This window comes from Peromyscus maniculatus, chromosome 23 (assembly GCF_049852395.1).
Source record: "Peromyscus maniculatus bairdii isolate BWxNUB_F1_BW_parent chromosome 23, HU_Pman_BW_mat_3.1, whole genome shotgun sequence".
Taxonomy (NCBI): Eukaryota; Metazoa; Chordata; class Mammalia; order Rodentia; family Cricetidae; genus Peromyscus; species Peromyscus maniculatus.
This window is the reverse complement of record NC_134874.1, coordinates 59977162-60049250: the sequence shown is the minus strand read 5'-3', so window position 1 is coordinate 60049250 and position 72089 is coordinate 59977162. Positions and strand designations below refer to the sequence as shown.

At 38.0% G+C, this 72089-nt stretch overlaps 1 protein-coding gene across 1 annotated transcript; it reads right to left on the bottom strand.

Annotated features, from left to right (window-relative positions):
* Positions 1–22450: 22450 nt before the first annotated feature.
* Positions 22451–63942, bottom strand: LOC143270446 (vomeronasal type-2 receptor 26-like). Its single transcript, XM_076560377.1, has 6 exons — positions 63612–63942; positions 53186–53477; positions 51099–51911; positions 48689–48916; positions 38335–38458; positions 22451–23364 (listed from the first exon to the last, which is right to left on the bottom strand). Exons 1-6 carry the CDS (start codon positions 63827–63829, stop codon positions 22451–22453), a joined length of 2589 nt encoding a protein of 862 aa, XP_076416492.1. The 5' UTR covers positions 63830–63942.
* Positions 63943–72089: the final 8147 nt, after the last annotated feature.

The following is a 72089-nucleotide window of genomic DNA, read 5'->3' as shown; positions in this document are numbered from 1 at the left end:
GGTAGCCATGAAGACCTACCACTAGCAGAGTAGTAATTGGCATTTGACACATGCATGGGGAGAAGTAATATGAAATTTCATCTATAGTTATACCCTGGGTTACTCCACTATGTTCCAGTGGAATGCAGTCCAAACATATATGTGGACAGGACTCATTTTACTCGATGGTTGAAAACTAGGACAGAAAGTTTAAGGGATACAGACAGGTGTTAGATCTAAGGTAACTGAGGGGAAGGGACTGAGTGCAAATCTCAAAAGAAATAATAACAAGAAATAAGTTATTCCGTGATCTTGGGTCAAACCTGGTGATTTAAAGCTGTAGGAAGTTTATGACAAAGCTCCTGGAATTGACAAAGAGATGTATAATACTAAACAGAAAACTTAAGCTGTGCACAGTGATAATATTTGGGGTCCCTTCGGTTTAAAAGAGCACCCATAGAAGACTATAAATGAGGATATGTCATTCCTTTGGAATGTATTTGACTGAAAAGGCTAATGAGATGGATCCCTGCTAGAGAGTGATCAAATACAGACATATTCCCATGGATTATCACAGAGAGACTACTGTAACTATAACCCAAGGCATCAGGGTACAGTTTAAGATGGTGGCAGGGCATACTAGAATTTTAAAAATGGTTCTGTGTTGCAGGAAGTAAAGAGTTGCAAACTTGAGGGGCCTAAGGAAGTGTGCATCACGGTTTCCGACTTAACTGACCAGGGTTGTGAGGCATGCCCAGAGTCCTGTGAGGAGGGAGGGCCTCAGAGGATATTGCATCTGGGACGTCTTTTGCTGAGGAAAGTCATATGCATGGTGTGGAGCTGAACCCACACAGAGGCATTGTGTGTTATATAGCAAGCAGACCACATGATAAGGGATGGTGCATTGTGGACCATATCATCTCAATACTACACTTAGATGTTGGGTGTGTGTCTGAACTTGAGGATATTTTTATTTATGGTTGCTGTTCTTTCTCTAATTCAGTTGATTGTGATACTGAGGTTCTGGTTATACGAGGAGATTGTAGGATTTTGAAGAGTTTGGGGCCTATATGGTGAAAGTAGGTCATTATTCACAGACTTTTGAGGGTTCTACCTACCTCAGGTTCTGGCCTCCAGTTCAGGTTCCTTGTACTCTGCTCTGTAAAGAGTTGATACACTCAAATCTCAGCACCTACAGCTCTCCTGAATCCTACTATGTCTGTTCTTTAATACTGATGATATCTCTTTAAAACAAGGAAGCTTAAAGCCTATCTGCCATTACATTTTTCATTTCATGTAATTTTTCTCACAGAGAACAGAGAAGTAAATGATAAAAATGATGAGCAACTATTTGTCCAGAAGTCAACACAGTCCTTATATATATGAGCTGATATGTATTTTTGGATTCTGTTAGAACATTGGAATACTAGAACTGGACAGGTGTGTTTTAAAGAAGTTTTAGGTTAAAGTGTGGGGTCTGAGTGTGTAAATGTCTTTCTGTACCTTATGTCTCTCTCCACAGTATTTGTCCTTGTTACTATAAGAATTAAATTATTTTAATAAATTTTGATCTAGAGTCAAAGCTATCTTTAGGGAGGTAATCTGTCCAGGTTTGTTTTCCACCATGAAGTATTTATTACATATTAAAGAAAGAGCATGTGCTCTGAAGACTAGATAGTTATAGCTAAATTTTTCCATGTTAACAAAAGCAGAAAAGAAACTCACTAAAGAGGTGTAAAGTGTACAAGTCTGAAAGACATCAAAAGACCATTTTCAGTTGGTAATAAAAGTTAGGATAGGACGTGAATTAGATACAACATTTTGGACTCACCAAAATAGGATAAATAATGGAGCTCTTTGTCTGAAGTTTCAAATGTTAATGGACTGGACATTGTTAATGTAATTCTTGACTGTATGTATTATATACACTTATTGTGTATAGTTTTTCTTATATTAGCTATAACCTTCTGCTATTATTTTAGACAAAAATTCAGAACTGTGGTGATATATTGTGCACCCCAATAAAATTTACCTGAAGGTCAGAGAACAGAATAAGCCACTAGATTAAACATAGATGCTAAACAGTGGTGGCACATACCTTTAATCCTAGCACTTCTAAGGCAGAGATTGTCTGGATGTCTGTGAGTTCAAAGCCACCCTGGACTACATATGTTTGCCTCAATCTAGGAAATAAACAGTCAAACAGTGGTAGCCTTTTCGGTTGAGGAAGCTCATTCAACCTGAATCCTATCAGCTGAGGACTTTTCAGGTTGAGGAGTCCTAGAGGTAAGACCTGGCAGTGGCTTGTTCCTTTGTCTCTCTGATCTTCTGACAAAGTTTAGTGTTGTACACAATATGTCATGAACAAGCTCATGTTAAAGAATTTCCACCTGTGCAGTGGTGGCTCATGCCTTTAATCCCAGCACTCAAGAGGCAGAAGCAGGTGGATCTCAGTGAGTTTGAGACCAGCCTGGTCTACAAAGTAAGTTCCAGCACAGCCAGGGCTGTTACACATGGAAACCCTGTCTCAAAAAAACAAACAAAAAAGACAATTTCTTCTCTTATGACCAATTTTTTATTACTTCTTTTTCAGTTAATCACTGCAGAAACTTAAACCTGCTCAGGAAATGAAAGGAAAATTTTGTTTCTCCCATGAGGTCTCACAGGATACACAAAGGACACTGAAGGGCAGGCCATATGCGCAGCAGGAGATGGCAACACAAGATGAAGTCAGTGGGGAATGATGACATTTTCTATTTGTTTGTTTCCTATTCTAGATTATTTTTATTGACTTATTTATTTTATATGTCTGTGTGTTTTTAATGAGAAGGCAAGAGAAAAGATGTGTTTTGAGGTGGATAGGAAGGTGCTGGAGATCTGGGAGGAGTGGGGGAAGGAAAACCCTGATAACAATATAGTGTATAAAAAATCTATTTTCAATAAACAACAAAATTAAAAAATGAAACCAATGATATCTTGGAAGTTTTGGGGCTTTTAATATTTTGTTTTTGCGAAATTTAGCTTATACAACATTTGCTTAGATATTATGGTTTACAATTATATTTTATATCTTTTTTATCTTTCCTTTTCATTTATGGAAAATATCTTTTTTCTTACATGATATATCCTAATTACAGTTTCTCCACTCTGTTCTTCTCCATGTTCCTCCCCATCACTCCTCCTGCTCAGATATAACTCCATTCTATCTCTCACTAGAAAACAATCAGGCTTCTAAAGAAAATTTATAAAATATAATATAATATAATATAATATAGCAGTATATCAAACAAAAACTAGCAAATCAGAATAGTAGAAAACTACCATACAAGAGGAAAATTTCCCAAGAGATCACACAAAAAACAGATATACACATAGAAACCCACTTGTTCACGCTCTCAGGAATCTCATAAAAAACACTAAAAGAGGAGCCATAATACATACATAAAATACATAATAAAATACAAAAGAGAAAAAATGAAAAGACTTACAGGACATTATGACAGAAGGATACTCCAAAGACACTATTGAGTTTTTTGGTTTTTTTTTATTTTATAACACCATTCAGTTCAACATAATAGCCACAGATTCCCCTGTTCTCCCCCTCTCTCCCCCCTCCCCCTCCCCCCAAACGACCCCCCCATTCCCACCTCCTCCAGATCAAGGTCTCCCCCAAGGACCGGGATCGACCTGGTAGACTCAGTCCAGGCAGGTCCATTCCCCCCCTCCCAGACCGAGCCAAGTGTCCCTGCATAAGTCCCAGGATTCAAACAACCATCTCATGCAACGAGCCCAGGACCGGGCACAAACGCATAGCTGCCTCCCAAACAGATCAAGCCAAATGACTGTCTCACCCATTCAGGGGGCCTGATCTAGTTGGGGGCCCCTCAGCCTTTGGTTCATAGATCCTGTGCTTCCATTCATTTGGTTATTTGTCCCTGTGCTTTATCCAACCTTGGCTTCAACAATTCTCGCTCATATAAACCCTCTTCTTTCTCACTAATTAGACTCCCAGTGCTCCATCCCAGCCGTGGATGTCTGCATCCAGATTCCTCAGTCCTTGATGGGGTTTATGGCACAACTATCAGGGTGTCTGGCCATCCCATCACCAGAGTAGGTCAGTTCCTGCTGTCTCTCGACCATTGCCAGCAGTCTTTTGCGGGGGTATTTTTGTGGATCTCCGAGGGCCTCCCTAGCCCTCTGCTTCCTCCCCTTCTCATGTGGTCTTCATTTACCATGGTCTCCTATTCCTTGTTCTCCCTCTCTTTTCTTGATCCAGCTAGGATCTCCCACTCTCTTTCCCTCGACCGTCGCCTTTCATTTTTCCCACTCATGACCAGGTTGTTCATGTAGATCTCATCCATTTCTCCATGTCTTTTTTGGGGTCCCGTTTTCCAGGTAGCCTCACTGGTGATGTGAGTAGCAGTCCAGTCATCCTTGTTCCATATCTAGCATCTTCCTATGAGTTAGTACATACCATATTTGTCTTTCTGAGTCTGGGTTACCTCACTCAGGATGATTTTTTTCTAGATCCATCCATTTGCCTGCAAACCGTATGATGTCATTGTTTTTCTTTGCTGAGTAGTATTCCATTGTGTATATGTGCCACAATTTATTTATCCATTCTTCAGTTGAAGGGCATCTAGGTTGTTTCCAGGTTTTGGCTATTACAAACAATGTTGATATGAACATAGCTGAGCAAGTGCTCTTGTGGTATGATTGAGCATTTCTTGGGTATATGCCCAGGAGTGGTATAGCTGGATCTTGGGGGAGATTGATTCCCAATTTTCTAAGAAAGCACCATATTGATTTCCAAAGTGGTTGTACAAGCTTGCATTCCCACCAGCAGTGGAGGAGAGTTCCCCTAGTTCCACATCCTCTCCAGCATAAAGTGTCTTCAGTGTTTTTGATCTTAGCCACTCTGACAGGCATAAGGTGATATCTCAGAGTTGCTTTGATTTGCATTTCCCTGATGATTAGGGATGTTGAGCAATTCCTTAAATGTCTTTCAGCCATTTGGGTTTCCTCTGTTGAGAATTCTCTGTTTAGTTCTAAAGCCCATTTCTCAATTGGACTGTTGGTCGTTTTGATGTCTAATTTCTTGAGTTCCTTATATATTCTGGATATCAGTCCTCTGTCACATGTGCGGTTGGTGAAGATCTTTTCCCATTCTGTAGGCTGTCACTTTGCCTTGTTGACCATATCCTTTGCTCTACAAAAGCTTCTCAGTTTCAAGAGGTCCCATTGATTGATTGTTTGTCTCAGTGTCTGCGCTACTGGTGTTATATTTAGGAAGTGATCTCCTATGCCAATGTGTTCAAGACTATTTCCTACTTTCCCTCCAGCAGGTTCAGAGTAGCTGGATTTATGTTGAGGTCTTTGATCCACTTGGACTTAAGTTTTGTGCACGGTGACAGATATGGATCTATTTGCAGCCTTCTACACGTTGATATCCAGTTATGCCAGCACCATTTGTTGAAGATGCTTTCTTTTTTCCATTGCGCACTTTTGGCTTCTTTGTCAAAAATTATATGTCCATAGGTGTGTGGGTTAATGTCAGGGTCTTCAATTCGATTCCATTGGTCCACATGTTGGTTTTTATGCCAATACCAAGCTGTTTTTATTACTGTAGCTCTATAGTAGAGCTTGAAGTCAGGGATTGTGATGCCTCCAGAAGTTGGTTTATTGTACAGGTTTCTTTTGGCTATCCTGGGTTTTTTGTTTTTCCATATGAAGTTGAGTATTATTCTTTCCAGGTCTGTGAAGAATTGTGTTGGTATTTTGATGGGGATTGCATTGAATCTGTAAATTGCTTTTGGTAAGATTGCCATTTTTACTATGTTAACCCTGCCTATCCATGAGCATGGGAGATCTTTCCATTTTCTGACATCTTCTTCAATTTCTTTTTTCAGAGACTTAAAGTTCTTGTCATATAGGTCCTTCACTTGCTTGGTTAGTGTTACCCCAAGGTATTTTATGTCATTTTTGGCTATTGTAAAGGGTGATGTATCTCTAATTGCCTTCTCAGCTTCTTTGTCCATTGTATATAGGAGGTCTACTGATTTTTTTGAGTTGATCTTGTATCCTGCTATGTTGCTGAAGGTGTTTCTAAGCTTTATCAGTTCCTGGGTGGAATCTTTGGGGTCACACAAGTATACTATCATGTCATCTGCAAATAGGGAAAGCTTGACTTCTTCCTTTCCAATTTGAATCCCCTTAATCTCCTTATGTTGTCTTATTGCTCTGGCTAGAACTTCAAGTACTAATTGAATAAGTATGGGGAGAGTGGACAGCCTTGCCTCGTTCCTGATTTTAGTGGAATTGCTTTGATTTTCTCTCCATTTAATTTGATGTTGGCTGTTGGTTTGCTATATATTGCCTTTATTATGTTTAGGTATGTCCCCTGTATTCCTGATCGCTCCAAGACTTTTATCATGAAGGGATGTTGGATTTTGTCAAATGCCTTTTCTGCATCTAGTGAGATGATCATGTGGTTTTTTTCTTTGAGTTTGTTTATATGGTGTATTACATTGATGGACTTTCATATGTTGAACCACCCTTGCATCCCTGGGATGAAGCCTACTTGATCATGGTGGATAATTGTTCTGATGTGTTCTTGGAGTCTGTTTGCCAGTATTTTATTGAGTATTTTTGCATCAATGTTCATGAGGGAGATCGGTCTGTAGTTCTCTTTCTTTGTTACATCCTTGTTAGGTTTAGGAATCAGGGTAATTGTAGCCTCATAGAAGGAGTTTGGTAATGTTCCTTCTGTTTCTATTATGTGGAACAATTTAGAGAGTATTGGTATTAACTCTTCTTTGAAGATCTGGTAGAATTCTGCGCTGAAACCATCTGGTCCTGGGCTTTTTTTGGTTGGGAGACTTTTAATGACTGTTTCTATTTCCTTAGGGGTTATTGGACTATTTAAATAGTTTATCTGGTCTTGATTTAACTTAGGTATCTGGTACCTATCCAGAAAAATGTCCATTTCTTTTAGGTTTTCCAGTTTTGTGGAGTAGAGGTTTTTGAAATATGACCTTATAATTCTCTGGATTTCCTCAATGTCTGTTGTTATGTCCCCCTTTTCATTTCTGATTTTGTTGATTTGGATTCTCTCTCTGTGTCTTTTGGTTAGTTTGGATAGGGCTTGTCTATCTTGTTGATTTTCTCAAAGAACCAACTCTTTGTTTCATTAATTTTTTGTATTATTCTCTTAGTTTCTAATTTATTAATTTCACCTCTCACTTTGATAATTTCCTGGCGTCTATTCTTCCTGGGAGACTTTGCTTCTTCTTGTTCTAGAGCTTTCAGATGTGCTGTTAAGTCACTAGTGTGGGATTTCTCCTACTTCTTTATGTGGGCATTTAGTGCTATGAATTTCCCTCTTAACACTGCTTTCATAGTGTCCCATAAGTTTGGGTATGTGGTGTCTTCATTTTCATTGATCTCTAGGAAGTCTTTAATTTCTTTCTTTATTTCTTCCTTAACCCATTGGTGATTCAGTTGAGCATTATTCAGTTTCCATGAGATTGTAGGTTTTCTGTAGTTTTTGTTGTTGTTGAAATCTAACTTTAAACCATGGTGGTCTGATAGAACACAGTAGGTTATTCTAATTGTTTTGTATCTGTTGAGATTTGCTTTGTGGCCAAGTATGTGGTCGATTTTAGAGAAAGTTCCATGGGGTGCTGAGAAGAAGGTATATTTTTTCTTGTTAGGATGGAATGTTCGGTAGATATCTATTAGGTCCAATTGGGTCATGACATCAGTTAGGTCCTTTATTTCTCTGTTAAGTTTTGATTTGGGAGATCTGTCCAGTGGTGAAAGTGGGGTGTTGAGATCTCCCACTATTAATGTGTGGGGTTTTATATGTGGTTTAAGCTTTAGTAATGTTTCTTTTACATATGTGGGTGCCCTTGTGTTTGGGGCATAAATGTTCAGAATTGAAACATCATCTTGGTGGATCTTTCCTGTGATGAGGATGTAATGTCCTTCTTGATCTCTTTTGATTGATTTTAGTTTGAAGTCTATTTAGTTGGATATCAGGATGGCTACCCCTGCTTGTTTCTTAAGACCATTTGATTGGAAAGTCTTTTCCCAGCGTTTTATTCTTAGGTAGTGTCTGTCTTTGAATTTGAGATGTGTTTCTTGTATGCAGCAGAAAGGTGGGTCCTGCTTTCGTATCCATTCTGTAAGTCTATGTCTTTTTATAGGTGAATTAAGTCCGTTGATATTAAGGGATATTAATGACCAGTGATTCTTCATCCCTGTTATTTTTGGTGGTAGTGTGTGTGTACTTCTCTTCTTTGGGGTTTACTGTTGTGCCTTTATCTATTGCCTGTGTTTTCGTGTGTGTATCTGACTTCCCTCGGTTGGAATTTTCCTTCTAGTGCTTTCTGTAGGGCTGGGTTTGTGGATAGGTATTGTTTAAATCTGGCTTTATCTTCAAATGTCTTGTTCCTTCCGTCTATGATGATTGAAAGTTTTGCTGGGTATATTAGTCTGGGCTGACATCCATGGTCTCTTAGTGTCTGCATTACATCTGTCCAGGTCGTTCTGGCTTTCAAAGTCTCCATTGAGAAATCAGGTGTTATTCTGATGGGTTTACCTTTATAGGTCACTTGGCCTTTATCCTTGGCTGCTCTTAGTATTCTTTCTTTATTCTGTACATTTAGTTGTTTAATTATTATATGTCGAGGGGACTTTTTTGGGGGGTCTAGTCTGTTTGGTGTTCTATAGGCTTCTAGTATCTTCATAGGCATTTCCTTCTTTAAGTTGGGAAAGTTTTCTTCTATAATTTTGTTGAATATATTTTCTGTGCCTTTGAGTTGGTATTCTTCACCTTCTTCTATCCCTATAATTTGTAGGTTTGGTCTTTTCATGGTGTCCCAAATTTCTTGGACATTTTGGTTCATGACTTTGTTGGATTTAGTGTTTCCTTCAACTGATGAAACTATTTCTTCTACTGTATCTTCAGTGCCAGAAATCCTCTCTTCCATCTCTTACATTCTGTTGGTTATACTTGCATCTGAAGTTCCCGATCTTTTACTCAGGTTTTCTATTTCCAGCATTCCCTCTGTTTGTGTCTTCTTTATTTTTTCAATTTCCCTTTTCAGTTCTTGGACTGTTTCCTTTGTTTGTTTCATTACTCTTTCATGATTTTCTTTCAGTGCTTTATTGTTTTCTTGCAGGACTTTATTGTTTTCTTCCAGGACTTTATTGTTTTCTTGGAGGGCTTTATTGTTTTCTTCTAATTTGTTTGCCCTTTCCTCTAGTTGTTTACAGCGTTCTTCCAATTTTCTTGTCTTTTCCTCTACACAAGCCTCTACCTTCTTCATGAAGTTACTCATAAGGCTACTTTCTTCTGCTTCTTCCAATTTTTGGTGTTCAGGTCTAGATGTTGGAGGCGGGCTAGGTTCTGGTGATGCTGTATTGCTCTTCATTTTGTTGTATGTACTTCTGCCTTGACGTCTGCCCATCTCCTTGTGGTTCCTTCTTGGTCTTATCAGTGTACTTGTTTCAGAAAGAGCTGACAGATTCAGGAAGTCTCTCTCTCTTGTCCAAAAGGAAGTTCTCTTGTCCAACTCTCTCTGGTCCAGAAGGGAAGTTGGGCAACACTATTGAGATTTTTTCTGTTGGCAATCTAGTGTTAGTTTTGCATCCTATACTTAGAAGGAGCTTTTGTTCCCTTAGTGAGACTCTCTTGGAAAAAATTAGACTTTCATTTGCAATTGCTTAGCAATTGGAAACAGCTACTGGGTTAGGAATGGAGGAATGTGAACACATCCACTTTTGCTCCATCAAGTACAGACAAGTGCAGGCCCTGTGCATGTTGCCACAGTCTCTGTGAGATCACTTGTGTACCTATCTTGTTTATGTAGAGGGCCTTGTTCTTCTGGTGTCTCTAGTCCTTCTCCCTCCAACACTCTTTCTGCCTCATCTACCACAGTGATCCCTACATCCTGAGGGGAGGGATTAGAGGGAGACATAACATTTAGGGCTGAGAGTTCCAAAGTCTATCTTTCTCAGCATAATGTCCGACTGTGGGTCTCTCTATTTGCTCTCATCTGCTGCAGGAGGAAGCTTCTCTGACAGTGGTTGAGGAAGGCACTGATCTATTCCAGAATGTCATTAGGAGTCATCTTATTGCTATGGCCTTTTAATAGACAGTGGCATTTGGTTTTACCCTCTTCCCTTGTCCATTTACTTTCAGGTCTTTGGCACACACACACAAAAATGTCAGGTATGTTTTCCATAGAGTGGACCTAAAGTCAAAGCAGATGTTGACTGGTTACTCCCTCAAAATCTATGCCACAGTTGCACTAGCTTATATTGCAGGCAAGACACCTGTGTGTGTAAAAGTGTGTTTGTGTGTGTGTGCCTACCTTTCCATGTGTTCTACACACTACCTAGTTTTGTTGTTGTTTGTTTTATTTTGTTCTGGTTGGGTGTTTTTCCTGTTTGTTTCCTAAAGAGAGAGAAAAAGGGGTCAGGGAGTTGGTTGGTTGGCTTTAAGGAGGATCTGGGAGGAGATGAGGGAAGGCAAACCATGATAACAACTTATTGTATGCGAAAACGCGAAAACGTATTTATATAAGTCACCCTGATGAGCCCATTCACAAAGACAGACTCTGGCTTGTTTTCAGTTTACCTGTAGTGATTGACATAAGTTATCCTCTACCTTATTCTTGAAAGTTTACAGCTTGTAAACTACAAAAAAACTCGACAAATGTCAAGATACAAGGCACATATCACATAATGTCTTACATATTTATGTAAATGTACACTACACAAGAAATTAGAAGAGTCAGAAATGTTGTTCCCAAAGAATTACATATCTCTTAACAATATTGATAAAATATGGAGAAATTAGTACTCATAAATACGCAGGAGTTACACAATAAAGAATATAGAGTAATTTATCAAAATTGAAAAATTGTGAATGAGTTAGTAGAAAAGCCATTTTGATATCTATAGTCAAAGATAGACATGAACACAGATTCTACAGAACTGGTTACAGCAGGACATTTCACAATCTTTACAGATTTAACAGAAGCTTCATGTAATTGGGTAAATATCTTATTAACTGATATCTGACTTTGGGTTATAATTAAACGAATTGGTCTATTCTATTCTAGTATGCAGCTAATTATGCAGTATTTTTGGCAGAGTAATTCCTTCATGTCAAAATCATATTCATTTTAAAAATGTGCCTTCCTTCATAGCAAAAGCATACATGAAATGTAAGCATGATGAATCCAGGAAACATACCAAAGGCATCAAAAACACATGGATCCATATGAAAACATTTGATGCTGTAAAGGCAAAGTTATGCAATTTGGGAGAGTAAAGAATATATACGCATCCCATTCATATTCTCTTTAATATTTATTGAGAGAAACAATGAAATTTTTATGAAAACAGGCTTTCTAATTTAGAGAACTATGTAAAAACAATAGAAGATGAGAGAATAAAGATCAATTTCATCAGGAAACAGAACCAACAAATATAAAATCTCAAATTGCTATATGAACTCTGACAATTGGATTTGTGCTAAACAGGCTTGAAGACTTCTGTGTAATTAAGAAAAACATTGAGTAATCTGTAAGATCCACAGAGGTATGCCAGGAAATAATGGAAGGCAATAGTGGAGCCCTTGTTGCATATAATAATTATGTGTCCATGCTCAGAGTAAGCATCTGACTCAATAAATGGAGGAGAGGTTCTCAGCCAAATTCCACAGAGCACAAGGTGGATAATGGTGCAGATGGGAATTATGTAGTTAGGTGCTCTTGATACCATTATTCACCTTATTAGTCTCCCTGCAACAGTTATCTTGAAATCCAGAACCACAGTAATAGTTTGGCCAAGACTGTGGAGAGAGCCACCATGAACAGAACTACAAATCTACAAATGTGCTCTGCTGCAGGATACAGGTGGCTGTGTTAGGACGGCCAATGAAGAGCAATGGACAGAGAAAACAGAAGGTCAGAGTGATGAGCTGGATGTAAGTGAGAACCAGAGTGTTGTCCTTAACAATGGGAGTGTGGTGGTACTTCACAAAGACACCAAGAACACCTCCTGTTAGTTCAGAGAAGCCCAAGGCCAAGTAGGTGAGTGCCTTTCCCAAAGGGTCTTCATGGTACTGCTTTCTGGATGCAGTGGATCTGCTCTGTGTTTGCATAATGACTTTCTGGACACGTCACACAATGATCCACATCTACTAGGAACAAAAGTTCTTGTGGGTCTCTGCTCAGGTTCTCCTTTTACTTCAAGCCATTTCTCTGCACCAGCTCTCTGGCATTTGCCCACATTTCCATTGACTTTTCAGACTCAAGTAAATCATTTCTCAATAGTGAAAATTCCCAAATGCTCTCAATTAACCATTCCAGATTGATATTGCTCATCTACTTTGTTGGACATAAAGTAAACAATCTATCTATTTCATTGTTATACTTTAGTATATTTTCAATTCCGTGATAATTTGTATTTATTTATATTGACAAAAATTATTGAAATAAACTACAAAAACCTAATATGATCATAGAATTTCCTCCTTCTGAATTATCTTGTCTGACTTTTTCATGTGAGTTCAGTATAAGGAGTACGTGCTTTGAATTTCTTCCTTGTAATATTGTTCTCAGTCATCAGAAACAATTCTATCTATTTCCATAGGATTTATTGAATTCTCCTGTGTGTTCATTCTGTGACTGTACTTGAGAGAATGAGAATTATTAGATTCTTGAAAGCTGGGAAAAACTCCCTTTGTGAAACTGTTTAGTCATTTCCAAGGAGAAAAGGTCTTTTTAACAGATAGATATAAAACTCTTGCTTTAGTCTTAGTTGGTTATGAAATAATTTTGTGATACTTGCCCACTTACAATTTGTGACTGTCATCATGAATTCAAAAGATATAACTATCAATATATTTGTTATTTATTTTCATTCTTTAAAAATATCCAGTATATTTGCAAAGTAGATTTTTCAATTTTGCTTTTTCTGAAAAATCTTATTAATATCTATTGAATTCATTATTTTTCTAGTGCCTATCGTATCATTTCCTCCGTTATCAGCATTTTATTTGTTATTTCTTCCAGATGTTCCTAACTGCTACTCTCTACAGAGGCACTCCATCTCTTCTATAACTCGTGTGTTTACTTGTGTTTGTTTCTCACAGAGCATGAATGCTTCATATGCACAACACCGTATCTTCATTAGTAAAAGCACAGGGTATATAAGAAATTGCAAATATTTTATAGAATTTTAAACATATTTTTTAAAGATAGATACACCTTTTCCATAGGATTGGAAGTATATGATTCACTGTTTTGAAATATTTAGCATTTATGTTTTAGTTTCTTCTTTCAAACTAAAAATATTTTTGAAGTGTCTTCTTAAAATGCAACCATGCAGAGTTTGACTTTGATGTTTCTGGTTTCCTCACATCAACGTGTTTAACATAAACTTAAGCATGACTCCAATGTACAGAAAGTACTTATTTGCACATTAAGTTTTGGTGGTCTGTATAATCAGTCTCAATATGCACATTTTGAATTTAGGCATATTAAAGTCTCCAAAAAATTGGAAGTTTTTATGTTTATGAAGTAATGTTAAAATATCTGAGTATGGGCTACAACTGTTGCCTGAGACAGAGCCTGCCAGCACCCAACTGGACTAAGAGGTAAGTCTTTATTCCTCATACCTAAACACTCCAGCCCCTAGGCTTTGGGCCCAGGGACACAACCCTGCGCCCCCACACGACCACCCTGATTCCTAGGCTGAAGTGGCCAGAGGACTACCTAGTAGAGTGTCTCCAGGTATTGGATGGCTGATACAAAGTTGTGGAAATGGGTCAGAGCAGAGTCGGACAAGGTCCCCAGGAAAGAGGACACCTGAGTCTGCCATGAGAATCCCTTTGTATAAAATAAGGGCATGACCACTCCAAGGTATGGTTGAGGAGAAGGTTCTTAATGTTGAAAGGAAGAAGAGTACAGCCATGGGCATCTGGAAGAGTCTAGAGGAGGGAAAGAAATTAGTAGACTAAACATGGTCGGTAGACTACTGAACTGGGCCATGAAAGGAGAGGGATGGGAATATATAGAGAGAAACAGAGAGACAATGACAGAAACAGAGGAGACAGAAGAGGGAGTACAAAGAGGAGAAAGGGTCAAGAGAGAGGGGACCAAGAGGACCACAAGACAGCCAAGAGGGCACAAGACCAAAATTGCAGGGCTATATATGAATGAGAACCTGGAGGAAGAGAACCCATGAATGAAAATTTTATGGTAGGGAGCATTGTGAGAAGAGCTGGTAGGAACCAGGATGCCAGCATGCACTCTGAAAGAGCTACTTCAGATGCTGAGAGAACCTGGAAACCAGTATGTATTTTGTTATGCTGATATGCATCACAGTTAGCAATTGGTTCCAATTTTTTTTTTGACATGACACCCTGGAGTCCCCAGGGATAGGAGTCAGGGAGGCAGTATAGGCCCTGGTAATGAAATAAATCCTTTGGAGTCTGTTTAAGGAGTATTGGCGAAATTTATTAGGGTAAATTGAGGAAATACACTCATGAATACAGAACAGAGTAGACAGCTGAAGTCTTCCTCTGATCTGACCAGGGCAAATCCACCTGGCAGTTCAATCACACTAGGAACCAGGCAGCAGGGAACAAGGGCTCATCACACTTCCTCTTTTCCTTTTAAGAGGTCACATACAATGGTAAGAAGCGCCACCTCCTACTGTTCCTATAGCCCAAGGTCATGGGCAGAGCAAATACAACTACATTCCCATGAAAGAGGATCTTATTTTCTTTTTGTTGTTCTTCTTGATTTTTAAAGGTTTATCTATTAATTTAAAATTGTTGTTTTCTTTATAAATCCACTTTTCCCCCTCCCTACTCTTTTCCCTCTCCCCCCACCTCTCCCCATCCCACTCCCATCCACTACTCGTAGTGGGTAAGACCTCCCTTGAGTATTCAACACAGCCTGTCTCACCAAGTTGGGGCAGACTCAACTCCCTTCCCCTGCATCAAGGCTGAGTAAGGCATGGCACCATAGTGAACAGGCTTTTAAAAAAGTCAGTTCATGTACTCAGGATGAGTCCCGGTCCCATTGCCAGGGAACCCACAAACACATCAAGCTGCACAACTTTCACCCTCATTCAGAGGGCCTAGTGTGGTCCCATGCCAACTCCCAAGCTGTCAGTTCAGTATCCATGGATTCCCACTAGCTTGGATCCACCGTCTCTGTGGTCTTTCCCATCATAATCTTGACTCACCTTGCTCCTATAATTTTTCCTCCCTCTTTTCAGCAGAATTCCAGGAGCTTGGCAAAGTGCTTGGCTGTGGGTCTCTATATCTGCTTCCATCTGTCACTGGATATAGGTTCCATGATGAAAATTAGGGTTGTCACTGATCTGAGTACAGAGGAAAGCTAGTTCAAGCACCCTCTCCACCATTGCTATGAGTCTTAGCTGGGGACATCCTTGTGGATTCCTGGAGATTTCCTTAACACCACATTTCTCCCTAACCCCATAATGGCTCACTCTGTCAAGATATCTCTGTCATTACCCTCCCTCACTGTCCTTCCCCGAAGTTGGCCATCTCGAACCCTCATGTTCCTCTCATCTCCTCCCTTCTACTCCCCAGCTCCTAGTTTACCCAAGACATCTTAATCCTTTCCCCTTCCTGGGGTGATCCATGTGTGTTCCTTTTAGGGTCCTCCTCTTTATCGGCTTCTCTGGAGCTGCGGTTTGTAACCTGTTTATCCTTTGCTTTGCCACTAATATTCACTTATAAGTGAGTACATACCATGTTTGTCTCTCTGGGTCTGGGTCATGTGATTCAAGGTAATTTTTTTCTAGTTCCATCAACTGGCTGCAAATTTCATGATGGCATTGTTTTTTTGTTTTGTTTTGTTTTTTGTTTGTTTGTTTTGTTTGTTTTTTACGACTACGTAATACTCCATTGTGTAAATGTGCCAAAATTTCTCTATCCATTCTTCAGTTGAGGGGCAACTATGATGTTTTCAAGTTCTGGCTATTATGAATAGTGCTGCCATGAACATAGTTGAGCAAATGTCCTTGTGGTATGGGTGAGCATCTTTTGAGTATATGTCCAAGAGTGGTATTGCTGGGTCTTGAGGTAGTTTGATTCCCAGTTTTCTGAAATACTGCCATACTGATTTCCAAAATGACTGTACAATATTGCACTCCCACCAGCAGTGGAGAAGTGTTCCCCTTGTTCTATATCCTCTCCTGCATAAGAGGTCATCAGTGTTTTTGATCTTAGCCATTCTGAGAGGCATAAGATGATATCTCAGAGTCATTTTGATTGGCATTTCCCTGATGGCTAAGGATGTTGAACACTTTCTTGCATGTCTTTGGGCCATTTGAGATTTTTCTGTTGAGAATTCTCTGATTAGATCTGTACCCCATTTTTAATTGGATTATTTGGTATTTTGATGTCTAGTTTCTTGAGTTCTTTATATATTTTGGAGAGCAGCCCTCTATCAGATGTGGGGTTGGTAAAAATCTTTTCCAATTCTGTAGGCTATTGTTTTGTATTATTTACTGTGTCCTTTGTCTTACAGAAGCTTCTCAGTTTCAGGAGGTCCCATTTATTAATTATTTCTCTCAGTGTCTGTGCTATGGGTGTTATATTTAGGAAGAGGTCTCCCATGTTAATGCATTCAAGACTACTTCCTACTTTCTCTTCTATCAGGTTCAGTGTAGCTGTATTTATGTTGAAGTCTTTGATCCATATGAACTTGAGTTTTGTGCATGGTGATAGATATGGATCTATTTGAATTTTTCTACACATGTTGACAGCCAGTTATGCCAGCACCATTTGTTGAAGATACTTTCTTTTTTCCATTGTATCATTTTGGATTCTTTGTCAAAAATCAGGCATTCATAATTGTGTGGATTAATGTAAGGATCTTCAACTTGATTCCATTGGTCCACATGTCAGTTTTTATGTCAATAACAAGCTGTTTTGTTACTATAGCTCTATAGTAGAGCTTGAAGTCAGGGATTTTGATGTATCCAGAAGTTCCTTTATTATACAGGATTGCTTTGACTATACTGTTTTTTATATGAATTTGGGTATTGTTCTTTTGAGGTCTGTGAAGAATTGCTTTGGAATTTTGATGGGGATTGTATTGAACCTTTAGCTTGCTTTCGATAAGATTGCCATGTTTACTATGTTGATCCTACCTACTCAAGAGGATAGGAGATCTTTCCATTTTCTGATATATTCTTCAATTCCTTTCTTCAAAGACTTAAAGTTTTTGTCATACAGGTCTTTCATTTATTAGGTTAGAGTTACCCCAAGATATTTTATGTTATTTTTGGCTATTGTAAAGGGTGATGTTTCTCTAATTCCTTCTCAGCCTGCTTATCATTTGTGTATATGAGGGATACTGATTCGAGTTAATCTTGTATCCTGCCACATTACTAAAGGTGTTTATCAGTGGTAGGAATTCCCTGGAAGAGTTTTGGGGGTCATTTATATATACTATCATATCATCTGGAAATAGCAAAAGTTTGACTTCTTCCTTTCCAATTTGTATCCCCTTGATCTTCTTTTATTGTCTTATTGCTCTAGCTAGAACTTTGAGTACTAGATTGACTAGACCTGGAGAGAATGGAAAACCTTGTCTTTTTTCTGATTTTAATGAAATTGCTTTGAGTTTATGTCCATTTAGTTTGATGTTGGCTTGCTTTGTGTTGTTTTATTATGTTTAAGTATGTTCCTTTTATACCTGATCTCACCAAGACCTTTATGTGAAGGGCTGTTGGATTTTGTTGAGGCTATTTCAAAATCTAATGAGATGATCATGTTTTTTTCTTTCCATTTGTTTATGTGGTAGATTACATTGACAGATTTTTGTATGTTGAACCATCTCTGCATCTCTGGGATGAAGCCTACTTGATCATAGTGGATGATTTTTTGATGTGTTTTTGGATTAAATTTGCCAGTATTTTATTGAGTATTTTTATATAAATGTTCATGAGTGAATTTGGCCTGTAATTCTCTTTCTTCATTGTTTCTTTGTGTGGTTTGTATGTTAGGGTAACTGTAGTTTCATAAAGAGTTAGTCAATGTTCTTTCTGTTTCTATTGTTCAGAACAATTTCAGGAGTATTCATAGTAGCTCTTCTTTGAAATTCTGGTGGAACTCTGCTGAAACTTTCTGGCTCTGGATTTTTTTGGTTGGGAGACTTTTAATATGCTCTGGGCCACAGAAATATGAAGCAGGAATTCAGCTGACTATAACAAATGCTAATACCTGGAAGAAGAAGCAGGGCTCTTTCAGAGGAAAAAGCCAAGGCTCAATTATATATATGCTAATAATATTATATATACATATGCCAGTTCCTGCAATGATTTTCTTGTGTACTATGTTTTCCCAGTTGATTATTTTCCTAAGAACTTCGAACTTCTAAACAGTATGGATTGATCATATACATATACAACTAAGGTATTGGATACACTCAGACAGGCAAGGCTTCCTGCTTCCAGGCTTTCTGCTTATTCTATATAGCATTAGAATTCAGAAGTTTGCCTTCTGCAATTATTTTTTTAGCAAGCACATGAAGCCAGAGCCAGCTCTGGACAAAAGAATCCAAGGACAAATGGCAGACAGAATAAGCTCTCCAGAGCACCTACCAGGTAAATATCCATATGGAGACACCACCTAGGTCAGGCAGATGTTAGAACATAGGTTTGACTCTTGTGCAAATTAAGCTCAGACCCCCCTTTCTCTCACAGCCCAAGTGGCACCCTCAAGCAACTTACTTAGAACAAAGGGGCTTTTACATACCAGGTTCATCAAGCTATGAGGCATAGTTCCTATCTCTGAGCAGACTTACGCCACCTGACCAGAAAGCAGGAGGGCCAGAGTATTGCTGATGGAAGGTGTATGGACGGGTCTCAGGGAGAGGAGAGGAAGGAACAAGGATGAAGAGAGTAGTGAAGAGAATGAGGAGAATGGAATAGAAAGAACTTAGAACTATGAGAGGACAGGAGGAGAAGGGACAGAGAGGAGCTAAGGATGAGAACAGAATTGAAACTGTGTAGATAGAATTTTGTCTCAGAAGAATAAAGTGAATGAACCTAACAGTTTCATGTAAGTAGTTTCATTTGATATCCTTGAGATTGGTAACCCCTGCCTGCACAGCATCTTCCTCAGGACTCTGGAAGAAATCTCAGGGCAGGCACCTGAGGGGAATTTGATATTAACAACTGCTTCTATTTACTTAGGAGTTATGGGTATTTAAATCGTTTATCTGGTGTTGATTAAATTTCGGTATGTGGTACCTATTCAGAAAACTGTCCATTTTTTTAATTTCCCAATTTTATGGAATACAGGTTTTTGAAGTATGACTTGATGATTATCTGGATTTCCTCATTGTCTGTTATGTCTCCCTTTTCATTTCTGATTTTGTTAATTTGGATGCTCTCTCTCTCTCATTGCCTTTTGGTTAATTTGGATAAGGGTTTATCTATCTTGTTGATTTTTTTCAAAGAACCAACTCTTTGTTTTATTTATTGTTTTATTTTTCTCTGTTTCTATTTCATTGATTTTAGCCCTCAATTTGATCATTTCCTAGTACCTATGCCTTCTGGAAGAGTTTTGCTTCTTTTTGTTTTAGAGCTTTCAGGTGAGCTGTTAAGTCATGAGTGTTAGATTTCTCCATCTTCTTTATGTGGGCATTTAGTGCTATGAATTTTCCTCCTAGCCCTGCTTCCATAGTGTTCCATAAGTTTGGGTATGAAGTACTTTCATTTTCATTGAATTCTAGGAAATCTTAATTTCTTTCTTTATTTCTTCCTTGACTCATTGGTGATTGATTCATTTGTGCACTGTCCAGTTTCCATGAGGCTTTCTGTAAATTTTGTTGTTGTTGAAATCAAGCTTTAAGCCATGGTGGTCCAAAAGGATACAGGAGGCTATTTCAATTTTTTTTATCCATTGAGATTTGCTTTGTGATCGAGCATATGGTCAATTTTAGAGAAGGTTCCATGGGGTGCTGAGAAGAAGGTATATTCTTTTGTGTTTCAGTGAAATGTTCTGTATATATCTATTAAGTCCATTTGAGTCATAACTTCTGTTAGGTCCCTTATTTCTCTGTTAAGTTTCAATCTGGCAGATTCACCCAGTGGTAAATCGGGGTGTTGAAATCTCCCACTATTAATGTGTGGGCCTTGATGTGCAATTTAACCTTTAGTAATGTTTCTTTTGTGTATGTGGGTGCTCTTGTGTTTGGGGCATAAATATTCAGAATTAAGACTTTATCTTGGTGGATTTTCCCTGTGATAAGTATGAAATGTCCTTGCTGATCTCTTTCAATTGATTTTAGTTTGAAGTCTGTTTTCCTGGATATTAGGATAGCTACACCAGCTTGCTTCTTAAATCCATTTTACTGGAAAGTCTTTTCCCAGCCTTTTACTCTGAGGTAGTGTCTGTCTTGAAAGTTGAGGTATGTTTCTTTTATGCATCAGAAGGATTGATCCTGTTTTTGTATCCAACTTGTCAACCTATGTCTTTTTATAGGTGAATTGAGACCATTGATATTAATGAATATTAATAACAGTGATTGTTAATACCTGTTATTTTTGTTGGTAATTGTTGTTTCTCTTCTTTGGTGTTTGTTAGTGTGGAATTATTTTTGCCTGTATTTTCATGGTTGTATCTAACTTCTTTAGGTTGGATTTTTCCTTCTAGTGCTTTCTGTAGGGCTGGATATGTGGATAGGTATTGTTTAAGTCTGTTTTTATCATGGAATATTTTGTTTGCTCCATTTATAGTGATTGAAAGTTTTGCTGGATATAATAGTTTGGGTTGGCATCTATTGTCTTTGTTTCTGTATTAGTTCTGTCCAGGACCTTCTGGCTTTCAGAGTCTCCATTGAGAAGTCAGGTGTTTTTCTGATGGGTCTGCCTTTATATATTATTTGGCCTTTTTCCTTTGAAGCTCTTAATATTATATCTTTATTCTATATGTTTAGTGGTTTGATTATTATGTGGCAAAGGATCTTTTTTTTTAGATCCAGTCCATTTGGTGTTCTATTAGCTTCTTGTACCTTCATAGGCATTTCCTTCTTTAAGTTGGGAAAGTTTTCTTCTATGACGTTGTTGAATATATTGTCTATGCCTTTGAATTGGTATTCTTTTCCTTCTTCTATCCCTATTATTCTTAGGTCTGGTCTTTTCATAGTGTCCAAGATTTCCTGGATGTTTTATGTTAAGACTTTTTTGACTTTAGTTTTTCTTTGACTGATGAATCTGTTTCCTCTATTGTATCTTCAATGCCAGAGATTCTCTCTTCTATCTCTTGCATCTGTTAGTTATGCTTGTATCTGTAGTTCCTGTTTGTTTACTCAGATATTCCATTTCCAGCCTTCCCTCAGTTTGTGTCTTCTTTATTGCCTCTATTTCAGTTTCCAAATCTGGGACTTTTTCATTCACCTATTTAACTGCTTTTTCTTGGCTTTCTTTAAGGGATGTACTGATTTCTTCCAATTATTTGTCTTTTATTTGAGTTCTTTAAGGGCAGTCTTCATTTCCTCTTTAAAGGCTTCTATCATCTTCTTAAAGTCATTTTAAAGGTCTATTCCTTCTGTTTCTTCTGCTTTGGGATGTTCAGGTCTTACTGATGTAGCACCACTAGGTTCTGATGGTGCCATATTAGTCTTTATGTTGTTGACTGTATTTTTGTAGTGGTGTCTACCCTCCATTCCATGAAAGTGCTGTCTGGTTTTAAGGGAGACTCTATGTGTTTGAATGATACTTTTGGTCTAATGGGAGCTCTTGGTCTAATCCAGGCTCTTGGTCAAATCTGTGCTGATGGATTTTGTGTCTCAGGGAGCAGAACTTAGTCCAATGGGCAAGAGTGGGCTCTGTCTCAGGGAGGAGCTATTTCCAATGGGTACAGAGTGGGACCTGTTTTCAATTCCCAATTGGTGCAGGGTGGGCTTATGTTTCTGGTTTTCACTGGTGTCACCCTGGGCTGTTTTCTAGGGAAGGAGGTGGGGGAAGGGGCAGCTGGCTAGTCCCTGGGGCTCCAGTGGCTTAGAGGAGAGGCACAGGGTGTTCCCTCCAGGGCCTAGGAACTAGGGACCTTGTCTGCCGAGTCCAGAGATGGGGCCTCACATGTTCCCAAATGGTTCAAGGTGGACCTGTGGCTCTGGTTTTCACTGGTGTTGCAGGGGGCTGTTCTCTTGGCTGTAATTGAATTTTGAATATGTCTGTTGCCCATAAATTTATAGATAACAAGCATAGCTAAATAAAGTAAATTTTCAGCAGTAGCTTCTATTTGGAAATAGATTGTCTGTATGTGAGACACAGTGAGGGGCTCTTCTACTTTATTTAAATATATATTTCAGAAAATCTTACTGAAAAGTTAAGTAAGTTCAATTTTTACTATAATAAACTAAAGGATTTTATGAAAAACACTCAATTCATTAACCAGTCAATTTTTTCTAGATTGTGTTTTGTTCTTAAAATATTTCAAAGTGTTTTCATCAGGTTTAACAAGAATAATGTAGCACTTTGGGAAAAAGATGCATCCTAGCAATCCTGCACTGGAAGTCAAGATGGAGAAGACCTCCACAGCCACCATGGCCTTGTCCTTGGTGCTGTGGTAGACAGGGAGGAAGGTGACCCAGACACTGCAGAACACCAGCATGCTGAATGTCAGAAACTTGGCTTCATTGAATGTGTCAGGCAGGTTCCTGGCCAGGAAAGCCAGAGTGAAGCTCCCTAGGGCCAGGATCCCCAAGTATCCCAGCACACAGTAGAAAGCAGTAAGTGAGCCCTTGTTGCACAAAATGATGATGTGACTCTGTTCAGAGTGTGCATCTGCCTCAATATAGGGAGGCGAGGTTCCCAGCCAGACTCCAAGAAGAATAAACTGGATCAGGACACAGATGGGGATGACAGAGTTATGGATGCCTGAGACAAGCAGCCTTCTCATTGTCCTTCCTGGCTTCAGGGCTCTAAAGGCCAGAATTACAGTTATAGTTTTGGCCAAAACAGTGGACAGAGCCAGAGTGAACACAAGTGCAAATGCAATTTGCTGCAATATGCAGGAGGCTGTGCTTGGGTGACCAATGAAGAGAAAGGAACTTAGAAAACAGAAGAGGAGGGAGATGAGCAGGATGAAGCTGAGTGTCCGGTTATTGGCCTTAACAATGGGTGAGTCTTGGTGTTTGAGAAAGATCCCCAAAACTACAGCTGTGCTGACAGAGAAGCACAGAGCTGTGCAGGACAGAGCCTTGCCCAGAGAATCCTCAAAAGACAGAAATGTCACTGACTTGGGAAGGCAGTTGTTTCTTTCAGGGTTTGGATACTCCTGAAGTGGGCAAGGGATACACTCCTGCTGATCTACGGGAGGAAATGAATCAATATTTAAGCGTCTATAATTATTTACATTTTGTACTTCAGCCATGAAGAACACTGAGGCTGTGTGTAGCCTTGTTCATTCTGCCTTACTATCATGTCGAGAAGGACACTAACTCTTTAGACATCCCCTTCCTAATTTCTGTCATGAATACCTCATGGTACACCATGTGCTGACAAGTTTATTCTTGTTTTTCTAGGGCAATAAAAATAAAATTGTAATCTACTTGTTCAATTGAAGTAAAACTGTCAAGTAATCCTTTAAAGAATTCTAAACTTAAGTCACACCAGCTTGATCAGCCTTTAGGTTCTCATGTGTGTAGTCAGAAAGTTTTTTTTGTGTCCCCACCTGCTGGCAATAGGGACAAATCTCTCTCAATCACATCCCCCAAGCAAACACACAGAGGCATTATTATCTCTCAACATCAAGGGGCTACATTCCCCCAATAAAAACACACTGGCTGTGTTTTTTATCCATCTACGAGAATGGATACAAAATAGGATTCACCCTTATGTTGTATACAAGAAACATACCTCAACATTAAAGTTAGATATTACCTCAGAGTAAATGATTGAATAAAGATTTTCCAATCAAACGGACCTAAGAAGCAAGCTGATGTAACTCTCTTAATATGTAACAGCATAGGCTCAAACCAAAGTTAATCAAAAGAGAGGAAGAAGGAAGTTCATAATTGGAAAAATCCACCAGGATGACATCTCGATTTTGAATATCTATGCCTCAAATGCACATTTGTGGCATTTGTGAAAGACACATTTCTAAAGCGTACATCACACATCAAGCCCCACACGTTAATAGTGGGAAACTTCAACACCACATTCTTGCCATTAGACAGGCCATCTGGATAGAAACTAACCAAAGAAATAATGGAATTAACAAACATTATGACTCAAATGGACCTATCAGGTATCTACAAAACATTTCACCCAAACACAAAAGAATATGTCTTCTTTTCAGCACCTCATAGAACCTTCTCCAAAATTGACCATATACTTGGTCATAACGCAAATCTCTGTAGCTATAAAAAAAATATTGAAATAACTCTCTGTATCCTATCAGACCACCATGGATTAAACGAGATAAAGCCTACAAACTAAGAAAACTTAACAATTCTCTAAAGAATGACCACTGGGTCAAGGAAGAAATAAAGAAAGAAATTAAAGCCTTCCTTGAATTCAATGACAATGAACACACAACAAAGGAAACTGATGGTACACAAGGAAAGCGGTGCTAAGAGAAAAATTCATATCACCAAGTACCTTTATAAAGAAATTAGAGAATTTTCATACCAGAAACTTAACAACACACTTGAAAGCTGTAAAACAAAGAGAAGAAGGCCTACCCAAGATGAGTAGGTAGCAAGAAATAAAAGTGAATGCTGAAGTAAATAAACAGAAATAAAGAGAATACAGAGAAATCAATGAAACAAAGAGTTGGTTCTTTGAGAAAATCAGCATGATAGTCAAACCCTTATTAAAACTAATTAAAAAGCAATGAGAACATATTGAAATTTACAAAATCAGAAACCAAAAGCAGGACATAACAGACACTGAGGAAATCCAAAGAATCATTAGGTCATAAATCAGTACTTGACAAATCAGTACTCCACTAATTTGGAAAATCTATAGGAAATGGATAGTTTTCTAGGTAGGTACCACATACCAAATTTATATCAAAACAGATAAGCCATATAAATATGCCTATAACTCCCAGGGAAATAGAAATCATCATTAAAAGTATCCCAACCAACAAAAGTCCAGGGCCAGACAGTTTTAGTGCCAAATTCTATCAGACCTTCAAAGAGGAGCTTATACCAATACTCCTCAAATTCCACAAAATAGAAACAGAAGGGACATTGTCAATTCATTTGAATGAGGGCACAGTCACCCTGATACCTGCAACACACCAAGACTCAAAAAGAAAGAGATTTACAGACCAACTTCTCTCTTTAACTTTGATGCAAAAATACCCAGTAAATTACTTGCAAACCAAATCCAAGAATGTATCACAAAGATCATCCATCAGGATCAAGTAGGCTTCTTCTCAGAGATGCAGGGCTGATTCAATATACAAAAATCTGTCAATTCATCCACCACATAAACAAACTGAAAAAAAAACATATGATCATCTGAATAGATGCTGAAAATGCCTTTCACAAAATCCAACACCCCTTTCTGATACAAGGAACACACTTAAAGATAATCAAGGCAACATATAGCAAGCTGATAGCCAACATCAAATTAAACTGAAATTCAAAAGATTCCACAAAAATCAGGTACAAGACAAGGCTGTCCACTCTCCCCATATTTACTCAACATAGTACTTGAAGTTCTAGCTAGAGCACTAAGAAAACTAGAGGAGACCAAGAGGATACAAACTGGAAAATAAGAAGTCAAACTTTCACTATTTGCTGATGATATGATAGTATACATAAGCAACCCAAAAAATTCTACCATGGAACTCCTCCACCTGATAAACACATTCAGCAGAGTGGCTGGATTCAAAATTAACTAAAAAACCAGTACCCCTTCTTCATACAAAATGATAAAGGGGCTGAGGAAGAAATAAAGGAAAGAATCCCCTTTACCATAGTGTGATAATGGAGTAACCTCTGAGAGTGTAAGCCAGTAAATTATGTTTCTAATTATTAAACTTGGTTTGGTCAAGGTGTCTCTTCATAGTAATTGAAACTCTAAATAAGACAACACAAATTTTATATTCCCTCCCTCTTTCTCTTATTTTCTCCCTCTGTCTTTAGGACAGAAAATGTCCTAAACACACACACACACACACACACACACACACACACACACACACACTCCATAAAAGCAGAAATGAAATTAAACAAGCAAAGAAAAAAAAGGAAAAAATTCCCACTAAAGCAAAATGAGAAGAAAAAAAAGTGTACAAACATACAATTGAGTTCATTTTTTATTGGCTTTCTAATGATTTGCATGGGGCCTGCCCTCAAATGTTGTTAATACATCCAATAGGACCCCTTTGGGGGAAATTGATTTTATTCTTTAACAACTGAATTATATCCCAATGTCTAAATGTACCAAATGTGCATTATCTATTATCAATTGTTGATATTTAAGCTCTTTCCAGGCTCCGACTATTCAAAGTAGTGCAGCAATGAACATGGTTGAGTAAGGGTCTCTGTAGTAGGGTGCAGGTCCTTTTGATAGAACCAAAGTGTGGTTTATCTGGATCTAGAGGTAGAATTATTCCCAGCTTCCTGAGGAACCGGCACTGTTTTCATAGGGTCTGTACAAGTCTGCACAACCACTAGTGATGGATAAGTAAACGTTCTCCCTTCCGCAGACCTTTGCCAGGGAATACTGTCATTTCTTTCATTGACTTTGCAATCCTGTAGTTTTGATCTGTATTTCCTAGTGACTAGAGATGTTGAACATTTTTTAGTGTTTCCCAGCCAATTCAGTTTTATCTTTTAAGAAAACTCTGCTTCCTTCTGTACTCCATTTTAACTGCCCTGTATTTTGATGTTCAGTTCTCTTTTGCGTTCTTTACACATTTTATATATTAGCCATCTCTCAGAAATATAATTGGTAGAAATAGTTTCCAACTTAGTAGAATGTAACTTTGCTCAAGTTCTGGTGTCCTTGTTATACAGAACCACTTCAGCACCATGAGATCCTATATATTAATTGATGTTCTTAGTGATTGTGCTAACGATATTCTCTCCAGAAGGTCATTCCTGTGAAAATTGGTTTAAGGGCACTCCCCACTTTCTCCTCTATGAGGTTCAATGTATCTGGCCTTATGTTGAAGTTATTGATCCATCTGCAGTTTAGTTTTGTGTAGAATAATTAGTATGTGTCTATTTGCATTCTTCTACATGCAGTCATCCAGTTAGATGAGCATCATTTTTTGAAGATGCTATCCTTTTTTCAGTGTGTATTTTCGGGTTCTTCATAAAATATCAGGTGTCCATATGTGTGTGGATTTATGTCTGGATCTTCAGTTCAATTCCCTTGGCCTATGTGTTTGCTTTTATGCCAATACCATCCTTTTTTTATTACTTTAACCGTATAGTAAAACTTAGAACTAGGATAATAATACCTCCAGCACATTTTAATTATTCATGAATGTTTCAGCAACATCCAAATTCTTCATCCAAACTCTGCATCCAGCCGGATGTACCCCCACACTTCAGGCATCAGTAAGGACCCACATGCTGTACAAAAGCCCAAGCCATTCTTTGTATTTTATTTCATTACATATAAGCCATTTTCAACCTCTAGACATAACAAGCTTATATATAATCTCTTTTGCCACAATTTGCATTGTGTATATGAATATTAGGAGTAATAAAACATCCACATGGCCAAATATTATCAAAAATACCAATAATATCACAGATACAGACAGTGTATTCTCTCCAAATATACCAGTCTGGTAGAAATGTTTGCCAATGAGTATTACCTAATAAAATTCAGGACACAGACTGTAAAAGAACATTCCTTATATTCATAGAGTAATTTAAGCAGTTGAAAGAAGACACAAACAGTTTAATAAAACTAAAGAGAACTCAAGGAGAATCAATGCCATAATGATGCCTGAGAAAACACAAACATAAACCTGAAGTAAATGATGAAGACAATGCAAGACTTGTACATGGAATTCAACAAAGAAATAGAAAGCATGACGAAGACTCAAGCTGAAATGAGGACAGGATTGAAAAAACACATAGTCCAGCCAGAAACTCCAGGACAGCCTTCCATGTCAGAGGAAACAAGCAGAAAGGAGAAGTTAGGATCCAAGATAGAATAGAGGATAAAAATAATCAAGAAATAAGAAAAATTGAAACAGGAAAGGAAGTGTCGGATGCTTTGAGAAAACTGGATCTTTACGTTATTGGCATAGATGATGGAGAAGAATTCCAGGTCAATGACATACACCAGTTTTTCAATAAGGTCAGTTTCATAGAAGAAGAGTTACTGAAACCATGGAAAGATATATCCAAATATATAGAGGAAGCACAGAGTACACCAATAGACAAGACCAGAAAAGAAAATCCCTACAGCATATTATTACTAAAACACTAACAAAAAAAAATATTTTAGAATAAATTTTAATTATCACTTAAAAAACATAATAAGAAGGTGTGCTGAAAGCTGCAAGAGGAAAACAAAAGACAAGGCAAATATAAATGAAAATCCAAGAGAATAGAAGCTGATTTCTAAATGGAATCCATGAGAGCCAGAAAAGCCTAGAGCAAAGCATGTCAAGTCCTGAAAGACTATATTGGCCAGCCTAGAGAAATGTACCCAGCAAAAATAACTGCCAAACTGAAGGAAAAATACAAAATTTCCAAGACATAAACAGCCTACAACATCATATCCACCAAACCAGAACTAAGGAAAATACATAAAGTTATATTTTAGACTGAAGAGAGCAATGAATACAGTAGAGATGGTGGAAAGAAATAAGAAGACATGATTATTACAACATGAAACACCACTGTGACCACAGAAAACAACAAATTTCAACAGCAGAGTGACCACAAGTAACATAAGTTTCTACAATATCTTAAATATCAATGGCCTCAATTATTCATTTAAAAATGTGGACTAGCTGAATGGATCATAAAACAAAATCTATCTGCCTCTTCTCTTCAAGAAACATATCTTGATTTTGAAGATAAACACCACCTTAAAATAAAATGACAGACAAAATACTCCAGTTATATACAATCAGGAAGCAAGCATGCATGTGACCATGACATCTGGCAAAGTAGATTTTAATTTAAAATTAATTAGAAAAAGTAAAACAGGAAACTACATTCTAATCAAGGGAAGAGCAATCAAAAAAGACATTACAACTCTACACGTGTATGCATCCAATTCTGGGGCAGCTAGTTTTATAAAAATTGTACTGCTGTGTTTAGTGACACAGTAACAACAATCTACTAATAGTGTGTGAATTCAAAAGCCCACTTTATCCAAGAGACAGGGCATCTGGGAAAAAATAAAGAGAAATATATCACAATTAAGTCACATCTAAAATCTCCTGGACTCAACAGATATCTACATAGCATCCCCCACAAACTGCAAAGAAAATTTATTCTGCTCTTTAACACATGGGAGCACTTCAAAAATAGACCAAATCATGGAACATAAAACAGGTATTTACAAATTCAAAAATATTGAAATACCTGTTCCATCTTATCCCAATACAACAAAACTTAATCTTGACAGCAAATATATCTGTAGTAAATACACAGACTGCTTGGAGATGAAACAACTCAGTACTTACTGACGAATGAGTCAAAGAAGAAATCAAGAAAGAAATAAAAAAATTCCTGGAACTAAATGAAAATGAAAACACAAACCAACAAAACTCCTGGGATACATTGAAAGGTATTTTACAAGGGAAATTTACAGCTCTAAGTGCCTATGTTAAAAGTATCAGATGGAACACAAGTAGATGGCTTAATGATGCAACTCAAAAATTGGAAAAACAAAAAATGCAAACACAAGCCAAAATAATGGCAAGAAATAATAAAATCTGTAGCATGAATATTAAAGAGTCTTATTAATAAAAACAAACCTGAGGCCAGTTATTGGGGTGAATGCTGGAAGATCAGAGAAGCAGAACAAGCCACAGCTTCCTCACCTCAACAGTTCCTCAGCTGATCCTGTTTCCTCAGACAGGAAGCTTCTGTGTCCTCATCCCAATGGCTCTCAGCTGAACTGCTGCTAGAAGCCTAAAAGCTTAACCAGCCAAATGCTTCTAGTTTCTGGCCCTCACACCTTATATACCTTTCTGCTTTCTACCATCACTCCCTGGGATTAAAGACTCACTTTCTGGGATTAAAGGCGTGAGTCACCATGCTTGGCTGTATCCTTGAATACATGAATTTCTGCCTCTGGAATGCTAGGATTAAAGGTGTGTGCTACCACTGCCTATCCTCTATGTTTGACATTGTGGATATTCTGTCTCTGACCCCAGATAAGTTTATTAGGGTGCACAATATTTCGGGGAACACAATACCACCACAAAAATCAGAGCAGAAATAAATGAAATAGAAACAAAGAAAACAATACAAAGCAACCAACATAAGAACTGACTCTTTGAGGAGATAAATAAAGACAGACACTTGGTTCAAGTAGCCCAAAGAAAGAAATGGAGGAGTCAGATTAAGAAATCAGAAATGGAGCCAGGCAGTGGTGAAGCACGCCTTTAATCCCAGCACTCGGGAGGCAGAGCCAGGCAGATCTCTGTGAGTTCGAGGCCAGCCTGGGCTACCAAGTGAGTCCCAGGAAAGGCACAAAGATACACAGAGAAACCCTGTCTCAAAAAACCAAAAAAAAAAGCCGGGCGGTGGTGGCGCACGCCTTTAATCCCAGCACTCGGGAGGCAGAGCCAGGAGGATCTCTGTGAGTTCGAGGCCAGCCTGGGCTACCAAGTAAGTCCCAGGAAAGGCGCAAAGCTACGCAGAGAAACCCTGTCTCGAAATACCAAAAAAAAAAAAAAAAAAAAAAAAAAAAAAAAAAAAAAAAAACCAAAAAAAAAGAAAGAAAGAAATCAGAAGTGACCAAAAAAAAAGGAAGAAAAAAAATCAGAAATGACAGGGAAATATTACAACAAACACCAAGAAGCATAGACTATTGTAAGGGACTATTATAAAAACAAAAGAAAATCTGTATTCCAGTATTCTTGAAAACCTATATGAAATGGATAAGTTTCTAGATTCAGGCAAACCATTAAAAAATCAAAACACCAAGTCAACAAGCTAAACAAACACATAATACACAGCAGATTGAAACAATAAATTCCTTCCAGGTATAAAAATGTCCAGGTCCAGGTGAACTCACAGCAGAATTCCACCAGACATTCAAAGAAGATATACAGTCAGACCTTCTTAAAATATTTAAAAAATAGAAGAGAAGGATCATTTCCAAGCTCCCTTAGAAAGCCATTTTCATTCTAATACCAAAACCAGGAAATGGCCCAACAAAAACAAGAAAACCACATGCCATTATCCCTAAGAAACATAGATTCAATAAAATGGTTGCAAATAGAATACAGACTCACATCAAAACTATTGTATACCATGACTAAGATGGCCTTATCATTGAAATGTAGGAATGGTTCAACATATTTAACTCAATAAATGTAAAATCCACATAAATGGATTATAGACAGAAGTCACATGAACATCTCAATAGATGAAAAAAGGTGACAAAATTCAACTCCCTTTATCATAAATGTTCTAGACAACATACAGAAAGAGGGAACATACCTCAACACAATAAAAGCAATATATAAGAAACCCATAGGCAATATCATTCTCAATGGAGAAAAACTTAAAACAATTGCACTGAAGTAAGAAATCAGACAACTAAGTCCACCACTCCCACTCCTTTTCAATATTGTGCTCAAAGTATTATCTGGAGCAATAAGGCAAGATAAGTAAGTTAAAAGATTACAAATAGAGAAAGTAGTCAAACTATCCCTATTTGCAGATGATATGGTATTATACACTAGAGATACCCCCAAAATATACCAAAAAAATTCTTGAAATGATTAACAAATACAACTATGTGGCAGGATACAGAATCATCTTGCACAAATCAATGTCCTTTTTTATACACTAACAACAAACATAGGAAGGAGAGCATGGACAGACTCCCATTCACAATCCTCCTAAAGAAAATAAATTACTTAGGAATAAATCTAAGCAAGGAAGCAAAGGACTTTGACAGGAGAACTTATAACCCCTGAAAAAAAATTAAAGACAGTAGAAAATTAAAAGACATTCCATCCTGTGATCACTGATTGGTAGAATTAAGTTTATGAAAATGAACATTCTACTGAAAGCTATTTATAAATTCAATGCAAACCCAATCAAAATCTTGAGCTCATTTGTTGCAGATAGAAAAAAACTATACCAAAATTCAACACACCATGGAGACCAAACTAATACTGAATAAGAAATAACTATGACAGAAGGATTACCATTCTGAATTTTATGATATATTACAGAGGCATAGTAAAAAAAAAAAAAAAAAAAAAAAAAAAAAAACACCAAAATTTGCCAGAAGCCATTCCCCGGTGGTGGATGGGTCCTGCGGAGGATGTAAGGAATCCACAGGAGAATGAAGTGAGCCAGGCCATGGTGGTCGGGAGAATCTTGCAGCTTGACTGACTAGCAGCCAGAGTGTTTCTTTATTTATTAAGAATTTAGTTAGCAGGGATACATTCATGATGTTCCAAAACATAGATCATATCATTTCTGTTTTTGGACAAATGTTTCACTTCCTTTTGCTTATCTTTTAGTCACCATTAATAAACTATGGCAGAACAGAGTTATCATTTCCAGTCATTTCCCCTCAAGTTTTGACTTCATTAATAGAGTTATCCTTCTTACTCATAAACCCCATAACCCAATTTTTGAGTATCTAGAGGAATATGACAGCATGTGCTCAGGCTGGTTGTTTTGGTTGCTTCAAGGACATTAGACCAAAACAAAATCTTCAACCACCCTGGGCATTTTTTCATGTCCCAAGCAGTGGATTAATAACTCTTAGTGGTCAGAGTACCCAGGAAAAATCCTCAGGCTAAAGCTGCTGCAGTTATTATTCAAATTCTGGCATAATACAATCAATGTTCACATTTATATCCTTATAGAATTCATCTATATGTCTAATCCTGGCATTCTGTTATTCCTTGGTCATATGACATTATAGTGGCTCTACATGAGCTAACTTCTAAGAGAGGGAGGTCCTAACACCTCATACTTTTATCATCTTTCCACTCCACACTTTGCTCATCAATATGTCTCTATGTAGGGCAGACTTGTGTGGTGGTATTGCATTCTCCAAAATATTGAGCACCCTAATAAACTTATCTGGGGTCAGAGAACAGAAAAGCCACTAGATACTTAGGATAGGCAGTGGTAGCACACACCTTTAATCCTAGCATTCCAGAGGCAGAAATCTATCTGTTTAAGGCCACATTGAAAACAGCCAGGCATGGTTACATATGCCTTTAATCCCAAGAAGTGAGCCTTTAATCCCAGGGAGTGATGGCAAAAACAGAATGATATATAAGGCTTGAAGACCAGAAACTAGAAGCATTTGGCTGGTTAAGCTTTCAGGCTTCTAGCAGCAGTTCAGCAGAGACCCATTCTGGATGAGAACTGAGAAGCTTCCAGTCTGAGGAAACAGGATCAGCTGAGGAATTGTCGAGGTTAGGTAGCTGTGGCTTGTTCTGTTTCTCTGATATCCCAGTATTCACCCCAATAAAGGGTCTCAGGTTTGATTTTATTAATAAGAATTTTTAAGACTCCTGCTACAGAGTTGTATGCCACACAAATGTCTGAGTGTACAATGGGAAGAGCCTTATAATCTGAACTGTGGCCAACTCCTCTAGCCCACCAGATCTTGTTGACCTTTTTGAATTTACTTTGTTTTGAATATCTTGTTCCAGTGTAAGTACAGAGACAGATGTTTCAAGAATGTCTCATAGCCTCATGAAGAGACCTCTGGCTTCTTCTTTATGTGTCACAACCTCCAAAGCATAAGGAAGACCTTCAAGTAGATAAGGATATCTCCCTCAAAGTGGGGGCGGATAGTATGTTCAGTACTTTCCTGGGTAAGCTTAGAAGCAGCATTCCTTGCAGTAGGCATAATTGATTCATATGGAATTTTCCATCAGTACAACATGCCCAAATTGTACAAATATTAAAAGTACCCCAAGTATGTAAGAGGTGGAGATGAAAACCAAAGGTGGCATGGCAGTCATCATGTGGCTCAGCTCTGCTGAATCTTTGTCAAGCAGCTGTGCTGGCTTTATGACTTCTGCCATTACATTGAGATATGACTGTGCCAAAAACAACCACAAAATAATATGGCACTGGCAGAAAAATATACCTGTAGATCAATACATAAATCCAAAACCCAAATTTGAGCATATGTTAGATTAGTCATTTAATATTCAATAAAGACACTAAAAACAAGATAGAGAATTGAAAGCATTATGAAGACATGTTCATTGAAAAACTGGAGTTCCACAAATAGAAAAATGCAATTACGCCCATATCTAGCACCTGTTGCAAATGTAACTCCAAAGGATCAAAGACCTGAACCTGAAAACAGGAACACTGAAATTGTTAGAAGAAAACATAATCAAAAGTCTCCATGATCCAGGTTCAGGAAAAGACTTTCTGAATAGGACTCCATTTGACTAAGAATTAATGCTAACAACTGAAAAGTAGGACTTCATGAAATAAAATGCCTCCTTACAGCCAAAGAAACAGTCAACTGAGTGAGGATAAAGCCTGTAGAATGGGAGAGGATCTTTGCCGGGTATATATCTGACAGTGGATTGATATCCAGAATATACAAAGAAGTGAAAAAAAAAACAAAGTCTTAAAAAACAAATGACCTATTCTACAAGAAGTGATCCTGGCATCTGAAAAGAGATTTTCAGTTGGAAATAAAATGGCTAATTAATAATTCAAAAAAGTCTGCCATCCTTAGTCATTATGGAAACATAAACCAAAACAACTTTAGATTTCATGTTACCACTTGAAGAATATAAAGATCCACAGAACAACTGACAAATGCTTGAGTGACACAGAGGAAAAGGAAATCCTCATTCATTTATGGTGGGATTGTAGCTGGGGAAGCCACTGTGCAAACATGGGGAAAGTAATTCTGCCATATGACCCAGCAGAACCACTCCTTGTCTTACGTCCCTAGGACTCCACATCCTGCTCCATGTGTATCTGCTCTGCATGTGCAATGCGGCTTTGTTTACAGCAGTTAGGAAATAGAAAAACATCTAAATAATCTAGAACTGACTAGAGGATAATAAAACTGTGATACCCGCAATCCATGGAAAACCATTTGAGTATAAAGAAAAATGAAATTATAAACATTGTGGATATGTGGGTGGAACTAGAAAAGATTATACTGAGTAAAAAAATCCTGACCCACCAAGACAAATGTCACATGTTCTTTCTCATCTGAGGCTCCTATCTCCAAATCTTCAGATGTGAGTACATGTCCTGGAGAAACTGCAGAGGACAGGAAACTGAGCAGGACCACTGCAGGAGCTGGGGAATAACAGTATAGAATAGCAGAGAAGAGATGACTAGAAAGCTGACATGCAAAAGAGGGAGACTCTAATCATGGAGGTAAGAGAGAGATAAATACAGGTGAGGGAGGGAAGAGACTGAAATAACAATAAGGATGTCCAGAATAAGTGATGTGATCCAAAAGGAAAAAAAGGGATGAGGGAACTTTAGGGAAGAGGAAGGGAAGTAAATACAGAACAAGGAGGGAGGTGGTAAAATATCAGTAAGAATGTCTGAAAACCACAGAGTCTCATAATATTACTATAACTAGAAAAACCCTACAATACCATTAATTCTCTTTATACTGATACATATAGCTTTAATAAAACTTTCTCCTCTGGGCTGATGCTCCTCTCTCCAAGAACAAGACTATAAACACAAACCCAACACCAGACACGAGAAACTTCCTTTGGAGCTGTTGTCCAGGGTTGTTGAAGGGTTCCCAAAGCATACCGCCTATCACTGCTGCCGTTGTTCATCCAGCAGAGTTGAAAAGTGAGTCCCTACTGCTGACGACACCATGTATTTCAGAAACAGAGCCCAGAGACCCTTGAGGTAGAACTTACATGAATGTCCTTTCTCTGAGGACTGGCTTTCACAGTACCAGAAGACACCATGCAAGCTTCCAAATGATGGAGACTACCAACAGTCCTAGCCTGCTATGTCCACTAAGAACCATATCAATGACCAGCACAAAACCCTAAGGGTGCAGTAGTGACATGCATGCCTTGACAGTATTCAACAGCTCTTTAAATAGGACTCAAGACCCACTCAACAATAAAGAAACCATTCCTCTGCCTGAAACCTAAGTACTCAGTGATAGTGAAGTCATGATTATTACTAATTTACTAGACCAGCATGATCTGTAACAGCAATCTGTAAATGTTTGCCCTGATTCCCACAGATAATTATAGTCTTTACTCCCCAGCAAGAAAACTTCTCTTTACAACAGATGAGACCAATATGGACCGACCAATCAAATGCAGAGTTGTGGAGGGCACCTCCAGTGGATAAATCTCCAATACCATTCCCAAACCTAAGGCTCACAGAACATTTCAGATTTGGGTGTGGAAAGATCATAAGGAGCAAAAGTTCAGGGTTTGTCTGTGAGATTGTGTCTCCTAGTAACATCATAAGCTGAACCCATAAGTCCTACCAACATGACCACCTAGATATGTGGAACTGACGAGGGACAACAGCAACAGACATGCCAAAGTATTCAGGAAAATGATCACAATGCCCCAACCCTACCCAAAGAACAAGATGCAACTACAAAATGTTGAGAGGGGGAGAAATGGTCTTCCCCAGGGAAGAGCACAGTTTGTCATTCAATACAAAGTGGTTAGCCCTAAGGACATATATGCAAGTAATGTCATACAGAACAATCCAGTTATATTAGTAAATCATGTGTATACATATATAATTGTAATCCAATCAATGAAAAAAAAAGCTGTTAATGTGAAAGAGAGTAATGAGTTATATATGACACATTTTACATTAAGGAAAGTGAAAAAATAACACAAGTTCATTATAAATTCAAAATCAAAAGAAAAGGAAACAAAAAACAAATGCTTGGTGTAGCAAATGCTCTAAGAATCAGGGTAGGTGTTCGTATAATATATAACTCTGTAGAGAAAAGGGCTTACCATGCAAACCTGATAATCTGAGTTTGAACTCTAAACATGTCAAAGTCAAGGAAGATGCCCCAGCTCCACAAAGATGTCCTGTGTTCTCCATATGTCAGCTATGGCACATACATGCATGCACACATCAAAATAATCAGAGTTATTTTAATAACCTTTTCTTTACCTGAAGACATCCACTACGGAATTAGATATTTCCAGTTATCCTGCCCTTATGATGATGACAATCACAGAGCACTCTGCCAATAATTTCACCTATGGTAACATTACGTTTTAGAAAACTAAATTCTATTTAATTAATCTCCCCATCTTTCATTTTGTTGTGATAATGTATTCCATTTGTTATACAGTTCCTTAAGTGTCGGTTTTATTGAAGCCAGAAGTTAAGTAGTAAATTGTCATCATTATTAGAATTTCATATTCTACTTTCACCAATTTTTTCTTTATGTTATCCTTCCTTATTTAAATTGTAATATAATTACCTCATTACCTCTCTTCTCATTTTTCCCTCTAATCTCTCTCCTGGACTCAACATAGTCTTATTTTCTGTTAAATTTATTCCTCTTTTTCATTAATTGTTGATTTGTGTGTGTGCATGAATGCAAGTATTCCTAAATACCATCTGTTATGTCTGTATAATATTAGCTGTATATATGATCTCAGGGCTGACCATCATCCTAGACAAATATCTACAGGCAGCTGGAACTTCCTTTACAAAGACTTGTTTTTCCATACTCTGTTTGATATTCTAAATGAAAACTGTAAGTGTTGAAAAATTAATTCTATGTATGTACATTTAAGAAACAGCCCCACATGTACTTGTCCAGGACTTATTTTCAGGAAAGAATCATTGGATTCATTTATTCAAGGAATACACATGCATCTTGGACACTTGCACACCTCATATTGTCTGGCAGTACATTGCATGGATCACTGCAAGAGCTGAGATGAAACTACCATATAATGAAAGGTAGTTTTGGGAAGTGTGGATGCAGATGACACAATAACATGAGGGCTGCCACTCAAATATTCACACATTGTGTGGCATCAGCAGTGATTACTAATGAATATGGGGATAAGTGGAAAAGATATGGAGAACAGTGCTGCATCACAACACCATGGTCATGTCTTAGTTTTCTCCTTCTACATTCACAAGCAGATTGAGGAAAGTATTAATTCTCTACCTGTCTGGTTGGATATGTAACTCTCTGGACAAAGCATACAAGAAAAACAGCAGATTGGTCTTTCATCTTGTAGAATTTTCCAGAAACCTGGACCACAGCTTTGTGTACATACAGATTGAGGAGTCTGAGGGCAACACAGAAAAAAAATCATCATATTTTGTGCATCAGTCACAGCCTTAAAATATTTTTAAGCTAAACTACCTAAACTGCAAGCAGAATCTGAAAATTGTACATACTTATGAGGCACTGTGATTTCTCCATACAGTAGTGTAGAATGTAGAGTTGAATTTATCACACTTTCTGATGCTGAAAGTTCAAAATTTCATTATGGTGTCCCAACTGTGACTAACTTCTGCTGGCTTTTGTGAAATTTGTAGGACATCTATATACTCTCTCCTGTGAGGCAGAAAGCCAGAAATCCTTCCTTGTATGAATTATGGAACAGCTGAGTTGTCAGACATAAACCCAGACACATTTTTCTATCCATTTCTACCTTTACCTTCCCAGCTTGTAGTCACAACCATTCAGTCTGATTCACATTTCCCATGAAAGAAGGTCTGGCCATTGGTGGATGGCCACAGCTTCTCCTGACACCATTATATGTTGATAGTCCATAGATGCTTAATTATGATCCATTACTGTGACTTTTATCCTTGACTCCCCATATTCAGAATAGTGCTATGTTTTTTCTTCCAAACATTAGTGACATCATCACTTAGAATTTTCATCGATTGCCTTCTTGGTTAATCACTTAATAACTATACTTCTGAGAGTCTACCAGTGCAGATTAGACTAAGAGGTGAGTCTACTCTCATAGCTGATCACCCCAGCCTCCAGGCTTTGGGCCCAAGGGCACATCCCTGTGCCCCCACACCACCCATTGCAGTCCCAGTTTGAGGCCAGCAGGCAGGTCTCTTGCAGGCAGGTCAGACTACCACCATCCCTCACTGGACCCTGTAAGTAAAAGCCCCACCCCACCTCCTAAACCCACTTACCCTTTGAAACCACATCTGCTCCCTGAGACACAGAGTCCATCAGCACCAACCAAGAGCTCTGATTAGACCAAGAGTTCCCATTGGACCACGAGTATGTATTGAACTGAAAGGCTCCCTCAGACACAGACACCAACTGAACCAAGTAGAGAAAGAGATGAGTATACACCAGTGCAAAAATAGAGTCAACAATATAAAGACCAATATGTCAACACCAGAACCTAGTGGTTCTACATCAGTAAGACCTGAACATCCCAATGCAAAAGAAGCAGAATAAAGTGACCTCTAAAATGTTTTTAAGAAGACGATAGAGGTCTTTAAAGAGGAAATGAAAAATTCCCTTAAAGAAATTGAGGAAAGATAAACAAAAAATTGGAAGACATCAATAAATCCCTTAAAGAAAACACAAAAAAGCAATTAAAGAGGTGAAGGAAACAGTTCAAGATTTGAAAACTGAAATAGAGGCAATAAAGAAGACACAAACTGAGGGAAGGCTGGAAATAGAAAATCTGAGTAAATGAACAGGAAACAAAGATGCAAGTATAAACAACAGAATGAAAGAGATGGAAGAGAGAATATCTGGCGCTGAATATACGATAGAGGAAATAGATTCCTCAGTCAAAGGAAACATTAAGGCCAACAAAGTCATAACAAAAAATGTCCAGGAAATCTGGGACACCATGAAAAAAACCAAACCTAAGAATAATAGGGACAGAAGAAGGAGAAGAATACCAACTCAAAGGCACAGAAAATATATTCAACATAATAATGAAAGAAAATTTTCCCCTCATAAAGAAGGAAATACCTATGAAGATACAAGAAGCCTATAGAACACCAAATAGATTAGACCCCTCCAAAAAGTCCCCTCAACACATAATAATTAAACCACTAAACATACAGAATGAAGAAAGAATATTAAGAGTAGCAAAGGAAAAAGGCCAAGTGACTTATAAAGGCAGACACATCAGAATAACACTCGACTTCTCAATGGAGACTTTGAAAGCCAGAAGGTACTGGGCAGATGTAATGCAGACACAAAGAGACCATAGATGCCAGCCTAGACTAGTATACCCAGCAAACTTTCAATCACCATAGATGGAGTGAACAAGGCATTTCAATACAAAACCAGATTTAAACATTACGTATCCATAAATCCAGCTCTACAGAAAGCACTAGTAGGAAAATTCCAACCTAAGGAAGTCAGTTTCTATTGTGTGGAACAATTTGAAGAGTATTGGAATTAGTTCTTCTTTGAAAATCTGGTAGAATTCTTCACTGGAGTCAACCCCACAACTGACAGAGGACTGATCTCCACAGTATATAAAGAACTAAAAAAAAACTAGATATTAAAATACTGAACAATCCAATTAAAAGTGGGCTAAAGAGCTAAACAGAGAATTCATAAAAGAAGAATCTCAAATGGCTGAAAGACATTTAAAGAAATTCTCAACATCCTTAATCATCAGAGAAATGCAAATCAAAATGACTCTGAGATACCACCTTACACCTGTCAAAATGGCTATGATCAAAAACACTAATGACAATCAATGTTGGAGAGGATGTAGAGCAAAAGGAACACTCTTCCACTGTTGGTGGGAATGCAAACTTATACAACCACTGTGGAAATCAGTATGGCAGTTTATCAGAAAACTGGGACTCTAACTACCTCAAGACCCAGCCATATCACTGTTGGGTATATGCCCAAGGAATGCTCAATCATACCACAAACATACATGCTCAACTATGTTCATAGCAGCACTATTTGTAATAGCCAGAATCTTGAAACAACCTAGATGCCTGTCAACTGAAGAATGGATTAAGAAAATGTAGTACATATACACAATGGAGTACTACTCAGCAGAGAAAAACATGTCCAGGAAATTTGTACATCCTGGAAAATGTTTTTGATTTGATAAAAGAAATGGATAATTTTCTGAATAGATACCACATACCAAAGTTAAATCAAGATCAGACAAACAATTTAAGTACACCTATAACCCCTAAGGATATAGAAACAGTCATTAAAAGTCTCCCAATCTGGCCAGGTGTGGTGGAACATGCCTTTAATATTCCTTGCACTTGGAAGGCAGAGGCAGGCAGAAAAATGACAGCATGAAATTTTCAGGCAAATGGATGGAACTAGAAATAATCATCCTGAGTGAGGTAACCCAAACCCAGAAGGACAAACATGGTATGTACTCATTCATAAGTGGATTCTAGATATAAAGCAAAGAACAATCAGACTGCAACCCACAGAACCATGGAGGCTATATAGCAGGGGGACCTTAGAATGACTGTGGCTTATAATAAGTTATGTTTTTACTCAATTACTGAGCAAGTCTCAATGAAACATTTCACTATTAAGATAAGAATGTATACTGTATCAAGCTGATAATAGAAAAAAAAAATAAATTTAAAAAAAGAAAAACTAATTTTAAAAAAGGAAGTCAGATACACCCATAAAAACACAGGCAATACATAACCCCGCAGCAGTAAATACCAAAGAAGAGAAAAACACACACACTTCCACCAAAAGATAACAAGAATTAACAATCACTGGTCATTAATATCCATCAATATCAATGGAAGTAATTTACCTATAAAGACACACAGGCTAAATGTAAAAGAAACATTACTAAAGTTTAAATCACATATCAAACCCCACACACTAGTATTGGGAGAGGGCAACACCCCACTCTCACCAATGGACAGGTCTGCCAGACAGAAACATAACAGAAAAATAAGGGAACTAAGATATATTATAACTCAAATGGACTTAATAGATCTCTATAGAACATTCCACTCTAACAACAAAGAATATACCTCCTTCTCAGCACCCCATGGAACCTTCTCTAAAACTGGAAACATACTTGGTCACAAAGCAAATCTCAACAGATACAAAACAATTGGAATAACCTCCTGTATTTTATCAGACTATCAGAATCTAACGTTAATCAATGAAAATGAATGTACAACATACCCAAACTTGTGGGACACTATGAAAGCAGTGCTAAGAGGAAAATTCATTGCACTAAATGCCCACATAAAGAAAATGGAGAAAGGTTATACTAGTGACTTAACAGCACACCTGAAAGCTCTAGAGCAAAAAGAAGCAAACTCACCAAGGAGGAATAGATGCCAGGAAATAATCAAATTGAGGGTTGAAATCTATAAAATAGAAACAAAGAAAACAATACAAGGAATCAATGAAAACAAAGAGTTGGTTCTTTGAGAAAATCAACAAGATAGATAAGCTCTTATCCAGACTAACCAAAAGGGAGAGACAGAACAGCCAAATTTACAAAATCAAAAAGGAAAAGGGAGGCATAGCAACAGATAATGAGGAAATCCAGAGGATCATGATGACATACTTCAAAAACCTGTACTTGACAAAATTGGAAATTATAAAAGAAATGGATAATTTTCTGAATAGATACCACATATCAAAGTTAAATCAAGATCAGACAAACAATTTAAATACATTTATAACCCCTAAGGATATAGAAACAGTCATTAAAGGTCTCCCAATCTGGCCAGGTGTGGTGGAACATGCCTTTAATATTCCTTGCACTTGGAAGGCAGAGGCAGGCAGATATCTGTGAGTTATAGGCCAGCCTACACTAGAGAGCAAGTTCCAGGACAGGCTCCAAAACTACACAGAGAAATCCTGTCTAAAAAAGTCTACCAACAACAACAAAAAAAAAATCACAGGACCCAACAATGGTTTCAGCAGATAATTCTACCAGATTTTCAAAGAAGAGCTAATACCAATACTCTTCAAATTGTTCTACATAATAGAAACTGAAGTAACATTACCAAACTCCTTTTATGAGGTTACAGTTAGCCTAATACCCAAACCACACAAAGATGCAACAAAGAAAGAGAATTACAGGCCAATCTCCCTCATGAACATTGATGAAAAAAGTTCAATAAAATGTTGGCAAACTGAATCCAAGAACACATCAAAAAAGGTATCCACCAAGACCAAGTAGCCTTATCCTATGGATGCAAGGATGGTTCAACATATAACAATCTGTCAATGTAATTCATCATATAAACAAACTGAAAGAAAAAAACATGATTATCCCATTAGATGTTAAAAAATTCTTCTACAAAATCTAACACCTATTCATGATAAAGGTCCTGGAGAGATCAGAAATACAAGGAACATACCTAAACATAATAAAGGCAATTTACAGCATGTTCACAGTCAACATCAAATTAAATGGAGAGAAACACAAAGAAATTCCACTAAAATCAGGAATAAGACAAAGCTGTCCATTCTCTCCATATCTATTTAAGATAGTACTCAAAGTTCTAGCTATAGTAATGGGACAATAAAAGGAGATCAAGGGAATATAAATTTGAAAGAAGAAGTCAAACTTTTGCTACTTGAAGATGATATGATAGTATACATAAGTGACCCCAAAGATTCTACATCTGATAAACTCCTTCAGTAATGTGGCAAGATACAAGATTAACTCAAAGAAATCAGGAGCCCTCCTATATACAAATGATAAGTGGGCTGAGAAAAAAATCAAATAACATCACCCTTTACAATAGCCATGGATAATATAAAATACCTTGAGGTAACTCTAACTGAGCAAGTGAAAGACCTATATGATAAGAAATTTAAATTTCTGAAAAAAGAAATTGAAGAAGACATCAGAAAATGGAAAGATCTACCATGCTCATGGATAGATAGGATTAACATAGTAAAAATGACAATCTTACCAAAAGCAATCTACACATTCAATGGAATACCCATCAAAATCTCAACACAATTCTTCACAGACTTGAAAGAACAATATTCAACATCATATGGAAAAACAAAAACCCAGGATAGCAAAAAGAATCCTGTCCAATAAATCAACCCCTGGAGGCATCACCATCCCTGACCTCAAGCTTTACTATAGAGCTATAGTAAAAAAAAAAAGAAAGAAAGAAAAAAAAGAAAAAAGAAAAAAATCAGCTTGGTATTGGCATAAAAACTGACATGTAGACCAATGGAATCAAATTGAAGACCCCGACATTAACACACACATCTATGAACACCTGATTTTTGACAAAGAAATCAAAACTGTACAATGGAAAAAAGAAAGCATCTTCAACAAATGGTGCTGGCATAACTGGATGTCAACATGCAGAAAACTGCAAATAGATCCATATCTGTCACCTTGCATAAAATTCAATTCCAAATGGATCAATGCCCTCAACACAAATCCAGTTACACTGAACTTGATAGAAGAAAAAGTAGGAAGTAGTTGTAGTTGAAAGTTTTCCTGTGTCCTGGCTAGCCGGCTATAGGGACAAATCTCTCCCACTTGTGTCCCCCAGGTAAATACACAGAGGCTTATATTAATTATAACTGCTTATAAAAGCTCAGGCTTATTACTGACTAGCTCTTACATTTAAATTAACCCATAATTCTTATTTATGTTTAATCATGTGGCTTGTACCTTTTCTCAGTTCTGCCTGGTCATCTTGCTTCCTAAATTTCTGGCTAGCAACTCCTGACTCAGCCTTTGCTCTTCCCAGAATTCTCCTCATCTACTCACTCTGCCTATACTTTCTGCCTGGCTACTGGCCAATCAGCATTTTATTAAATGAGTGTACAAGGGCATTATCCCACAACAAGTTGTCTTGAAGGCATTGAAATGGGAGACCACTTCCTAAATATAATACCAGTAGCACAGACACTGAGAGCAACAATTAATAAATAGGACCGCCTGAAACTGAAATGCTTTTGTAGGACAAAGGACAAGGTCATTAAGACAAAACAACAGCCTACAGAATGTGAAAAGATCTTCACCAGACCCACATCTGACAGAGGTCTGATATCCAAAATATATAAAGAATTCAAGAAATTAGACATCAAAATACCAAACAATCCAATTAAAAATGGACTACAGAGCTAAACAAAGAATTCTCAACAGAAGTATCTCAAGTGGCTAAAAGACATTTAAGAAATTGCTCAACATCCTTAGGTATCAGGGAAATGCAAATAAAAACAACTCTGAGATACCATCTTACACCTGTCAGAGTGGCTATGATCAAAAACACTGATAATAGCTTATGTTGGAGAGGATATGGAGGAAAGGGAACACTCCTCCACTGTTGGTGGGAATGCAAACTTGTACAACTACTGTGGAAATCAGTATGGCAGTTTCTCAGAAAATTGGGAATCAATCTATCTCAAGACCCAGCTATACCACTCTTGGGCATGTACCCAAGGAATTTCAGTCATACCACAAGGACACATGCTCAACTATGTTCATAGCAGCATTATTCATAATAGCCAGAACCTGGAAACAACCTAGATGCCCCTCAGCTGAAGAATGGATAAGTAAGGTGGCTCATATACACAATAGAGTACTACTCAGCAGTAAAAAATCAATGACAACATGAAATTTGCAGGCAAATGGATATAACTAGAAAATAACACCCTGAGTGAGATAACCCAGACTTAGAAGGGCAAACCTGATATGTACTTGCTCATAAGTGCACACTAGATGTAAAGCAAAGGATAACCAAATTACAACTCACAGCTCCAAAGAAGCTAGCTAATAAGGAGGACCCAAAGAAGAATGAATGGATCACCCTGTGAAGGAGAAAGAGATGAGATCTCCATGAACAAACTTGCAGTGGGGGGGGGGGCTTTGTCTAATAACTGATGAATACTAGTGCAGAGATTCAAAGCCAAGCACCAGGCCAGGCTCTAGGAGTCCAGTTGATGAGAGAAAAGAGGGATTCTATGAGCAAGAGGCATCAAGATCACAATGGGGAAACCTACAGAGACAACCATGCAACCTAGTGAGAACTCAGGAACTGTGGACTAATAGCTGTGGAGCCCCCCTGGACCACACGAGGCCATCTGCATAGGAGAGATAGTTGAATAGGTTGAACTGATAAGGGGACCCCTGGCAGTGGGATCAGGATCCATCCCTGGTGCATGATCAGGCCTTTTGGAGCCCAGTGCTTATGGTGGGACACCTTACACAACCTTGGTGTAGGGGGAGGGCTTTGGACCTGTCTCTACTGAATGTGCCAGGCTCTTCTGACTCCCCATTCGAGGGCTTGCCTTGGAGGAGGCAGGAATGGGGGGTGGGGTGGGTTGGGAGGGAAGGCTGTGGGGCGAGAGGAGGGAGGAGAGGGGGATCTGTGGTTGGTACATAAATTGAATAGAAAATTTCTCAATAATAAAAAAAGACGAAAAAAGAAATTAAAAATGTATTTATATTAAAAAACAACTATATTCCTAACACAATTTTAATATTAATAGTTTTGGAAACTGTATGTGCAAGAATATATTTCTGTCCTTCCCTTAGACATGCTTCTTGCCATGATTTGAAGTCAGTGTCTGTTTCATAAATATCTACATATTAATAGGTACATGGGGCTGGAGAACCAGCTCAGTGACTCAGAGTGCAGGCTGCTCTCACAGAGAAACCTGAGTTCAGCTCCCAGGATACAAATCAGGCAGCTCACAAACATCAGTTATAATGAGAAATTGCATAAACTTTGGTAATTTATTTCCTCTTTGTAAAACCTGTGGGCATGTTTGAGTATGAGTTGTCTTAATTTGAGGAAAAATTAATCATCAGCATGCATATATATAAGGAAATATGTATATATTTATACACATGATTGTGTGCATATATGTGAATATTCACAGAAACATAGACTCACATATACAGTCATGTACGCTGATTTATTCATTCACTGCAGCATAAATGAACACACCCAAATTGAATTTCAATTTAAACTAATTCTATCTACCAGCATTATCCATCAATATGTGTGTGCTTATGTGTATATGTATATGTACCTGAACATGTATATGCATATCTATACATATATCAAAGTAAAATCAAAAGACTGATTTATTTCTAAATTGAAGATATCAAACAAAACTAAGGAGATGGCTCAGTACTTAATGTACTTGCAATATAAGCATGAGGTCCTGAATTTGATCATGCAAAGGGGAAATATAGAAAAGTTGTTGCGGGCCGCAGGAATATATCATAAGAACTCAGCTGGTTATGGCAAAGTCACTACCTGGAGGGATCATGGAATTCCTCCAGAGGAAGCCAAATCCCAAGGAGTTTTTGGTGTTACTTGGCTTGTTATATATCAGCTGTCTTCTGTTATGAAAATCATGTGTGCCTTCATAGCTTTCCCAATTGACTTTTCCCCAAGAAGGACTAACAGTGTAGACTGAGCACTCTCTGGACATACACATTCCGGGTAATTTGGAGAACAGCCTCAGGGAAAGGCTTTCTCTGGAATCAGATTATCTCCCTTGGCCACTTTCAAGGACTACAGGAAACACCACCCAGGTGGGCGCCTATTGTTAGTCCCAGGTGGACTAACAATGATAACAGCCCACATGCAAGTCTCCTGACTTACGGTAAATTCCACAAGGAAACACCGCCTAGGAGAGGTGGACGTTAAGTAATAGCTTTACACAATTTAGCTCGGACCCTCCCTTTTATATACCGGGACTTCCAGGGCACAGGGAGAGAAGAGAAAAGAGAATGGAAGAACTAGATGGGTAAGAACTTGAGAGGAACGAACTGAGATGGGGAAGAACTAGATTGAAGGGCTAAAAGAGAGGACTAGAGGAACGAGATGGAAGATGAGGAAGAGCCAGATGGGGAAGAACAAGATGAGGAAGAGCCAGATGAGAGAGAAGGAGACGAGAGAGGAGCTGATAGGGGAAAGAACTAGATAGATGAGAACCTAGAAGGGACAGAACTAGATGAAGGAATTAAGATAGAACCTAGAGGGGACAGTAGGTAAATATAGAGAGAAATTAGGCAAGAAAGGAGCTAGACATGAGAACAGAACTGAAGCTGTGTATAAAGGATGTTATGCCAGAGGAATTAAAGCAAGTGGACTATAGAACTCTGTGTGCTGAGATTATATTTCCTGATAATAGTCCTCGCCGTTAGTAGTTCTCTCTCCTGAGCCCCTGGGATGTATAATATTAAGGCTGGTCCCTCTAATATTATACAAGAAAAAGTGAGGTGGAGAACTGTGTTCCTGTATTCCCAATATGGCTTTCATGGAGACAGGGTATCACTGTCCAGTTGAGTACAGCTAAATCAGAAAGCAAGGGGTTCAGAAAGAGACTATGTTTAAAATAGAATGAAGAAAAGCTGAGGAAGGTAACCAGTGCTGACTGTGGCCTCAACGAGCACAGGCAGTGACATGCATGAGAATTCATACACAACCTCACAACAGGAGCTAAGAAATTAGAATATAAAAATAATTTAAAATTTCAAAGAGACATCACAATCAGTTCTCATAAATCTTTCCAGGTATTTGTCTACATATTAAATATTGAAATTCAGCCAGACCTGATTGAAGTTGCTTGGCCATTTGATCATAACTTCATTGATGAACAAGCCTTGATCTCGTGGACTCCTGGAGACAAACTCTCCTACTTTAACTAGAAATGAATAATGATTTGTATGTCCCTTAAAATTTTGTATATCATACTTTTCCACATGATTCTTGTTCTCATCAAAGCATATTTGGTCTCCAGCAGCATTTGTAAATTGAATTTTTCTCAGAAAAGGATGAAGCTGGAGAGAGACATCAATTGGGTATGAGTAGTGCATACAAATCTCTCACTTGTGGTCCCTAAGAGCAATCCTCTTTCTCTCTCCCCACTCTGGCTTTCTTTTTGAAGAGGCTTCATGTGAGCAATTGTCTCCCCCACTTGTTCCAGTGAGATGAACTTTTCTCCCTATGAAATTAATGTAGAAGTAGCTGAACACAAAGAAAAATGTTGTCTAAGGAGTGGAACATAGTGCAGGGTGGACCATGTTTTAGTGGGAACAAGGCCCTGTGTCTCTCCCCAGCAAGAGAAAAATGTCTCTAATTAGAAAATATAGATTATTTCTGAGTGAATCTGGAGCAAAATGGAAGCAACACTATGTCTATTGGTTTATAAGTGTTATAAACCAACATGGTGTGCCTTCTTTATGGCACACCATGAACCTATGTGTGTATGGTTAGGTAGGTAGATAGGTATACATATAGATATAGTGTCTGGACTTGATAATATTAGCAGGGGTTCATGCAAAATTCCAAACTCTTGAAAATATATATTAATATGCAGAAATTTTGTATGCCATTTGTACTTCAGGAAATTGGAAATAGATTCACTGCCTGCCTCCAATCCTTAATTCAGTTTGGGTCACAACTTTTGTCTTTCAACTTTGATAAGAACAATATTGGAGTCAAAATTAAAATCTAAATGTTCTGTGATTAAGCTAGATTTTTAAAAAGATTACTTTTATTTTTATATTAATTTATTTTGTGTATGAATTTCCTTCCTGGACATATGTATGTGCACTACACATGTTCCTGGTGCCCGTTAAGACCAGAAGAGGGTGCTGGATTGAGTGGAAGTGGACTTGGAGACATTTGTAAGCTGCTATGTAGACACTAGGAATTGAACCTGCATCTTGTCAAGAGCAGCAGTTACATCTGACTTCACAGTCCTCTCTGGTCCCTAGATTTGTATTATTTTTAATTATGTGTATTGCCTATGTGTATGCATGTATATTCCCAAACTGTATTCCTGATATCGGCAGAGAGCCGAAGAGAGTGTCACATTCCTAATACCTGGAGTTACAGACAACTGTGAGCTGCCATGCTAACAACCAAACAGAGGTCCTCTGACTGAGCATCAAGTGCCCCAAATGCTGAGCCATCCCTCCAGCTTGATTTCATTACGTATTTAAATTAATACAATGGGTTAATTTTTCACATTCTGAGATTCATTATTGTATTAACTAATTAACAACTCATTTCATAAAGAACTGTTTTTTTTAGATATTCAGTTATCTGTACAAGAGACACACTAACTTACCTGATATCACATCTCTGGATGTCATGTTCACAAACAGTGTCAGTGTCTATGTCAAATATTATTATTATCCATAATACTAAAAACTGCATAGTACACTAAACATTCAGAGTTCATTTTCTATTTACCTTCTTTAGACTGAATGAAAATGAAATAAAAATGAAGTTTGTTCAACAAACTTCTTGATGATCACCTATTTGAAGGGGAACATCAAGGCTCATAGGTATAATTGAGTCCTAAGTTTATATCAGGATGGTTTAAGCCCAAACATACCCACTTGTAACTATAAAAAGGTGATATGGCCTAGCCTCATGAGCACCATCTGTATTATAATATTTAATGATAGAGGCATGGTCTTCGATTTCTCCTCAATTTTATCTTATTTAAGAGTAAATAGTCTGTAAAAAGCAAATTTTTTCTCAGTTACTTTTGAGGTTATGGCAGGCTATTTTTATTTTCCATAAAAGTTTCTCCCCATAGTCTTGGGTGGTTAAATATATATTATATTTTATGTGAAATAGCTGCTGTTAGATATGGTGACTATGTCTCTATCTGATGGCATCAGATATATTCCATGAAATTGTGTAAATTTTTATTATTGAACTTGCTAATTTTGACAATCATTGATTTTTGGATATTTTAACAGAATTTCATTTCATAAAAGGAAAACATTTCTTAAAATATACACAAATTTCATGTCTTGAAATCAAAGCTACAGTAGCCCAAATTGTGCACCATAATTACAGACACATACACACCCACTGTGAAAAAACTCTTTCCATTTTGCCTTTTATTTTTACTATAAGATGAAAACGTGTTCTACATTTGACTTTAGTGACTCAAGTGCTAATAAGTTCCAAGTGCTTCCCTTGCTTTTGAGATTGGCTTACCTGCCAGGGTAGAAGCCTGTCGTGGTTTGTGTCTTCATGAGATCCCATTCCTGTTGTCCTCAAAAGCATTTTATGGAGGGTGTGGGCCACTGCATACACTGCATTCCATATGGAAAAGCTAGGCTCAGAAGTGATCATCACATTTATTTCCTGCTTTGTCTTTAGGGATGTATTCAGTGGGCAGGGTTTATGATTTCCACATAGCAGAGGAGGAGGTGAGCAATAAAAATTGTCAATCCAGAATTTATGGAAATAAAGATCTCCTGGGTACCGGGAGGGTGTAAGTGCCTCTAGAAAGGGCTTGAAGCCAGGGATATCTCTCTTCTTTGAAAATGAGAAGCTTCCTTCAAAAAAGTCCATAAAATCGTTTTTTTCATAGAATTCAGACTCTAAGTAAACTAAGTGGGACTTTGCCATGATCCACACCTTCCTTTTGGCGTTCATGATTTCATTTACAACGCAGAAAAATACTAAGTCATCTAAATCACCATAGAATACATGCACATTTACTTGTGTATGTTGGATCAAATATACCAACCCAACATTAGATGTTAACTGAAACTTCCAATTAGCCTGGAGTTTTTCTGTAAAAGCCACACAGATATCTTCTGATACCATCTCTGCTTTCAGGTCAGAGAGGAACTCCTTTCCTTTCAGATCATCAGACACGAAGAGCCCTACCCACTTCCAGCCAAAGTGCAGCAGTAGAGAGGTCACCCCTTGGGTTAGAGCTGTGTCTTTAGGAGACATCTGGTAAAGGGATGGGAATGTATCTCTGTCACTTAACATAGAATCAAAAGTTCCATATGTGACCTGTAGAAGCAAACAGAAAAAAAGGGGATTCTGAGTTTCTAGGTATTTGGATTCCTCACCCTTAGAGAGAAAGTGAGTTCATTATTCGCATAAGGAGATCAGGAAACTGAATGTTGGTAAGGAGACTGTCTTCTGTAATATTAGCTTCTCTCTCTCTCATTGTATGATGGAATATGGTCTTTGTCAAGTACTATGGGCTCCAAAGTTATTAAGAACTCTGAAGCAAGTGAGTGAACAATATTCTGTTCATGTTAGATTTTAAAGGCACCATGGATTTCTCTTGTTCCAATAACAATGGAACAGAGTATGGGGTGTAGACATAGACTGCAGAAGCATTACCAAGTGCTTTACTCGGACCACAGGACATCACCTTCCCTAGAACCTCTGCCTTCAGGAATGTAAATAACACATTTTTCACAGATTTCGCTCCTGTGTTAGAAAAGAGCAAATCATGAATATCTGGGGGAACTTCACCAAGCACTGTTGCATCATACTTCCCAAATGATAGGTTTGACAAAGTCATTACCAAGAAACTAATTTAAAATGCAAAACTATGAGATAGATGGAAATTCCTGTGTATATAATTTTTTCTTACTTTAGGATACATTAAATGTATAAATTGTTTCACTGAGTGATAATAATCAGTTTTACACTGTCTGATTTTATAATTTTGATTATCCATGAGTTAGCACTCACCAAATATTTTCTCTACTTGCAGTGATGCCTACTGATGGTTGCTTTGCTTCAGTAGTGCCTGGCAAGAACTAATTGTCGGGATGTATCGACGTGGATGTTCTTGGTGAGTGGTACTCTGAGATCTACTTTCCAGAATATAAAATTAAACTCCTTGGAACATTTTCATTTGTTATGGCGCAAGGATTGTCCCAGATTTGTTTACATGTCCTGAACTTACTATTTCTCTGTCAGTCATCGAACACAGGGTTAACTTATAGTTATATGTTTATACCCCAGCTTGGGCAGTTAGTTATCTGGGTTGTATGTTTTACTTATGAACAGCACTCAGCTATGAGCTGCCAAGTACATCTTGCCAATGACTGGAGATAGAATCATGAATATTACTAAGTGATCTTCTTAGAAATCCACAGTATTTACTGCTCATGTTTTTCATCACACTCCACTGTTGATCATAGCAGGATCCATGTAATTCTTTCACTTACATTTGAAATCACCAGCAGGAAGCATAGACAACTTCTCCATTTTCTTTTGGTCAGATTCCCTATGTGATTGTGGACACCAAAACTTTGCCAACTTACTTGTGGAACTTTGTAGAGCTCTAAAAGTGTTCCAATTGCAGCAGAAAATTCAGGCCTGGTTCCCGCAATGATTCCAAGAGCATTGTGTTGAGTTTTGCATTTGTAGTTAGGAATAAACTCACTCCTTCCAGACAGCCACATCAGAGGGCCCTCCAAGGTTCTCTGGTGGGAGTTAAAGGCATTGTAGAGGTGGAAACCCAAGGTCACATTGGGTAGCAGGTTGGCATCCTTATTAATCTCCTCCATGGCAAAGTAGAAGGTCAGCAAATATTGATAGTTTTTCCATCTCTCTCTAAACAGGAGGGGCAGAATGTTGTACACAGTCAGGCCACTATTCTCAGTAATTCCTTAGCAAATTCAGGAAATTAGAGGTCATTAAGTCCTGACTTCTTTCCTGACACATAAAGCTTGTGTGAATGAGCCCCTGACAGCTCAGAAACATCATGAGACTCATGAAGTCTCAGTACTTGGTTTCTTGTAGAGCATAGTGTGGATTTAGTGTCACTTGTCTGTGTCCTATGGCTGCTGAGTACATGGTGCTTATGATGTTTCTATTCATGGAAGCATTGGGCAAGGGAAGAGTCATTAATGTTTTCTCTAGGATTGTGAATAAGAGCTTCATATCTTTTTATTTTGTAATGATTTGATTTCATACTCATTATTGAAAAGTATAATAATTTTGTTTGCATGCACACCTAGTGTTAAAGTGTTTCTTATGGAGATAGACAAAGAGCTAGGCATTAGGCATTCTGCCTCCTCTTGTAGAAAAACCTTGCTACAATTCCCAGAACCTACATGGTGGCTCAGAACCATTTGTCGATCCAGCCAGGAGCTCCTCTTCTAGCATATTTGGGCCCCAGGCACACATGTGGCATACACACATATACAATAAGGAAATCACTCAAACATCTGACATAAAAATAAATAAACCTTTTTGGAAGTGCTTCTGGGGCTTGAGAAGTGACTGAGAGGTTAAGACCACTTGCTGTTCTTGGGGAGCGCTCTAACAGGTCAAAGCAGGTACTCTTTGGGTTACAATAGTGTGCAACACCAGTTTTAAGAAGTTATGTGTTCTCCTCTGGCCTCTTCAGTCAGAATGCACAAACATGGTACACAGATAGACATGTAGGGAAAACACTCATAGACATAAAATGAAAAACAAAAATCAAAAAACTAATAAAGAAAGAAAAGAGTATTTCCGCTAATCTTGCAGATTACATGAATGAGTCAAGTCTCCTATGTAAGCCAGTGAAAGAATCGAAGTAAGTGGAAATAGAATATGAAAAGGGGAAGAGCTCCCAAATAATGAAAGCAGTGAAAAGTGCTCAGAATGAGAGGAAAGGAATCTTTGGAAGCAGGAAGTTGGGCTGAACTGTCTCACACATGTCATTTGGTTGGAGAGTGGTCCCAGGAGCTATTTTCTAAACCTGGGTTAGATGGGAACCTGGCTAGTCCCACTGGAAACAAGCAAGAGAATTCATGGGGCTCAAATTCCCTGGGTTCAGTTGAAGCAGAATCTACCTAGCGACCTGAAGACAGAAAGAGGAATGCAGTTTACAATGTGTTAATTTGACATCTATGGCTAGATGCTATGTTAAGAGAGAATCTGTTGTTCAAAACCTGGCAGTTGACAGCTATCGAGAGAGGGAGAAATTATTCTTCCCCAGGGATTATCCAATACCAAATATTCAGCAGTAAAAGTATGTGCCTGTGTATAAATGTATACATGTGTATCAATGTATGCATGTGTATAAATGAATATGTGTGCATAAGTGCATCTATGTGTACAAATGTATGCATGTGTATAAATTAATGCATGTATACAAATGTATGCATGTATATAAATGTATATATTGTAAAAATACATAGATGTGTATAAATGTATTCACGTATAAAAATGCATATGTGTATATAAATGTATGCATGAGTATACATGCATGCAGGTTTATAAATACATACATATGTATAAATATATGCAAGTATATGCATACTATAGTATATGAATGCTTATAAAGGAATACATGTGTATAAATGCATGTATATATAAAAGAATACTTGAGTATGAATGTATGAATTTCTATAAATGCATACTTGTGTACAAAACCATAAATGTGTACAAATGTATACATGTGTACAGGTATAAGCATATGTATAAATGCATACACGTGAATATAATTGCATGCCTGTGTATAAGTACATACATATGTATAAATGCACACGTGTCCAAATTCATAGATTGTATAAATGCATACATGTGTATAATTGTATGCATGTTTATAAATGCATACATGAGAATCCCTGGAAAGAGCCGTGTCTGCAAACTGACTGAATAGAACTTCTATGATATGGAAGGTTGAAGTGTTGTAGGTCTAGAGACTCATTAACTTATTCCAGGCTAACTGTAGCACCCTGAACAGCCTTTTCTTGGAAATGTCTGCAGGTGAGCTAACCTCCTATAACTAGTTAATTAAATACTTTTGAAAGCTACTAACTTATCAGACAACTGACTTCCAACAACCTAAGAGCTAAAAAAGACATTGCATAGCATCTTGGGCCCGTGGGAGAAGTTTTCCCATCTTGCCTGTGACTTCCTCTCTGTTGTTTTCACTAATCTTTTGATTTACAAATTTCTTATATTTGACTACAAAAACTTCCTGAAACTGCCCCCACCTTGGAACATGGAATCTGGGGTCAGCCAAATCTGTGTTCACCAGCCATAGTCACTCAAATTTGGTTCTAGAATGAATTGTCTCTTCTTCTGTTTGATCTGAGGCCTGAGGATTTTCCTATGGCACAAAAGTAATACTCTACATGAAACAATTGTTTCAGCTGGTTATATTTGTGTACTTATGTATTTATATACATGTGCATCCTTCTTCATTAAAATGATAAAACAAAATTAATTTGAGAGAGTGGGACTGGGAGGACAGGATAGAATTGGAGGTAGAAAATCAAAGAGGAAATGATAAAATTGTATCTTAAATATTGAGGTGCTGGGGAGCAGAAAGATCAAAATATACTGTCTGAGATATTTTTATGAGCACTGTATTTAGTCTGTCACATGTCTTGAGTGATAGAAAGTAAAGAACGTGTATTTTAGAGAGAAGGACTGCAGGAAAATTATCGACCGAAGGAACCAAGCAGCAGGCAAGCTATTCCAGGAAGGGTATAAGAACGAGAGCCCAGTCCTGGGCAACCACAAAACAGGCTTCTCACTAAAGAGTTATCCTGGGGTTTGAATGAAACCTTTGAGCCCATGAGGTCAGTAAAAAATACAGAATTGCAAACCTGTTGGTCATTGCAGTGAAGGCCAAGACTGTGACATCATGTTGTCAGTCTGAGAGTCACACAGCAGCCCTCTCGCCTGGTGATTAATACTGAACAGGTTTTCAAGTGTCAGCGCCTGTAATGTTCTCATGATATGGTGGCTTCCCAGTCCCAAAGAATGAGAAAATCTTGCTAGTTGTCAGAATTCACAGCTCAAAGTGGCTACATGGCTCTGATGTTCCAGTGGGAAAATGGTGCCTATGAGCACAGGCTGGTGGACATCATACTCTTATCTAATAAAGACTCAGGAACAACATAAGCCAAAAAAAAGACAAAATCCACACTGTCAGCTGACCTCCCTCCATATGTTCAGCTGGCAGTCTACAATTACTAAGGACAGGGGATTCCTTTCTGCAAGTCCTCATCTTCTTTTCTTTATTTTTATACTAGATTCAATTTTTCTCCACTCCATTTAGCAGAGTATGTATGCTTAAATTACTTGAGAATACCTTATGTGCATAGCATATGTCTTCATCAAATCTGCACCACCCCCATTACCACGTCTTCCTCCGTTACCTTTCCTGACACTTTCTCCACCCAAATTCAAGTGCATTCCCTGTAATTCCCCATAGAGTCCACTCTGCATTACCAGCATATACATTGTAGTAAGGCCTTTTGCTGCAGTATGGGGATCTTCTCGGTGTTTACACCCTAAAGAATACTGTATTTCTCGTTCCCAGAAGCTACCAAATGCCAAAGGCTCCTCAGGCAGAATGGTATTCACAATCCTCTATCCCATTAATGTGTTTAGCGTCTTTTCCTGCAGGTCCTGTGCAGTAGGTTCGTGTGTGCCGTGACCATGTGATGTAAGGAATAATTTCACCCCAAATCATGCACTACTTTTGACTCTTAGAAAAGTCTTCCTGTCTTCTGACATGGTCTCTGAGCTTTGGGGAAAAAGTGCATGATAAACATGCCCCATGTAGAGCTGAGCACAGTCTCTTATTATCTGGTTGGTGACCACTTACTTATAGGTCTATGTAATAACCACCAGTTATTGGAAAATGAAGCTTCTCTGAAAAGGTATGAAAGAAGTATGCATTGAACTGTCTATATAAAGATAAGAACTGAAGAAGCAGGTAATATATATGTCTATTTAGCATAGTAATAATAGCAGGTCTCATTTTGGACATTTTGAACATTAATGCAAAAATACTCAATAAAATACTGACAAACTGACTCCAAGAACACAACAAAAAAATTATCCACCATGATTAAGTAGGCTACATCCCAAGATGCAAAGATGGTTCAACACATGAAAATCTGTCAATGTCACCACCTTGGACTGCTGATGATGGTGCCTGGACTGGTCTACTCTGGTGACCGGTCTAGTGAATACCCTAACTATCATCATAGAGCTTTTGTCCAGTGACTGATGGAGGCAGATGCAGAGATCCATGGCCAGGCAAGAGGCTGAGCTCAGGGAATCCAATCACTGAGAAAGAGGAGGTATTCTGCAGGCAGGGAATGTCAAGGTCATGATGGGTAGAAGTGCAGAGATGACCGGTCACAGTACTGGAGGCTCGTGAACTGTAGGCTAGTGGCTGTGTTGCCCCCACAGACCTGGACTAAGCCCCCTGTATATGGAAGACAGTTGTTTGGCTCAAACTGTTTGGGGAGCACTCAGGCAGGGGGATCAGGATTCATCTCTGGTGCATGGGCAGGCTTTTGGGAATCTGGTACCTGTGGTGTGGTGCCTTGAGCAGCTTTGGTACAGTGGGAAGGGGCTTGGACCTGCCTAGGCTCAGTGGGCTGAGCTATGCAGACTCCCCATGGGAGACCTTGATTGGGGGATATGGGGATGTGGGTGGCTTGGGAGGGTGTCCTGGGAGATGGGAAGAGGGAGGAGGTGGGATCTGTGGGTGATGTGTAGAGTAAGTAGAAATTTTTTAACAAAGAAAAATGGAAAAAAATAGATATAATATACACATTGATTTTAATGTAGCAGTTGTTCTACTAGCCAATGTTTATCTGCAGATGCTACTTTTTTTGCATTAGTTTAAAAAACTTAAAGCTAGTTATAAAAAAAAAAGAAAATCTGTCAAGGTAATACACAATATAAAAAACTGAAAGAAAAAAACACATGATCATTTCATTAGATGCTGAAGAGGCCTTTGACAAAATCCAACACCTCTTCATGATAAAAGTCTTGGAAAGATCAGGAATACAAGGAACATACCTACACATAATAAAGGCAATTTACAGCAAGCCAACAGCCAACATCAAATTAAATAGAGAGAAATGCTTAGTGAATCCACTAAAATCAGGAATTGAATTTCTGTTCAATATACTACTTGAAGTTCTAGCCAGAGCAATAATACAACAAAAGAAGATCAAGGGGATACAAGAGGGAAGGAAGAAGCCAAACTTTTGCTATTTGCAGATGATATGATAGTATACATAAGAGACCCCAAAATTTCTACTAGGGAACTCCTATAGATGATAAACCTTCAGTAATGTGGCAGGATACAAGATTAACTCAAAAAAAATCAGTAGCCCTCCTATATACAAATAATAAATGGGCTGAGAAAGAAATCAGAGAAAAATTGCCCTTTACAATAGCCACAAATAATATAAAATACCATGGGGTAACTCTAACTAAGCAGGTAAAAGACCTGTACAACAAGAACTTTAAGTTTCTGAAGAAAGAAATTGAAGAAGATATCAGAAAATGGAAAGATATCCCACACTCAGGGATTGGTAGGATTAACATAGATAAATTGGCAATCTTACCAAAAGCAATCTACAGGTTCAATGCAATCCTTATACAACATCTCAACTCAATTCTTCACAAACCTGGAAAGAACAATACTCAACTTCATTTGGAAAAACAAAAAACACAGGATAACTAAAAGAATCCTGTACAGCAAAGCCACCTCTGGAGGCATCACCATCCCTGAAATCAAGCTCTGCTATAGAGCTATAGTAATAAAAACATCCCCTACAATAGCCACAAATAATATAAAATACCTTGGGGTAACTCTAATTAAGCAAGTGATAGACCTGTATCACAAGAACTTCAAGTCTTTGAAGAAAGAAACTGAAGGAGATATCAGAAAATGGAAAGGTATCCCATGCTCATGGATAGGTAGGATTAACATCGTTAAAATGACAATCTTACCAAAAGCAATCTACAGATTCAGTGTAGTCTCCGTTAAATCCCAACACAATTCTTCACAGACTTGGAAAGAACAGTACTTAACTTCATATGGAAAAACAAAAAAACCTAAGACAGCTAATACAAACCTGTACAATAAAGAAACCTCTGGAGGCATCACCACCCCTGACCTCAAGCTCTACTATAGAGCTATAGTAATAAAAACAGCTTTGTATTGGCATAAAAACCAGTATGTGGACCAACAGATTCAAATTGAAGACCTGACATTGATCCACATGCCTATGAACATCTGATTTTTGACAAAGAAGCCAAAACTGTCCAATGTGGACTGTATTTATGGTTTAAGGTTTTACTTTGATGCTAAAGGATCTTCAATTAAATTTTCAATTCAAAATTTTAAGACTCAGATTGACAGGGATAAAACTGTAAAATTCTAATCTTATATAAACTATGAACTTGTTATAAATTGTAGAAGATGATTAAGACCTGCAAGATAATGGTCAGTTGTAGTAGGAAAGGAACATAAGGTCAAGGAAACTGGCTCAGACCAGTAGCCAAGGCATGCACATAATATACTTCCTTAAGAGCCAACCTGGAGTCTGCCTGAGGGCCTAGCAACAGGAACTATCAGTGTTCCTGGTCACTGTCAGAGTTCCTGATCATGCAGTCTGCCTGAGAACCTAGCAATAGTCCCTGTCTAAGTTCCTGATCATGCCCAGCCAATGAGGGATGACCACACAGACTAGGCACTGGGAGGAGGGTATATAAGGGCTTCCCTGTTATTGAATAAGGGAGTTCGTTATTTGCCTTCAATGGATTCTTAGTGTCTGTGCTGATGATGCCGAACCTTCTCACCCCCTCCACCAAGGGACCCATTAGAATCTAAGCAGCAGTCAGTCACTTTATAAATGATTAAACTTTTTACTGTGCTCCAAACTGTGGTTTCGGTAATGGTGAGTATAAGTGAATGTAATTCATTTAAGAGGGGCAAGCCATAACCTTCTATACATGCTATCAAGGACAAGCATGAAGCAAGTAACTGAAAATAAGTAAAGTTTGTTTAAAATCAGGTATAGTTAATAAATTAGATGATGTCCCTCACACTGCTCAGAGGGATCTGCTGAATATGGAATGTAGACTAACAAAAAAAGCTTCCCCTGATACACAAAAATACTAGCTTCTACAATCAGCTTCTGAGACTATTCACAAAAATGGTGGAAGAACATACTCACCTTGATCTTTCCTCAGTTGTGCTAATGTGGACAACTGGGCTCATACCTGGCACACAATTTACCCACCACCAGGTCCCCATGAAAATGTGGACACTGTTGAGTCTAATGCCCTACTCTGCCCAGCCAAGGTAGGTCAGTTTTCCCTATTTCCTCCTTCACAGAAACATCACTTAGACCACATGAGTTTGGTGTTTGAACGCAGATGCTTCCCTGTGTGGCAGCCACAGTCTTAATAGTGTCGTGTGTGACATCTAACAAGTAACAACCCTGCTCCCAAAAGAGTCATAGAGATCACCATGGAGGATTCCAGATGGATGCTTAGGCATCAGGTAAGTCTCTGTCATTTTAACTGATACAGGAGCTGTTTTGTTTATATATATTTCCTGCTCAAATTTGTCTCTCTGATTTCTGACGGTGCTGCTAATGAGTTGTTTTATAAGTTTAGCAGAAGCAAGCAGACCTACCAACTCCTCCCAACAAGGCTGCAGCTCCATGGTCAGTTCATATAATATGTGAAAATTATGTCCTATTTATTTTTAAAATGATAGGTCATCTGCTGAAGAAATGCAGACACACAGACAGGGTTATCCTGCTGAAGGCTTCACACTAAAAAAGATACCCTCACAAACTAGGTTTAAATGAAAACCAAACTGAAGCTATCATGCTATTATTCAGCAATAAAAATACATTTTACTATTCATTTATTAAAGGAACTTGCTTTTCAATCATTCTTCCCCTTAATGAGCCATATATGTCTTCTGGTAAATGATTGGGTAGAAAAAAAGGATTAAAGTTGATGTAAGTTCGAGGGTCATAGGAAGGGATATATTATGTACACACAAGTTGCAAAGGTCTGAGGAAGTGACTCAAGGTATGTGAAAATAAGACTTAAAGATGTCTAAGTTTCAGAGTTTTATGACAGTAGTATGTGGAGTTCTGATAATCTAGTAATCTAGCCTTGGTAAAGCACTGGCTACTATTATTATAGTCACAGGCCAAAATTTTTAATTTCCTTTCATTGCTTACTAAACATAGACTTAAAAGTGCTACTGACTGTGCTGAAAATATCCATGTGATGTGTGTGTGTGTGTGTGTGTGTGTGTGTGTGTGTGTGTGTGTGTGTGTGTATGCCTGTATGTAAAACTTGCCAGAAGAAAAAGTATTCATGTTTGTAACTGAGAACCATCCTTTGGGTCCCCAAGTATTTTACTAAGTCTATAAAGTATAAGTCTATCCCAGCTGTATACAAACACGGGTTATGTTCATTTATACAATGAGGATTTAAGCACAGATTAGAGACAGTGTTATGCTAATATATCTAAAACTTTTATCTCTCTGAGTAAACTTAAAAAATTAATGGACGATTCAGGCAGTCATGACTTGGATCCACCTATGACAGATTAAACAGACTCCCAAAAAGAGCTCCTGTCAATAAACAGTTCTAGCTTTCCTCTCTACTGCCTATCCCTGAGGATGGACTCTCTCCTTCTCCTGGTCTTGGGACTCCCTCCAACTCCTGCTGTAGCAGAATACTGAACTACAGTCTTTCCATCCTGTAAAAGCATTCCTAAGAGAACTTTAAGTGCTAAATGAATTAGGCATGTATGTTGGCATTTTTTTTTCCACATACTCCATAATACCACAACTACCAGGACTACAGGCCAGGAAGACTGTTTCCTGCTCACAGAGCAGTGCATAGATTGTACCTTCAAGAAGATATTTCTCAGTAGTGGACAATCTTAATCTAGAATTGATGTTCAAATGAACAAAGGTACTGACAATAGCAACAACTGAAAAAAAAAACAATAGGAAATATGAAAAAGAAAGGCCAAATAACTCCTCCACAATATCATAAAAAACCAACAAACAAACTCAAAGACACTGAGAGAGAGCAAGTGCCAGATGAGTAGTTCAAAGGGCAAAAAGATGAATGACCTAAAAGATAGAAACAAGCAAGTGAAACTAACAGGGCATTGAGACAAGATGCAACACTATAGAGGAGAACAAAGGCTGAGGGACAAGTACAACAGCAATTAAATACATATCAAAGACACAGTACCAAGAAAGACAAATCCTAAATGGAAACTGAGATTCTTCCAGGGGAGAGAACAGATAGAAATGTTGGAAATGGAAAACAAAAAAACCTCCAATAAAAACACAGGGGAAAGTGACCACAACAGAACTGACTAAGCAGAAGACAGAATATGAGGAATGAAGGATGTGATTTCAGAACACTGCATTAAAATATCAATAAGGAATTAATAAGTAATAAACAGGACCACAGTGTCCAAAATCAGAGATAATTTAAAGAGACTAATGCAAGAACCTGTGGGATAGGAGATGCCAAGATATGTACTAAAGACATGGGTATTTAGCAGAAAATCTCCAGGTCTGTAGAAAGAAAGAGACATTCCAACAGGAGTCATTTAGATTCTCAAATATATGTGAACAGGGTGGAGCCTCTCCTTGTCATATTAAAGTCAATGTGTGAAAATAATATAGGACTGTCCATGGACTAACAGAATTGACAGACATAAAAGTTCTTTTTCCTCTTTGATCTCTACCTGACTGAAAAGTAAATGAGGAAATCAAAGGTCTGTAAGATGCATAATAAAGGAGGACAGTTTGCAAATGAGTTTCACATTTCTGTGTATACAGTTCATTATACTCAAAGGAATTAAATGTGCACAGAGGAGCATGCACTGTCATATAGCCAAAGTACCCTTAGCACAGTCACACAAATACTTACGCAAAATTATCAAATGTATCCGGTTTGATCCCAAAAAACATATGGTTTTTGTTGAATCCTTCTATTGTGATGTAAATGGGGACAAATGCACCTAGGATCATGTCAGCTTTCATGTAGGTGCTGGGCTTCCAGTAATCAAAGCATCTCAGGTGACTCATTTCCCCTAATGTAAACAAAGACTGGAGGAGTAGGAAGAGACAAAGCAAAGGAAGGGACATGTCAGGGTCTGCACCACACAGAGACAATGCCCTGCAACTAGACTGAGCTGTGGAGGAGATGATTGGCTTAGGTCATGGAACAGGCTCAGACCTCGACAGTATCAGAGGAGACTCTGTATGCTGCAGCTGTTCCTGATGTTGCATCAGGCTCTCAGGCTGCACATAGTCTATGGTTCTCATGAAAGACAAGGGCACAGACAGAAGCAAAGTCCAGACAACTGAGGGTAAGACAGAGTGCTGAACTTCTCCTCTAACTGTAACTAGAGTGGCCCTGAATGTACTGGCTTTTCTTGCTTCTATTCCCCTCTCACACATGTGCTCTGGGGATCTTAGTCCTGGGGCTCTGCACCTGCATCCTCTATGCTGGTGGAAAACATGTTTGTTTCTTTCTTTTTTCCCCCACCTCTATGATTTCATAATGGTCCACAGTGACTTCTCAAGAGCACCATAGCCTGAGACAGAATTGTGGGTCATCAATCCAGATTGTTTGATTTAGACTGCTGTTTTCGAAGACACAGATAAAAATTATAAACACTGAGAAAAAGCCATAGCTGGATGCCACAAAGCATGCACTTGTAATATTCCATACAATGATTTCACAACAGGATGAAGTGGTGATGTCAGTTTCTAGTACTGCCTTTCAGAAGTACAGTGAACTTGTATGTATCTTGACTCCCTGGTCTGTTCTCTCCTCCTTGTAGAAATAATTATGAAGAGAAAGAAGGAGTAAGGATGTCCAGAAAAGGACAGAAGATCATTTCCCACCTCAAATATTCAAAATATTAAGGTTCCAACACAGTAATCTGTGTTCTGTTATTAGTGCACTCTGGTACCTCCTTTCCCTTCTACATTTTGTAAAAATTCACAATGAAATAGAATCATGCTTAATTTCTAAACTTCTTTCTCTCTCCTGTAATACTATGCATCAGAAATACAATTGATATAATTTCATGATTTTGTTATATATTATAGATAATTATTATATAGTATAAGACAAATCAAATTTTTGTATATGTATATATGTTAAGGTATACCTATATATGTATATAGGTAGCAACAATTTATGAAAAAACAGGCCATGGATTTTCAAAGGAGCAATGAGGACTACACTGGGGAATTTGGAGTACATAAATGGAAGGAGAAATCATGTAATTATATGCAATAAATAAAAATATGGATGTCATTTATGTATAACCTTACAAAATTTTGATTATTGGAGTCCTTAAAATATACACAAAGTACATTTCAATTCAACAATGTATATTATTATTATTATTATTATTATTACTATTACTATTATTAGCTGTTCTGCGCACCCTGAAGTATTTCTTTAAATTACCCTTCTTTTGTCACTGAAATGTGTTCTTTGACAAGCAATTCCTCAACACCCTGATATTCAGCCTCTCACAATCACCATTCAAACTTAGGTCAGGGGATTCACTTTAGGATCCAGTTTTGAATGAGGTCAGAAAGCATTTGATTTTTTGTGCCTATCTCATGTCCCTGAACATAATCTCTGCATTCATCTATATGTTCAAAATAATAGGATTGCCTTTCTTGAAAGGTTGAATACTACTTATATGTATGTAGGAATACATATGTATATACATATGCATATACATATACATATACATATATGCATGATGTATGTAAAAACAGTTACTGATAATTGTTACAACTCCTGATAATCAAAGAGCCCATGGAGGGATGTATGGGAAAATTTCAAGGGAGGAAAGGGAGGTGAGAGCAGGCATGATTATAATACAATCTCAAAACCAAAAGAAAAATGTTTTCTCTGCATTAAAAAAATCAAATAATACAATATCTTGTATTCATGTGTTGAAGGACAATCAAGTCATTTCTAATTGTGTGCACTCTATATTGAACTTCAGTAAACATGAGTGGAGATGTGTCCTTGACCAGCACATGTCATGTCTTGTTTTTATATGTATGATGTTGGAATTACTCACTTAGTGTATACAGTGAATATTCTATTTTTGACTGACTGGGGAATTTTTGTTATTTTCCCTGCTAAATGTGTAATATTAAATTGTTTCTGTCTTGGTTAGGGTTTCTATTACTCTTATAAAGGAAAACAATTAATTTTTGTGGCTTTCTTACAGTTCAGAGGTTTACTTCATTATCATCATGGTGGGAAGGCAGCATACAGGTAGACATGGCACTAGAGCAGGAGCTGAGAGTCCCTACATATTGACTTGGAAACAACATGAAGTGATCTGATTCACTAATCTTGAGCATATATGAGAACTCAAAGCCTGCCTCCACAGTGACACACTTCCTCCACTAAGGCCACATCCATACCAACAAAACCATTCCTCCTAATAGTGCCCCTCTGTGGGGAGCCATCCCTCACCCCCACATTTCCCCCAGAGTACTCTTGAATAAGAGCAGCAGGAAATATTAGATAGAAGGATAGAGAGAAGAGAAACAGAGAGAAATGCAGGATAGTCTCAAGAGGGCCTTGACTATCTCTGCCCTAGGGTATATCAAGGAATGCCAAGGGGTGTAGCAAAAGGCTCCCCTCTGCCCCCACATAGGCATCAGACCATCTCAGACACCTGCACTCAGGTCCATGGTCCAATCATTCTCTCTATGCAGACCTGCTAGGTAAAGCCACTAGAAAACCTAAAAATGGGCTCCAATAAGTCCCCCCTTCTTAATATATTAGAAAAATAACCCCCCATTAAGAGCTCACAGCAATCTCCATACCTTTCAGACCTCCCAGTATGGGAGTAGAGGATGATAAAGATGGCATTTCTTTTTCGAAATGGGACTAAGGTGACTAAAGCAGTCTTAGCTGCACAAGCCCTTTACATCAAGAAACTCCTGATGCAACTGCATCGGTCTTAAAAACACCAATAGCTTCATCATTAACAGTAACAGGTTAACATAATTCTATTATGAATATTGCTATACACACTTAACAATTCTCTCAATCTTACATCTTAAAGCAAACTCTTATTAGAACCATTTGAATTTCTTGCTTACAAAACATAGGATAAACTTCTGATGTATTCACATGAAACTTAAAAACTTCCTTAACGAAACAATGGTGCATTAATATCAATAGGTTAACATAATAATTCTAACATGAACATTACTATACACCATTATAATTCCTACAAACATACATTCAAAGGCAATATTCTCACTATAGGCGTTAATACTTTCTTACAAACCTACATACAAAAACAATTTCTTTTATATATATATATTTTTTTTATTTGTTTGTTACTTTTTTTCCAACACAGGCAATTTATTTTGTTCTATTCATTCACAGTTAATACAGAAAATACTTGAAAACATTTCCATATAATGTTTGACACAGAAATCATCAAATAGAAGTATACAATGTTGACAGGAGGCAGTACATTTATAATTTATAACCCCAAATGTATTTATAAATTAGAAATGGAAAGATCTACAAATGAAATTATGAAGGTTCACCAAAGTCATTTAATCTGTCAGTTTCTCATTCATTTTTATGTCTTAATAATATTCTATTGTATGAATAAGCCACATTTTATTTCTCTCCAGTATTTGATAGCTATTTGAGTTGTTTTAACTTTTTTACTATTAGCAACACACTGCTGTAAACCTTCATGTACATGTTTCATAGGTGCGCATTTTCAGTAGTTTGAGGATATATTCCTAAGGGTAGAATTGTTAAGTAACAGAGTAACAATGTTTTGCATTTTGACCAACCACCAAACTGTTTTGCCAAAGTGGCACACCATTTTACAATCTCACCAAATCCTTGTTTTTAAGGCTCTGATTTTTGTACAAAAGCATTCAATCATTCTGTCAGACCAAACCAGGAAAAGTAAGCTATAGTTCAGAGCTGTTCTATTCCATTTACTATGCAAAGCCATTCTTGGCATTTGCAACTCTCAGCCGTTTTGAGTATTCTTGCAGTGTTCACCTTTTCCTCCACAACTTTTTTTTTCTTCTTTTTTTTTCTGGTTTATTTCTATCTATTACAAATGTATAAAAGATTCTCCATCAACGCTGCTGATAGCAGCAGAACCTTGAGAAATATACCTTTGGTTTGCCTCAGAAAAGGAACACATATTGCACTGTAAAGTTTATAAAATTGGCGCAAAACATTGTGATAATGTTACAATACCAGTTTTAAGAGTTCAGTGACTAATAGGGAGCCAATGGGATACATGCAGAACTGTGAAAACGATCTCACTTAGCCAGCTGTACACGTAGACTGTAAATCTACATTCAGATCATTTCTGAACTAAGACTATCATCTCAGTTTATCTGTTGAGGTCAACCAGGAAACCCTAGAATATACCTTGATTTTTGCAAAAAACAAAATAGGGGGAGGGGTTTCTTCAGCATTTCAGTCCACGAGTAACTATCCTAACAGGCAAAGTGTTCTCTCACTGTCAACATAGAATGAACTGCTGCTGGAGGTCAACTTGGGCTTTAATTTGCATTAGCACTTACATGCATAGTAGTCCAAGTTGTTGACCTAATGACTTTAAAAAGTAACTCTAAAAAAGTAAAATGGCCCTTCTTGGAAGACTAAAGAAAGACATCCAGCCACAGTTGTAAAAAGTCTCATCAAAACAATATACCCTTTTATGAATTACGCCTAAATTAAAAAAAAAAGTAGCCCCAAATAAGAAGCAGCTCTGAAAAAGAAAATATAACTTAAGATATTTGAAAAAAACAAGGTGAATACAGGTTCAAAAATAATTAAGATACATTTTCCTAAGGCTACCTAGAATTAGGCTTTAAAGAATTCTACCATTTCAAGTTTACCACTAGTTACTAGATACCTATTTACAAACAAGATGTTCACCTTTTGTTCCTTTGTCAAGAGAAAAATCTACCTTCAGACTATGAGAGTGGTGATGGGGAGGGACTAGAAAACAAGATTCAAACAATCCCATGCAAATATCACATTTTTCAAATGGAAGAACTCCAAACTGCACTAGAAGTTCCAATCACTAAGACACTTTCCATTGAAATGATTTAAGTACAACTACATGGCACCAAGGTTTAGGCCTAATATAGGCCTGACAACCAAGTCCTTGTTTTCTGGAAGAAAGGCCTCAAAAGTCCCACTCAATTCCACATAACAATACTTCAAAGATCAATTAGGTTTTCCTTTCCTTAATATTTTCGTTTTTGACTTCTAATCTTAAAGACTAGATTAAAACTTAGCTCATTTCCCAGAAGGCATTGCTTCCCTTTGCTCTATGCAAGAGTCCACCAAGACCTCTTCCTCAAAACCATCTAGCCCCCAGCCTTCAGCCTGTGCTTGTGATGCATCTTTCTCAACATCCTGAAAAGGTAATGTAGGTAAAATATGTTCATAAACATTAAAACTAGTTGTTAGAAAGATGTAACTAGCTTTATAATTTAAGTTTTAGAACATAAATACTTGCAGCTTAATCTGCACTGACAATGATTGTCGAAGCCTAGAATTCAGCATTTACAAATTCTTATTCACACACACACAACACACTATTATCACACAACTTGTGTCTTGAGAGAATCTTCTGCTTTTTAAATCTTTGGCTTCCCAGTCAATCCCAAGTTCAACCAACTTTTCAGAGTTCTGGTAGTTACCTGGACCACTGAGGCATTGCCACAAGACTTCTTCTCTTTTGAAACATCCTTTTTCTCTAGATATTAGGATAGCTACACCAGCTTGTTTCTTCTGTGGTGTATGTTGGTGTGGGATTATCTATTGCTTGATTTTTCATGGATGTGTTTAGCTTCTTTGGGTTGAATTTTTCCTTCTAGTACTTTCTGTAGGGCTGGGTTTGTAGACAGGTATTGATTAAATCTGGTTTTATCCTGGGATATTTTGTTTACTCCGCCTATGGTGATTAAAAGTTTTGCTGGGTATAATAGTCTGGGTTGGCATCCGTGGTCTCTTAGTGTCTGCATGAGATTTGTCCATGATCTTCTAGCTTTCATAGTCTCTATTGAGTAGTCTGGTGTTATTCTGATGGGTTTACCTTTATATGTTACTTGGTCTTTTTCCTTTGCGGCTCTTAATATTTTTTCTTTGTTCTGTGTGTTTAGTGTTTTGATTATTATGTGGCGAGGGGACTTTTTTTTGGATCCAGCCTATTCGGTGTTCTGTAAGCTTCTTGTATCTTCATATGTATTTCTTTAGGTTAGGAAAGTTTTCTTCTATGATTTTGTTGAATATATTTTCTGTGCCTTTGAGTTGGTATTCTTCTCCTTCTCTCCCTATTATTCTTAGGTTTGGTCTTTTCATGGTGTCCCAAATTTCCTGGATGTTTTGTGTTACGACTTTTTTGTCTTTAGTGTTTTCTTTAACTGACGAATCTATTTTCTCTATCGTGTCTTCAGTGTCAGAGATTCTCTGTTCCATCTCTTGCAATCGGTTGGCTATGCTTGTTTCTGTAGTTCCTGTTCGTTTAGTCAGGATTTCTATTTCCAGCATTCCCTCGGCATGTGTTTTCTTTATTGTCTCAAATTCATTTTTCAGATCTTGGAATGTTTCTTTCATCTGTTTAGTTGCTTTTTCTTGGCTTGATTTGATTTCTTCCCATTTTTTGTTCGTTTTTTCTTCCATTTCTTTAAGGGAGTTTTTTATTTCCTCTTTAAGGGAAGTTTTTATTTCCTCTTTAAGAGAGTTTTTCATTTCCTCTTTAAGGAAAGTTTTTATTTCCTCATTGAGGGAATGTTTTATTTCTTCTTTAAGGGCCTCTATCATCTTCTTAAAGTCATTTTTAGGGTTGATCTCTTCTGTTTCTTCTGTCATGGTATGTTTAGGTCTTGCAGGTGTAGAATCACTAGGTTCTGATGTTGCCATATAGGTCTTTATGTTGTTGCCTGTATTTTTGCACTGGCGTCTACTCATCTTTTCCTCTGTGCGGTGCAGGTGGTGTCTGTGTCTGAGAGTGCCTCTCTTGTTCTAATTTTTAGTCTTGGTTTAGTAGGGGTTCTTGGTTAAATTGGTGCTATTGGGCTGTTTCTTCAGGGACAGCTGATTTCAGTCGGTGAATTATATACTTATGATGATGTATATAATGATATGGTGATCTTGTTTAGTGGCTGGGTAGTGCCTTCTTCTGTGTTCCCAGGTCACGTTTTGTTCATTTGTCAACTCCTCAGCTGATCTTGTTTCTTCAGACTTCAAGCTGTAGGCATCTGAATCCTCTCCCAGATGGGTTTCAGCTGAACAGGGTAGTCTCACCAACACCTCCAAGTTGTTGGGTTTCACAGGATCAGCAGTTGGGCCCTGGGCTGTCCCCAGACGGAGTGCCCAAACTCGCCCTGGTTCCAATCCATGGAGATAGCCTCTTCCCCAGGTGTTGGGGGTAGGGGCGTCCCCGTTCCAAGCTGTGTCTGCCCCTCTCTGTCCCCGGGCCTGTCCACCCCTGTGGCCCGCCGCCACAGACCCACCTGCGTCCCCTTGTCTCCGCCGCCGCCGGGCCTGTATGTCCCTGTCGGCTGCCACTGGGCCCCTCCACCTCCAAGAGTCGCCGACCTGCGTCCACCCGTCTCCGCCGCGTGGCCTGTCTACTTCTGTGGGCCGCTGCTGGGCCCGAATGTCCCTGTTGGCCGCCGCCGCCGGGCCCATCCACCTCCGTGGGCCACCGCTGGGCCTGAATGTCTCCACCAGCTGCCGCCGGGCCTGAATGTCCCTGTCGGCCGCTGCCGCTGGACCTGTCTACCTCTGCAGGCCGCTGCCACAGGCCTACCTGCGTCTGCTTGTCTCCGCCATCTTCTTGTTTGTTCACAGGTAAGTTATCACAATTTCTTAATAGAACTATACAAAACATAACATTAATTCGCTCAAGTAACACTAAAATATTTTTAAAATAAATAGACTGAGGAATATTAACACTCCCTCTTTTCTTTATAGCTGTTTTAGAAAAAAGAAAAAAAACTAAATTTCTCTATTTAAATAGCTCCATTTTAAGCAGTTCCATTTTTACATAAACACTTCCATTTTTAACACAAAACAATTCATGAATCACCACAGTTAGTAAAGCATATATGCATTCACAAAACTGCATCTTGAGCCTAAATAAAAAAATAAATAAAATTTTCCATTTAAACAGTTCCATTTTTAAAACAAATAATTCCATAAAACTGTTCCTAAGTCACCACCATGGATACAGTCTATATGCATAAGTAAATTCAAACTGTCCCATTGTAAAGAAATCATTACTGTCCAACTCATTTCTTAAGTCCAAAATTTCAAATAATAAATTATGGTACCAGCCTTCCAAAT

Coding starts and splice junctions, on each gene's coding strand:
- LOC143270446 (XM_076560377.1), bottom strand. CDS start 63,829: ATGTCCCTTCCTTTGCTTTGTCTCTTCCTACTCCTCCAGTCTTTGTTT. Junction 51,912..53,185: donor AGCTCTACAAAGTTCCACAA/GTAAGTTGGCAA, acceptor TTGCTTCTACAG/GTCACATATGGAACTTTTGA. Junction 38,459..48,688: donor GGCCAAGCAACTTCAATCAG/GTCTGGCTGAAT, acceptor TGTTGCCCTCAG/ACTCCTCAATCTGTATGTAC.